Raw genomic sequence first — 60,079 nt, forward strand, 5'->3', positions numbered from 1 at the left:
ACTCCTGCAATACCCCGACCTGTGCTTTCAGGGGGTCATTCTCTGGAATTCCTAAATATTTCTCTGTTGTTTCCTAAATACATTTCAATCCAACAACAGTTTTTAAATACCTTACATAAAAGCAGTAACAAATACTCATGTTCTTCCTCTGAATTGTGACTCCCTAATTGTGCTTCCTCAACTGCAGCCTTGTAGAACAGAATGTGCAGAATAGGTACCTAATTAAAGTCTGTGCTTATTGTGAATATTCATTATTTCAGGAAATTGCTACATGATTCTTCCATGCTGAACAACCCAATTTATTAGTTTTGAAAAACACCTCCTTTCCTGTATCTGTTTCCAGTTTATAACAGTTAACTCAGGAGTAAACTTCTTCATATAACAGAAATTTACAAAATATGTACTGGGTAATGTTTGGGTAGTGTATAGATAAGGATGTTTTTCATTAATGGCCATCTAACTTGTGATATCTGATCTTCTACAATTAATACATTCACACAGCAGGTTTAAATAGCATTATTAAATTGTGCCAGCATATATTTGAACTTCTAAGAGTTTAACTCACAAGCTTGTGACTAACACTACCGCTAAAAAAGAGCCTCCTATTCTTAAAAAAATGAAAAAGTGCTGCAGATACAATTCAACACTTGCAGAAAATAACAAGCACCCAAAAGCTTAGTTACAACCTACCTCCCCCCAGCAAAGAGAAGAGCTTTAAACTCTGCTAGTTTCTGTTAAACTAGCAGAATAGAAAAATAAAGGGGTTTAGGGTGAAAACAGAGGAAGTTGAAGCGCTGTTTAAAATGTCTAGAAGGAGACCAATAAATTTAAAAAGAGAACACAAAGGAAAGCATTAAGGCTTAATGATAAAGCTGCAAGTACTGAAAATGAAATGGGCAAGGGCTTGATTTGAAAACAGGGAAAGCAATTATTTTGACGTGAGTTTTGAACAATAGAGAATTTTCAGAAATAAACATCTATTTTCCAGAAGGCTATTGTCTCCTACGGAGAGCTGCACTATGTCCTCCAAACGAAACCCTTTTTTAATGTTTGTTTTTTAGAGCAGAGCTGCTGTGCCCAGTTGCGATCTCCCGGGCCCGGCTCGGTGCCCGCCGGGCGATCGCGGGGCCCGCGGCTCCCACAGCGCGCACGTGCGCCCGGGGCACGTGAGCCCGCCCGGCTACTTGGTCTCCACAGCGACTCTACTTTGTTACTCCCACCCAACAACTTTGTGTTGCCCCTTTCTTTCCGCCGGGGCCCGCGCGGGGACGGCGGCCGCTCTGCCGAGGCAGCCGGGGCCGGGGCGCTGCCCGGGGCGTCCCGCACCGGAGTAGGGCGCTGGGAGCTGGGGAAATTCCCTGCTGGGGCCGGCGGTGGGAAGGGGACACTTCCACCTTCTGAGGTAACGGCGAGCTGCTGACACGAAGCCCGGGAACGCCGCGCCCGCGGGAGAGGCCCGTTCCAGCCCCCGCGCCCCGCGACTCCATGTCGGGAAGGCGCGGGACGAGACCGGTCCCGCCATGGAGGCGGAGTGACGCGTGCGCTGCGACCGCCCCGCCGCTGGGAAGTGCGGCCGCCCGCGCTCGCCGTACAGTGCGGGCCGTACCAAACCCCGCTGCTCCGGCGGGGGAGGGTGCGATCAGAAAGTGACGGAGCGGCGGGACCCGTCGGCCCCAGCTCATCCTGCGGCCGACGGGGAGAGCCCGGCGGGGAGAACGCGGGGGTGGCGGCTCCGCGGGTGAGGCGGCGGCTCGGCGGCGACAGCACCGAGCGGGGCCGGGGGCCGCGCCCCGACCCCGGCAGTGGCGGCGCCGGCGGAGGGGCGGGGCGCGAGCGGCTTTGGGTAATGGCAGCGCTGTGAGGACGGAACGGGGCAGCGACCGCGGCCGAGGGCAGGAGCGAGGGAGGCCGGGCGGGGGTCGCTGACTCGGGCCCCGGGCCGCCAGGTAACGCCCTCGCCCGGCCCGGCCCGGCCCGGCCGCAGCGCTGAGGGGAGGGAGCGCGGCGCTCGCGGGGAGGTGGCGGTCCCGACCCCGCCGGGTGTGCGTGGGGGCGATCGGGCCCTGCCCCCGTCCGGCCCCGGGGCCGCCGCTGGCCCCCGCCCCGGGCCCCCATCCCCGGCCGTGCCTGAGCGGCAGCGCCCGCTCGCCCGCCGCGTCCTGCCCCGGGTCCTGCCCTTGCCCCGCGGCCAGGGCGCGGTGCGGCCTCTCCGGCGGGGCCGCTCGTTATCCGCTGGTGCGCCCTCCGCCAGTTTCGCTTTTGTTTTGGTGGAGGGAGAAGGTGGGAGCGGGCACCGGGCGGGGGCGGGCGGCACCGGTCACCTGTTTGACGCCGGTGCTCCTGCCTGTGGCTGCGCACCCGCCACGGGCTTGTGATGCTGCCGATCGAGGGGGTTAAATAGCTTGGAAATTTGGGGCGTTCTTTGATGCTGGACAGGATACTATGTTTGTTTGTATGAACAAATATTTGCAGTATGACAGTGGTGTGTTTTAAAGAATGAGGCGATGGAAGCAGCATCCTTTCATTATCATGCCGAGTAAATGTGTTTCAATAACATCTGTTTACTTTAGGGCTTATCAAACAGGTAAGGCTTCCCACGCTCTAATAGTCTAAACCCTAGGGTAGATATTCTGCCCTCCTATAGTTCTTACCATGATCAATACAAGACATTTAATCAAAGTTGGTGGGCTTGTGCATTGCTGACACTGGAGCACAGCATACTCCAAAAAACCCAGTGTCTTACAGTAAAAGTTACACCATACTTGTTTAAATGTCTGTAAAACACATTTAAATTTATATTTCCATGAAAGTTGTAGGAGAATGCCTGGTAACAGCTATCTTAAACTATTTAACTCCAGAATACTTGGATGACCATGTGGATGCTTTACACAATATTAGGTTTTAATCATCCTGAACACGGTGATACTGATTAATGACATTGGGATATACTGTGGGGAGGACTTTTTCTTCTCCCTTCCTTCTTCCCCTCAGTTTTGCTTGTCTTTGAAGAAAGGGCTCTTTTACCTTGGGTGTACCACATGTGTTTCCAAGACAGCAACTTCTAATGTAGCACAAGTACAGCTTTGTTACCACAAGCACTTATTATGATTGTTGATGGTTTTTGTGGACCATGATTATTTTTTCTTGGAGCCAGCTGGAAATGCTCTCGTGTTTCCCATAAGAGGGGTATTAGGGCTTTTTGAAGATTACTGCTTCCCCCTCTCCCATCCTGGAAGTGAGCTGTTGTCTGCCTCTGCTAAGGTCACATTTCTGTGAACCAGTGTGTTTTTCAGCTTACTTTCTTTGCTGGATCTTTGTTTAGTCACTTCTCACTGATTTTTCTGTGTAAGCTCCTGCTGACATGTCTGGATTGAATTAATTACTATGTTACAAATATCACAACATTTACAGCAGTTGAGGAGCTTAGTTAGTTACAGGGGTGGGTTGTATGCCTGCATGCTAAAAGTTGCATTTGATTTTACTGCTTTTTTTCTTAAACTGAGAAGTGGTGAATCTTGTGAGAGCTGGTAGTGGTTAAGGTAGTAAGCTGGTTGCTAAATAGTTTTTTAGCATGACATTTGATTCTTTCCCTTAGTGAGGTCTGCCCCTGTGCTCAAAGTCTGTCACTAGCTTTCTGCTGTCCCTTCTGACCTTGAAATTTGGGAAAGACAAGAGTCACTTGTCCATCTGTTTGAAATGGAAATAGAAGTATTCTTTCCACTTTTTATTGTAGTCTTACAATGTCATGTTTCTGAGCAGGAGCTAGACTTGCTTTGTGCATGGAATGTCACACATCAGGTCCTTTCTAGATCAGTGCACAGTTGTCTTTTTAAAATCACCTTACTTTTTCCCCATAGTTTTATTTAGATAAGTTAATGCTGATTGGGTGTTTTTTTTTTGGTTTTTTTTTTTTTTTTTTTTTTTTCAATAAATTTGCTGGTTTTGATAGGATATTACTAGCAAAGCTTCTGTATCTTCAAGGCATATCTTACTTGAAAGATGTCACTGTCCTACTGCACAGTGCAGTAAGCTGTGCACAAGCTCTGCATATTGGCCTGTGTTTTCTTTTTCACATCCCAATCAAAGCTTTCGGGTTTTGTGGCTTTTCAAATGGAACACCAAAAATGTCTTGAAAGCCTGAGGTGAACATAGGCTACAAAATGACAGTGGGAATTTCAGATACTCTGGTAACAGTTTAGTTTGTTCTTACCCCAAATTTTCTTAGATACAGTTGAAACAGTCTTGGAATAAAAGTCAACAAATGAAAATTTACAGGAAAGTTTTCTTCATGTGACCTTCTTAAATGAATAGTTTGGTGAGATAATGAGCTTCACAAAGCATGATGCTCTTAGTTGGTGTTATGTTATAGGCTAGACATGCCTATGGAACATTAATGTTCCATTCCAAGGCATTAAAAATGAGGGATTGTAGCTTCATTTTGGAGGGGGTGGGTGTTCTTTGTGTCATTGTATCATAGTGGTGCAACTGTGTACAAAGTTTAAATTGAAAAATTCAAAGGAAGTGTATCTTTGTTAATGATTGTAAAATGTTGTCTGACACGTTTAATTCTTCTACAGATTAACACTAAAGCCCCACAATGTCCTTGAAACCACGAGTAGTTGACTTTGATGAAACATGGAACAAACTTCTAACAACGATTAAAGCTGTTGTGATGTTGGATTATGTTGAAAGAGCAACGTGGAACGATCGCTTCTCGTATCCTTGAAGTGAAAAATCTGACTTAACGTGTTTGTGTGATGTGTTTAGCCCAGAGTAAACCTGTGTTATATAACAGTGATCTTGAGCAGCTTGTTGTTAGGCTGCACCTGTTATTAGAAATGTGAATAATTTGAAAGGGATGGAAAATTCTGCATATTTGGGAAGTAATCTATGTGAAAATCATGATGCTGATAAAAAGTACACTTGTCTCAGTTTTAGTCACTTTTGGAAGCTCTAATACTTAGCTTATGCCAAAGCTGTTCTTACAGGTATTGAGTGTCCCCTATTCTGACAATGAGGTTTTCTTGTATGTTTAAGTGTTTGTGTGTGGCCCGGTAAATACCCAAGACAGGGAGCACATCTTTAAATTGGAGATGTGAGGGATGATGAGGTTGTTCTGTGTAAAGATTTCTCTCTCTTCTTTGCATTTCTAACTGTACTGATAACTACCATACTAGACATTTCCACAGCAGGGATTTATTAAAAAGCCTTCGTCCTTTCCCTCCACAGTTACTACCTTATTACTCATGACAGTTAAGCTATATTTAAGAATAACTACTCTTTCTGCATTCACATGGTGTTGCTGTTCACAGCTGTACATACGTTTTTGTAGTGGAAAGGTTTGTGTTTTACATGTAATATTTTGCAAGATTTAAGTTTCAGTGAACTTCTTTTAAAAGAAGTATTATGTTTCTAACCAGTTATTCTGTGCCTTGTGTCTATATATTCATTAGCCATTACATCATGGTGAATAATTAGAGAATTTTAGGAGGCTCTGCACCTCTTCTGCAGGGATTGGTCACAGCTGGGTTTAATTGCAAGGGAGAAGAATAGTTTAGATTTATTGATTTGTTAATTCTTGTGGGTGAAAAAAGAAGCACCTGAGAACATCCTTAGACATAAGTTTTTACAAGATAAGCTTATTCTGTGGGCAGGGGCTTGACTCCAAAGTCTCATCTCATCCTGAACATGTTAACTATTTCTCAGAATTGCTTTCTCATGTGCCTGTGTTTTGAACATGTGTATGTGTATATGTACATCGCTCCTAGTTCTTGTGATGTTTTGTGGTGTAATAATCTTAAAGAGCTCTTTCATTTAAAAACTTTGTAATTAATTTCTGGGAGCATGACCTGCCACCTTGTACTGAATCAAAGTTCAAGTGACTCCAGAATTAAAAAAAAAAATTTTGAACTAATTAGGTGGGTACTTACATGCTGAGAAGTTGTTTTGCAGTCATTCTTGCTAAGCAGTTTTTGAGGATTACATAATTCAGTCTTTATCAAGTGTTAAATTCTGCAGCTTAAAACTTTAAACATTTAAACAAGGGTATTTAAAATAGATTTGAATATAAACTAAGAATTGTTGCAGGAGATGTTGTGTTGATTCCTTGTCACACTGTTTTGGTTACAACTTATGTGGAGACCTTGCACACGAGTTTGCTGTTGATCCTCTTTTGGGATTTAGTCCAGTTGATTGAACATCAGAAAAGGATTGCTTATGAATAGCAGACTTAGGAAGCAGTCTTGGAATAATCATTTGGCATGTAACTCTTAAGACCTTACTTAGTATCATCTCTTAATTACTTTCCTTGGAAAGTGGCACTATTAGTGCCTGATTTGGCACAGGCAGGAGCCTTTTGGCTTTTTGTCTGTGGCTGAATGGCCCAAGGAGTTTGTGCAACTTCCAGCTTGAGTGTTGGTTGTTCAGTATTTCTGCTTCCTGTTACCAAATTTTGTGTTTTAACACAAGCTGCTCAATGAGTGCTCAACAACTTGGTGGAGCTGGTAGTTCTATACAGCTGGAATAAAAGCTTTTTCCAGGTTTTATACATAAAGAAGACTTTAAGGATCTTTTAAAAAATTGGCATTTAAAAATATGTCATCTTGTTCCTTGTTAACTTTTTATTCTCTCTTAAATTCATTTTAATTGTAGTAGTGTTTCTAAACATCTACAGCAATTCTAAAGGAAATGTTCTATTAACTCTTTTTCTTATTGCTTGAATCAGCACAATAGAAAGATGGCAAATTATTTCAACAAAACCCATACAGGTTATTTCATTGATTATAGTATCAGTTGATCTTTGTACTGTATAGTCAACACAGTGATGTGGAAACAAAGGGTAAGATACAGCAAGCAATCACTGTTTCAATCTGCATCAGTGTATTCTAAGTGTTAGCTTTCCCTTGTGCTGTTTAGGGCAGTTGAGATCCAGTGGAGTATGGAAGCTGACAGTATTTTAGGGATGACAGGCTTGTACTGCACATACTCCTCTTCTAGAACTAATTTTTGCCCCACTAGTTCCCCAGAACTTGTTTGTTTTGAGCATAGTGTTTCCTTTGCAACTTATGGTAATTTTGTTGTTAAACATGGCTTATCTTTAAATAAACATTTTACCTCATACTTGAAATGCTAGAATGACAATGAGCTGGGAACCACAATGATGTAAGAGTTAAAATCTTCTGGAAAAGATCACCTGAAAGACCATATATCACTTTATTTAAAATGTGAGTCATCCTGATCCACCTTTGACCTTCAGATTTCCTTTTAAGATTCTCTGCAGAAAGAAATGTGTATGAACTTGTTTCATTGTCTGGTAAGTGAGTGACAGTTATGTCTCTGTTTGAGGTGGTGTTGGGAATACATTGTATCACTTTCAGGGCTGCTCAGCAGGCACAGGAGTGCTTTTTAGGTTAAGGCTTGGTTAGGGAGTAGTGGGTAATTCCTCTGTGCTTTGGCAACTGCCTTTAACTAGAACTTTTTTGAACAGGTAGGACATCAAACTCTTCCTGTTGTTGTCTTGGGATTTCTACCCAATAAGTTAACATAAGATCAACAGTACCCAGAGACAGCTGTACTTCAAACAGAATTATTTTAAACGTATGCAACATGGCCATCTGCTTTTTTTCACCATTTTTTCTCCAAATTTGTTCTCCCTCCTCTGATGAACTGTTTTGCAAGGACCCTATGATGATCCAGAAACTTAAACATGTATCTTTAAAAACAACTGGTTGAGAAGGAAGAGTCAATAAAGTTTGTATGATCGTGATTCTTTCTGACGAAGTCCTGAAATTCTCTACAAATTTCGGTTCTGTTACAGAAGATTGATGAATAGAAATTTCCCCAAAGCTCTACACTGGTTGCCTAGAGAAGTCTTAACTAGGTGCTTTTTTGACTCCAAGGACAATATTTGTGAGTTTTTATAGCTTTGGCTATAGTATTTTCTTGTTGATAGTAATTTTGCTGTTGGTCCTTCTTAGTTTGGAAGTGCTTCAGTTTCCCATTGCTGGGTAATACCTCTCAAATAGCAGCCACCAAAGCACTCAAGGGTCACAGAAGGGTTTTGATGTTCTTGTTCTCAATAAGAGTGAAGGCCCCTAGGCAGCACTTTGGCTGCAGCTTCCTCTGGCCTTTCTCACCCTGCAAAACTGCATGCTGAACTGGAAGCACAGATGGCTTCCACCATTAAAGATAAATTATTGAACAGTAAAGGCTTCTTCCTGTTGTTCTATGGGACAACAGTACAGGAAAAATATGCTTTAAGTTTATGGAGTAAAATACCAGTGATGATCAGTGAGATTTTTTTCAGAGATTTTTTTTTTGTTGTTGTTGTTAAGAGAGTCACAACACTTTGAATTTGACACTGAAATTTGGATTCTGGACTCAGAGATAAAATGCATAAAGAATCAAGTACAAATTGAGGAAGAAAGAACAGTTTTGCTTCAGCCAGATATATTCCAGTCTCATGATAGCTTTCTTTTGTATAATTCTAGAGAAACTTGATATCCAGCAAGTAGTATTTGATGTACATAGGAGGGTAGGTGCCTGCTCTAGTGCTTCTGTGATTAAGCTCTTAGTTTGTGCATCTGCTGATATTAAGCACAGTGGCAAATGTCAAGAAAGAGTACTAGATTCAGCTTTCTTCATTTGTAAGGAAATTTGTTTGCTAGAATAAGGAAAGGCATGTTTGGAAGATGTGCATTTTCATGAAGGAGTAGAGATAGCATTTTCATTCTTAATTAGGATTATTAAAACTAAGAAACTTGTTCACAAGGTAAAATCAGAGATACTTGTTTGGTGCTTTCATCAGATAAACGGTAATTGCTATATTCTTGTGCTGCTGTGGTGAAGACTGCCTCTTTCCTCTAAATTTCTAAGCTGTTCTTGTTGTAGAGATCTGTAGGTTGTGGTGATTCAGGTAGTGTAGTTGTGGATCAAAAGAGAAACAAATCATATCCCCTTTGCTTGTGAACAAATTATTAAGATTTCTAATTCTGAGTTTAATTTTTCAAAAATACCTTTGCATAATGAAGAGGCTTGTGGCTTGAATTCTATTTAGGATGCGTTTGACTACTCACCATCCTTAGACTGAGAAAATTTGTTGGGGAGGGGAAGGTATGAAAACCAATTATTCTTTACAATCTCTTTAATAGAATATTTCATTCTTCACTGTTTAAATTTGTTTTGATATTTTATTGGTCATTACTTTGCATGCTGGTGTAGTGCAATGGTAGCTACTGTTACAAAGCAGGGGATGTTGCCCATTATGTTGCACAGTGTTTCCATTTCACACTTTTTGCTGTTCTGAGGAGAGTTCTAGCAAAGATGATCTATATGAGTGAAATAATGTACTCTAATTTAGATTCTGGTTGGGGTTGCAGATTCCAGTTGCCAGATCAAGGGTTTTTTTCCTAATTAGTTCTCCTGCATCAGAATCTTTGTTTTGAGTAGTAATTCTATATAAAGAATGAAATGTGCATTTGGACAGGCTGTGTGATGAGAGCTTGACACTGTTCTGTGGATTAGCAGGTGACTCTTCAACTGTCTGTCTTCTACCTCCTTTCACACAGGCAGGTGCTTTTTAGGGTAGGCTAGAGGAAAGATCTTGTGTCTTCTCTTGATTGAAGTGATATACTAAATTATTGATTTCTACCATGGCTGGCTTTATAAAGTGCCTAGGCTTAGTGCTTAAGCCATGTTTTAAAGTAATTTTTGCAGAATTAGTTTATTTCCCACAGTTGTTCATGTGAAGCTTGACCTAATCCTTGCTTGACTTTTCTGAAAGCAAAGTTCTCAGTCATAATTTCTCTTCCTCAAATTACTCTTAAAACTTGATAAAAACCAAAAGTGTAGCTCTGCAAGGCAGTTTAGGGACAAAACCATCTTAAGGGTGGCTTAGCAGGTTGCTGCTGCCTGTTTAAATTATCAAGCACAACTGTTTTTTGTGGCTGTGATCTAAACAGGATTACTGAAATTATAATAATGGTTAAAAAGAATACAGACTTTGTTTTATCCACACCACCATTGTGATTATTTAATTTTCAGTGTTCCCTGAAATTGTTTTACCTGTGGAGGTGAGGGCAAAATGCAGGGACAGTAAGTTATTTTAGATTCCAGGAAGGAAAACTTGAAGTCAGCTTCACTGTGTGTTTGCTCTGCTCTGTCCTTGACTAATCATGTTCTTAATCTAATTGGATTCTTCTTTCCATTAAATGAGAAGAGTTTCAGTTCATGTTGGTGACAAGTACAGGATGGTGCCTGAAAGCTGCTTTTCACCTTGAGGTTATTGTATGTTATACATGGCAAATAAAGGGTAGAAGCCACATCAGTATGAGGCTATCAGAAGTTTCAAGATCTTAGCTCTAACATTGCCTCAGCATTCACTATTTAAAATGTAATATTGATGCTGTAAACTTGGATTTTGCACAAGCCAATACTTACAGTAATTTCAGAAAATTATTCATTTTATCTTTTTTGCTTGATGTATAAAAACCCCAAAACCTAAACTACATGTGTGGAGAAGAAAGGGTTCTCTAAATCATAAACTTTGTTGCTATGTTTTCACACTTTATTACAAACCTTGACTTTGAGCCCAGAGACATTTATGCTTTGTGTGTGGCCTATCCTGAACCTCTTGGAGAGAGACTTTATACTGAGACTAAAATTTTTTTGGAGAATCATGTACGCCATTTGCACAAGGTAACCTGTACAGTTCCTGATATCCTGATCCTTTTTCTTGACTTTCTGTAGGTCTTTATGAGACTAAATCACAGATGACAGAGTTGCAGAGACACACTGTTTGTATATATGAAATATGTAGCACATGTCACAACATGTACACAAATGTAGGCAGGTATTATAGATACCTATTGATATGCAACGCAAAAGAAATAATTTTCTTTCTAAGCCAACAGTTATAGTTTATGCAATATATTCATTGGCTTCAAAAGCAAGTTCTTTCTTTTACATTGAATCTTATAATCAAACAAGTTAGAGAAACATCTTCATTTTGCAAATGTTCAGTAGTTTGTCATTAGCCTTCTGTTTCAACAGAAATATATCTGCTCTAGTGTCTTGGAAACTGATTGTGTATACTCTTAAAAAATAAACAAAAACCTTCTGAAATATGTGAGACATAACACAAACACTTGGGAGGAGAGGAAATAATGGCAAATTATTATGACAACAATATTTGTATGTCTGTATAGCTGTGAGTTAACTTCTGTTTCATCAGCTAAGACAGCAAATTTCATTAGAATTATGATTCATCATGTTTAGTAGATAGGACAGATGAATGGTGCCTCGATCTAGATCAGTAAAAAGAGAAGTAGATTTAAATAAGGTGCTTATCAGTCTTTAGTGTCTTTATAGGGGGTAAAGTATTGCAAATTCTGCAGAGTGCTGCTAAATGGCCTCATGCTTAGGTACTGAGTATTTGACAAGATAGACTGGTGTCTTAATGGGCAGTTCCACTGGTTACGGAGAGGATAACTCTGGCACTCTTATAGACTAAATCAATTCACTAAACTAGCAGAGAACTCTGCCAAATAATTTCTTCCTCATTTATTTAGTGAGCTGAATGAGCTCACTTAGGATAATCAGGCAGGTGCCAGCACAGTGGAAGCTTTGGGAAGTAGCAGAAAGCATACATCAGGTTTTTAAATTGGCTATCCACTACTTTTCTTTGGAAAACCTTTGCAAAATGCATACAGCAGAGGAAAGTGTTCTCAATTCTGTTTTATCTACCAGCTTTCTTCTTTCATATTTTTTTACCCTTTTTTGCATTTTTTGCATGGGCTTCTTTGCTTCTTGAGCCACATTTTAAAATTATAAATTCTAGAGAGAATTAAAGTTGAATTCCTAGGATCTTGTCCCCCCCCTCACCAATCATACTCATTAGTTTAAATTGTTGAACTTCTCTGAAGTATAAATCTATTTTGATAAGTTCAGTAGCTTTTTAGATGATGATTTGCTTAAATTTCAAAAAATTTGGGCCTAGATTAGAAAACCCTTGATGGTTTTTTTTTCATTTACATGTATCTGTGCTGTGTTAAACTTGTTTTATTCTGTGATTCTTGGTAAGTATGAGGACTTGTCTATCCAGTAAGACATAGTGGTTTTAAATGGTTGTAGTTGGTCAGTTCTTCCAGTGTGCAGTGCCTGTAGCTGGGTGAATATAAAACTGATCTGTGTCAGTGAGAGAATGGTTCTGTGAGTTGTCCCACCAGTTTGATGTGAGAATATGAACCAGGCTTATTTAAGCAGGTACTTCTGAAAAGATCAATAGAAAATAATTCAGTAGACAGATTGCTATTTTTAAATGCAAAATAAAGCAAGTCCAGGTGTTCTAGCTGGCTTACCAAAACTTGGTGATATTAAGATGTGTTAGCTTTTTGGTCATTGCCACAATTCTGAATATGCAAATACTGTTCCAAAATTATAATGCCATGATAACTTCCTAAGTATGTGTGCTATTTTCATACTAATTCTGGTGTGTGGGGTGTGTGTGCCTTCACAGAGAGTTCTGGAAGCTGAAGAACAAGTACTGGTTATGTATCACAGATACTGGGAAGAGTATAGCAAAGGGGCAGACTATATGGACTGTTTATACAGGTAAGCTTGGCAAAAGAGTTGTTAAACCTTTGAAATTAACATGAAATTTAACATGATCTGCAGGTTAAGTTGAAGAGTGTTGAGAGAGCAATAGATGAATATGCCTCAGGTTAATTTTGGAGAGAATATAGTTATGGTAGCAGAACATGAGCAAAAAGGAATAATGCATCAACAGGTAAGTATCCAAGATGGTTCCTAAAGTTCTTTCATTGCTAATATATTCTGCTTGATGTTGCAGTGCCAAATGTGTTGGTGCTAATCAACCCTGCAGTGTATAAGCTCATAATCCTGGGAGTTCTACAAGGATGGCACTGTACTGCAGTTTGCAGTTGAACCAGCATGGTTTGAGTCAAAGCTTTAGAATATTCTAGTTTTTATGAATCAGTTGGAGTTCGTTTCTTATTGCATGCCTGCTCTGAAAAAAGTACCATAATTTAGTTGACTCTATTGTATCCCAGGCTGTAGTTTGTATAATTCTTCCTGCAATGAAAACTGATTAATGTCTACAGGTGGTAATCTGAAAGTTATTTTCAAAGAGATTCCCTTCAAATTTAATTAGGCTTGCATCTCTGCTTCTAACCTGATAGGCAATATTTGAAATACTGCTCAAATGTGAGACACTTTTGAGCAAAATTCCTTAAATGTGAGATCGATCATGTAATTGGAAAATGAGTTAAATCTTTTCTTCAGTGTTGATTTTGGTTTGTTTTTTTTTTTACCTATCCTCCTTGGTGCACTTTGCTAGGAAAACAAATCTGGATTCAGTTTGAAAATTAAAATCCCACATGTGCTTGACTAAACCAAGGTGATAAAACTGATGCAATAAGGAACACTGAAAAAAACTTCTTCAGATAAATAAATAAATAATAATAAATAAGTAAATAATAGATAAAACCAATGCTGGACATTAGGCCTTACCAGTGTCTTGGTGCTGTAACTGGTTTCACAGGTACTTTAAAAAAATCCAGTCTGTGTACTTTATTTCAAGTGATTGGGAAAGTTTCCTTATCCAGTAAATTGAAATTAGGTCATAAAAAAAAAACCAAAAAAAAAAACCAAAACACCCCAACTGTTAAAATTTTTTGTAATAAAATCCTGAAAACTAAACACACATGGTGCAGCTTTTGCTTTGTTCCGTTTTGTCTTTAAAATATTTATATAATACCAGCATATCATGATATAGCAATTTTTAGTTTTACATGCTACTCTGTATGTACTGATGCAAGAGAGAGTAAGTGAGGGGAGTGCAGGACTTTGCTTCTTAGCAAGTTTAATGAGAAAAAGCAGATTGGCAGCTGTTGGCTTTGTTCACATGGGAGAATATGGGAAAATGCCACCAAGGATCCTGCTTAAGGCTGGTGTTTGAGGTGTTCCTAATGTCCTCACAGGTTTTGTATGACCTGGAGGCCTGAAGCCTTCTAGAGAAATCATGGTTTGCAGTTCATGGTTGGTATCCATGGTAGCACAGGTTACAGTAAGAGTCTGAAAGTGGCTGCTGTACTCCAATTTTTCCTCCCTGCACTATGACAAGTCCTCCTTCTTTGGACTCTGTGGTGTCCTAAATTCTTTCAAGTTCACAGGATTTCACAGTGTGTTCCTCCTTCTCTCCTTTGCTTGGCTTTTGCCTTCATGTCAAGGGTGTTCAGACATCTCTGGTCTGGTGCAGCCTCTGAAGCCTGAATCTCTCAAAGTGCTTCAGTAATCTGGTTCTTTTCAATGCCTGAAACTGAGCATCTCAAAACTCCTGCTTAGATCAGAAATTCAAAAAGCCTTCTCAGTTGCCTTATTTAAACATTTTTAATATAAGAAATATTGTAAGTGTAGTTGGGAAATATATTCCAATTTTTTTTCCCAGTTATCTGATAGAGGAAAGAATGGTTCCATTTAAAAATGTTACAATATTTGTTCTGTGGGAATACTGAGAGTCAAGAGGAATGTTTTAGCAGGTCTTGCACAGAATCCATTCTGTGTTCTTTATAAAAACTATGCATACAGTAGTAAATACTGAATTTTAAAATAGCATTTATAGCATTTGTTCTTTATAGCTGTTACTTAAAATAATTTCTGAAAATTCTTCTCTTTAAAATTTGTAATCTGGCTGTTAGCTAGCTACTATGACCTGAGTAAGGGATCATAACAGACAAAAGTTTGCCCTGTTAAAATGAGCATTTCAGTTTGAGAGAAACACAGAACAATAAACAGTACAGGTAGAAGAAAATACTTTTAAGTTAAAAGTTTGCACATATATGTATGTATATGGAACACATGTATGTATGTATGTGTAAGCAGTGCATGTTGAAAGATTGGGTTCTTACACAAGTATATTGCTCACCAAGAAAATGCTGACAGTGATATTTCAGGTTCCTGTTTGATCTCTGTTACCAACACTACTGTTTTAATGTGATGGAAATTCTTTTAATGTCATTTGTATTGTAACTTTTTTCTACAAATAGCAGTGGCATTGGTTTAAGGAGGTTATATATTTTGTGATGTGAAACACATTCCACAATTCTGAACTTAATTTAAAAAGCCTTTTATTTTTGCCTGTTTTGATGAGGATATCCTTATTTCTATAGGTACCTCAACACACAGTTTATTAAGAAGAACAAATTGACTGAAGCTGATCTTCAGTATGGTTATGGAGGGGTGGATATGAATGAACCTTTGATGGAAATTGGAGAGGTAGGTGTCTCTGAAAGTGGGGTGGGCTACAAACGGTATTCAGAATGCTGTGAGTTCAGCTTTGTCCTTGAAAATTTTCACTTTTTTATGTCACAGAAATATTGTACATGTAAGCACTGTTCCCCTTGTAAAATGAGATTACAGTTTTGGTGTAGAAAAATAAGAGTGACCTGGCAGGGAAAAGAAACAAATATGGAAACGGTTGGAAAACTTGGATTTAAAATGTGATAATGGAAGCACTTTGCAAATAAACTTCAGATTCTTAAGTGATACTGCTATCTAAAAAACATGTTGAAGAATTAGTATACTTTTGGTTTTGGAAGCCCTTGAAATATTAATTTTTAGGCTTCTATTTCTTGATGTGACAAAGTATAAAAGCTTTTCTTGCGAATCTCAAGGCAGTAAAGTTAATATCTGTTCACGACTGGTGTAGGATTAGGTTTGTAGCAGTCACTCCTTTGTCCTGAAAAGTAATGGAGACTTGAGTCCTATATTCATGCATTAAATTTACAGCACTATTTTGGTGAATTCATTGCTCCATTTCTTGACCTACAAAACACTTGGCAAGTTTGTCAAGTCTTTGTTTTGAAAGCATTTACTCTTTCATTATGGTTCCTGTAGGATTCTTTTATTCTTTGGATTGTACAAGGGCTCTAGTAGAAGTCAAATTATTTGTTGTTCGTCACTTTAGAATGGAAAGAATTACTGTTTATGCCATTTAAGATCACTGAAATGATCTGGCCTTTATCTACCCAAGGGCAAACATGTTTATTTTATGTATTGTTCTCTTCAGTCTCAGCATGAAGTTACAGAAATAATGCCCAGTATTTTTAGAAGCAGAACTGCACCCTCTGTTCTGAAGTTTCTGTCTCAACATCACTCTTGTGTGGTAACAAAACTTTGGGAGCTTTTCAGTAATCTTAAACAAGTCCATTCTTGCCCAGTTCTTCTGAGGGGTGTAACAGTAGGTCTGTACATGAGAGCAGAGCTGTGTGTGTGAGGTGTGGGCACAGCTTCAAACAGTTCTTCTTCCCCCAAGTGTTCCAGACATTCAGTAATTGTACTAGGAAATATACAGGATGAGATAAGTTAATGAAAATAGTCTGCCACTGCTTGCAAGTGCTTGCTTTTTACTTCTCTGTATGTTATGAATGCATGGTGAAGGACACTGCTTTTCTGAGTTGATCTCCTATCACTGATTTCAAACTCTTGAATTTTCAATGGCTCTGTGAGAGCCCTGAGTTTAAATACCTTTATTTAAGATGTGCCTTCTGGTTTTTTTACCCCCAGAAATAGATTCTGGAAAATGGAGAAAACTGCCATGTTGAGTACTGCCAGTCTAGTTGGAGAAGTAAGATCAGTCCCTATCCTCAAGTGGGAGAAACTGTCTTGAACTAATACATCCAAGTTGCTGGATTGATCTGTCTGTAGTTTATTTGACAAGAAAATTCCAATAGGTGATTGACTTTGCTTCCCACTGGTAGCTCATATGTGAGAAGGACCATGCTAGACACCGCATTGCAGAATTGATCTACCTGAGGTTGTTTCTCTTCACCACATATTCACAAAATGTGTCAGTTCTTTGCCTTTTTTTTCCCCCTCCTTTTCTTCTATCTCTCCGCAGCTGTTTTCTTTCAGCTGGCTTCTTTCATTCTGTACTGGATGAGTTCCTGTTGTCTTACAGCAACTTGCCTGTTCTCCAGCTACTCTCCTAAGACAACTTTGGTTTCAAAACATGATCTGTGTTTGGATTTATAAGCAAACCTTTACCTCTCCTTTAGCCTGCTTATGGTGCAGTTGTGGCAGGTTTACTTTCTGTATTGCAGTGTGGGTGCTGAATAGCTGTGGCAGTTGGAGCAAGTTCATTTGTTTGCTTTTTAGAAAGGAAATTTATTTCACTGAGTGGATCAGATTAGCAGTTGATAGCTATGTGCCTGCTTTCAGTTAAGACATACCTCACTGATAGTTTAATTTTTAAATCTAATGACCTCTTAGTTGTGTCAAAGCTTTCTTAGAAGCAATATTCCCTGTGTCCTTACTGAAATCTGCAGTTTTATTTCTTCCCAGTCTGCTACTTCCTGGCAGGTGTTTTTGGAGGTCTCCTATGTGCAATTATTCTCTGAATATAAGGGATCACTTTATCCCTTTTGGGCTTTAAATCTGACTTTGATTCAAGTGCAAAAGCTCATTTGAACTATTGCAACTGTGTTTTTTTAAAATGGTATATCTTGGGAGCAATGGCTTCACCCATAAGAACTGATGAATTCTGGAATTGATTTGAATTCCATTTGAAGCCAAATGTTAGCTTGCCAGTGACTTTGCTTAAGATGTAAGCATCTTAGTTTGGAGGTGTTCTTTGTGTGTTGGTGAAGGGATTTGTCTTTGACTGTCACCTCTGACAGATTGGCCAAGAGGAATTCCCTTTTGTCACTGAGGCTTATTTTGCAATCATTGTTAGAAATACTGGTATTTGTACACATTCACACACTTTGGTTAGAAAGGTATGTTACTTACATATTACTGTGCAGAGGTTTTGTTTATGTGTAGTCTCAAAATCTGCCCTTGTAACCAACTTGCTTGGAGTCTTTACATGCATTTGAGAATCCTTGGAGTAGAACCAAGGAATGAATCAGGTCTATGAGATGTGTAGGAAGAATGCAGGCTGGGAAGCCAACATTCGCATACTGCCTGACTAGCGAAAGAAGAGCTTACATAACAACTGAATTTTTAAAATGAATGGGGAATTTTGTCATCTTTGGTACTGTTCTGAGTTTGGTGTGGTGGTTTTTAGGGTTTTTATAAAATGTACTTTTTATTGATGTAAACCTGTGTTGTGTCCTGACAGCTAGCTCTTGATATGTGGAGAAAATTAATGATTGAGCCACTGCAGGCCATCCTTATTCGGATGCTCCTCCGAGAAATAAAAAAGTGAGTGATTGTTTCTTGCTTTAACATAAGGTTGGGGGTATTGCACTTTTTTATTTTACTTTGAAAATCTGTGGACTTTGACAGAATTCTTTATGTTTGGTTTTTTTAAGGTAACTTCTTTTCTGATGGTGATGGTCTATCAGCTTTTCTTGTTGTAGCTGTGTATTTGTGGCTTTCATGTGTAGAAAAAGGCAGTGAATTCCCTGTAACCACAGAGCAGTGATCTTTCTGTTTCAGCAACCCTTCTTATCAATGGGTAGGAGAGGAGTTAGAATAAATGGCCAGGTCCCATAGGATGCCTTTTGCCTTTTTCTCCACCTGATGCTGTCTGCCTTTAGCTTTTGTGCTGTCAGTCAAGTCGAGGACCAGACCTTGGGCAAAGATTTGCCAAAGCCAGAGAAGCTGTGTTTGCATGGAACCCAGAACAATTCTGGCAAGTGACAAAGCTTCTGGGTTTCTATTTTTCAGATCAGTACCTTCACTTAACATTTTTGGTGTTTCACTTGAACAAAATGAAGATAATTAATTTTTTGTAGTTTGAAGGAAAGTTATTGTTTCATTTCTGAATATTTTTCTTAATACTTCTAAACAAAGCCAAAGAGCTTGAGACTCGTAAAGCTTTGATTTAAAAATTTTATTTAACTTCTAAAGAAGCTAATTTATGAAAGAACAGAAATTCTGGATCTACTGCAGATCTTGTGCATAGTTGCAAGTTTCATCAGTTTCTGCACTCCTACCACTGTTGGGATACAACATTCTGGAGTTGTCTAATGATTGGGGTTTTTTAAGTGATTACTCAGGTGACCAGACTGGTGTAGGTAAACTGAGGGGGAGAGATAGCTTAGCAGATTAATTTCCTTGAACATGCACTTGGTCAGAAAAAGTCCTGTAAGGCATTGAAAACCTAATTTGTATTTTTCTTTCCTGAATTAAATATTTGACAACAAAGGAGGGAATATGATGTCTCTTTTGGATGGCATTTCTGAAGCCAGGAAGTATTTCTTTGTTTTTACTTGTTGAATCATGGTTCCTTTGTAACCAGGACTAATAGTGCTTTATCCATTTTTACTTCAATTATTTTTACTAAATGGAGATTCCTTAATTCATGGTGAAGAACTTTCTCCTTTGTTACATCAAGCATATTGATGCTGGAGACTTGTCTTACTTAATGTGTTTATTTCACTGGTGGGTGGGAGTGGAAATGTGTGTGAAAACCTTTTTCAACAAACATCTGATGCCCCTTAAAATAATGGTCTGTATTTAGCTTGAAACTGATTGCAGCCCTACCCAGGGCCTTTAGATCAAGGCTGTCACTGGCTTGTGGAGGTGTTAGATCTTGAGACTGTAACAAGTTGAAATAATTTGTTACTAAACTATTTGGAAACTTTGAAATAAAATTTTGGTCCTTGTCTCTAATGGTTGGATTCGGATTTTTCCCCCATTCTTTATTAAGGAGTCTTTTGTGTGATCTCAGAGAAGTTAATTTAGTTCTGCTTCTCAAAATATACATCCAGCAATTCATGTTAAGTTTCTTCTAGCCACTTTGTGATCTGCACATCATTTAATTAATTACATATGAGAGAACTACTTCTTGTAGCTGTTTTTGTTCCTGCTGTCATGAAATGCAGTGCTTGCTATGGAGATTCTGAGGGTGGCCTTTGCATGTAACAATAGGCTTGTTGCTTTTCTTTGCTGTAATTTCTGTGATCAATGCAGTTTTTAAGAGGCAGTTTTAAAGATGCTGCTGCAAGTGATTTAAATGTCTTTTAGCACTGAGTTCAGTAATTCAGGGATTAAACAAGGTGGATATCCTAAGTTATATCTGTCAGACATTTTAGAATATGCATGGGAATCATATAACTTTAAATTTTTAATAAAATTGCTAATACATGTATATGCTTAAAAACTCATCTATTCTACACCTTCCTCATAGTAGCTGTTTGTGCATGGTTCAGTTTATTACAATGCTTTAAAAAAATGAAATTAGTGTGGATGGGTCAGTTGAACTACATCATGGTAGGAAGTTTGTGTAGCATAGAACAGTATGTGGAGTTGATAACCAACACTGCAGTAAATTATTGCATGTAAAAGTAGGTTTCTTACTGTAGTGGAAAAGATAGGGAAGCAGAGCCACAAATTCTTCTTTCAAATGTTACTTTATCAGTGTATTTAACTGGATTTTTAAGAAGCCTCTGACTACAGCCTTGAGCACACTGACTTTTTAGAAGCTATAAGCTTGTGCAATACATTATACTTTAAAACTGGCAATAAACTTTTTTTTTTCATGAAAATAAAGAAATACAAGTAGTGGCCTGTGGCTCAGCTGAACAACTGATCTAAGATTTTACTGACACCAAAAAGGAGCAGGCTGTGCTCTGCTACCTTTCATGTGGTGCTCCCCTGGTTCCTTAGTGACCCAGCTGAACTGCTAATGTGACAGAAAACCATCCTGGATAATGTTTCACCAAGTTGGCACAAGTCAGTTCAGCAAAGCATTAGATGAGTGCCAAAGCAAAGGAAGAGAGATGGAGGGCTGTGACTGAGCAAAAGGGAACAGGATTAGCCCCTTTGAGCAGCAGAGAATTCTGAAATCACTTAAGCTTGTCTTGTCTGACTGCACTCCTAATACAGAGTTCTGAGTGTAACACTTTCATCCCCCTCCCTCTAGCCCAAGCATTCCTCCTACAAGGTGAGCTGAGTATTAACTTAAGCATTCTTGTTTCAACACAACAGGAAGCTGACAAGATCTTGAATTGTGAGAAAATTCATCTATGAAATTCTTAAACAGAAATAATTTGGAAATTACTCAGGGGCTATCTCAAATGACAGTGTGATTAGTACAGACTAACTGAGAGACAGACAAACTTCTCTACTAAAGATAACTAACTCTTTCCAACTAACTGGACCTATTCCTGTCTAAGATGATACATTATCTGTACCATTTGTTTGAAATTAAAGCTATTGGAAATTAACGTTTTAAAAAGTGTTTGGAACAGTCTCATCTAGTTGACAATGAATTCTGTAGGTAATAGGCCTTGAAAGATCCTTGGTCTGACACAGCAGAGCACTTTTGAGTGATGGAATCTTCTTGTAATGAATTTGATATCTAATTATTGTACCTGAAGGGGCTGTAGTAATACACTGTACAATACATATTGAACACTCACTGTTAGCTTGAGACTGAACACAGGAACAAGATGGAGTTAATATAAACCAGCACAACTTTCTTGGGTGTGTTTTGTAGCTTTCTCTATTTTTTGGAAAAAAATAACTTGCCACCACCTAAATTAGTGGAATTTGTGTTTCTAGCACTTAATCTTTTTATCCAGATTCCTTTCCTTGTACCCAAGATATCCTGTGACATCCCTGCTTCAACCTGTGTTGCAGCTGCTCTGTAGCTTTATGCAGTTTGCTTGCTGAGTGCTGCCAAGAAAGAAAATAAATGTTTAATAGACTTCTACCTTTGCAGGGTCACCAGTTCCATTTTAGTGTGGCACTTGTTCTTACTACTACAGCTTTTGTGAAAGTCATCCTTAAAACTTCTGTCAAATTTTTTGACGTTTGCACTACACATTCCTGGGAGCAGAGTGCCATTGGTGTAAATAAAACCTGAAATGGCTGCCAGAGCAGGCAAGGCCTGTTCTGTGCTGGGTTTGTTTTCATTTATTGCCTTTGAGCATCAGACCTCTGCTTCAACAACTTGTTTCCTTCCTTCCAGCTCTTCCATGGAGCATGTCTCCTGCACTCATGCAGCTTGTTCTTAATGTTCCTTTGTATATTTGTATAATAGGTTCAGCCTTTAGTTCTGTGCCTTCCTGTGCTCCATGGCCCTGTGTTCAGGCTGCATGCATCCTGCAGCTCTCTGTGCTCCTGGGCCCCTCTGGGCTGGAGGTGCACGCCCAGGGCAGGTGGGACTTCTCCCTTCTATGGTTCTGTGCTGCTGCCTCTGCCATCATAAACCAGACCCTGCAGAGAGATGTTGGCAAAGGTGTCATTACATGTACCCAAAGCCAGGTTTATTCTATTGTTCATCTCCCACAACCAGAGGAAATCTTCTTGTACCCTGTGTGAAAAAAATCAGACCATCCCTGATGGAACCCATCAGTTCAGTTCATCTGTAATGGATAATAAAAATGAGACCATCCCTGATGGAACCCATCTGTTCAGTTCATCTGTAATGGATAATAAAGCTACAAAAACCATGCAGAGACTGTTCATTATCTGTTAAGAGAACTAATTCTTTACACCCCTCCTAAGCTTAAGTTTTCAGATCAGAGGAAACAGTAGTGTTTGAAAGCAATATCAATGATTAACAGTTGTGAATACATGAAGATGGTCTGGTGTGCATAATACAATGGCTACTGGTGTGGCTGTCCTGGTAAACCTCCACAACTCATGGGCATCGTCTGGAGTTTTTCCTGATTACAAACCAAAATAAATGATATTAGCAAAATTACTTCTCTCTCATTTCACCTCAGCCTAGATGGGTATATGGTAATGTTTGTCTTTGATGCTTAATCATAAATACACTTTTATAAATCATATTTTAGTCCTATTTAACACCTTAGAAGTTAGGGAATATTTTTTGCTGAGTTGTAAAGTACATATGAAAAGTGGAATTTTTTAAGAGCTTTTCATGTCTTAAGAGGAAGTTTGTGCTGTTTTGAATGCTGGTTATTTCCCAGTCTTTGCAAAGGGCTGAACACCAGTCTTTTTAGCATGCAAAGCACTCGTTTTAATTACTTCTATTTTCACCTAAATGGAACTGAAGACAACATTTTCTTACTTCAACTCCTTCATTTGAAGCTAAGAACTTGACTGGAAGATGTAAGGTTTTCCTTTTCTGTATGATATATGGTTAAATATTGTGACATAACGGGCCAGGTGTGTTATTTATTCCACTTGAAATCTACATGTTGAATAGTAGATATTCAGAAAAGAAAACAGCATGCTTCTTGTTGTGGTGCTGGTAAAAAGGATGGATTTTTTGGAACGGGCAAGAGCGTGAAGGTAATTTATGTAATAAAGGCTACAAATACAATATGAAAATTACTGTAGCTTTTAAAGTACTTGCATAGGGTATATAATTTGGAATACTTAGATTCTTAGCAAATCCTTGGAAATTTAATGACCTTTAAGTGCTTTTGAATGTTTATGAATTGCTATCTCAACAATTTAAATGTATATGAGAGAAAGAAGTGCATTTTTTATTTTAAGAATAATCTTCTTTAATTTTACCAGTTTGAGCAGGAGAGTTTACTGGAAAATGTTTTCATCCAATTATATTTCATTTGGCTATAAATGAGTTACACCACATACCTGCATTCTCATAAATGTTTTCTTTGTCTATTTCAGTGATCGCTGTGGAGAAGACCCAAACCAGAAAGTAATCCATGGGGTTATTAACTCCTTTGTTCATGTTGAACAGTATAAGAAAAAATTCCCCCTAAAGGTAGATACACATTTCTGATTATGTATTTTTAATTTGGAATGTTAATCTAGTATATACATTATTTGTCCTTTAAAAAAACTTCTCTCTTCTAGTTTTATCAGGAAATTTTTGAGTGTCCTTTTCTGAATGAAACAGGGGAGTATTATAAACAAGAAGCTTCGAACTTATTGCAAGAGTCAAATTGCTCACAGTATATGGAGAAGGTAAGAGATTCTTCAATACACATGCAATAATTAAAATCATTTTACTGATGATACATCTTGTCCTCTACAGTTCTCATAGTTGTTCTTCATGTTATGCTTTCATCTAATTGAAATGGTACTTTTTAGTGACATGGTTAATCTGAACATAGAGTACAAACCTTGCCATGGGTGGACAGTCAGTATCAAAATATTTCATAATAAATGATGACTCAATGGTACAAAGAGTGAAAAGTCAAAAAAAAAAATCAGGTTGATTAGTATTACTTTCTCACTTCCTTATTTTCTTTCAATTTGGAGTAGTGTAACATTAGAGTTTTAGCAGTATGTGGTTAGAAAAGACTCATAAGTTGTTACAAAACATTATTAAAAACTACATACTCCAAGGTGGATTTACTTTCATTTTGCTTTGTGGTGTATGAAGTTATGTTGTGATTAAATTACTTGTAATTCTTATGCCTATTTTGAGAAAACAAAGGTTGATACAACACTAGGAGTCAGTTCTTGGTCCTATCCTGTCTGCACTACCAAGATAGCAGAGTTGAGAAGAGGGCTGTGGAATTGCTTTTAAGCTAATGGTTACACACCTGAGTTGAAATTCAGGGGCAGGCTAAGACTTTAACTAAACCAAAAACAGTTTTGCCTATCACTAGCAGTCTGTAGCTGCACTACTCTCCCTAAACCTCCCTCATATTCACAGGGTGTAAGTGCTTTTATGACAGTACTCATATGACTTATCTTATGATTAAGCCTATTTCCTTCACTGAGTTATAAAAAGAGCTTTTATTAATAGCTCTGATGTACTCCTGTACCTATTGAGCAGATTTTTGCATATGAGCAGATGGACTTGGAACAGTAAAGTGATTCTTGGAGTTCTCTTTTTGTTAAGTATTGTGGTAAAATTTTCTCAGAAGGAATAAGAACTATGGTAAGAGAAATTGGGGAAGACTAGTCACAACATTAAAAGGAAGAAGAAATTTCAGGATGAAAACTATGGAATGCTGGTAGACATCTAGTAGTGACCAAGCCTAGTTAGTACTCAGACTAGATTATGTCCATTCAGTAATAGCCTGATTCAGAAGAATTAAAAAATTAAATTTTTCATCCTGCACAAATTCTTTTGTACCTCTTCTTACTTACTCTTGTTTCTCCTTGTACATAGATACACTGTTGTGTATTCTGGTGCTATATAGGTTGTCAGCATTTCTTCAGCTTGCAGTTTAAACTCCTCTGTGCAGGTTTTAGGTAGATTAAAAGATGAAGAAATGCGGTGTCGGAAGTACTTGAATCCCAGCTCATATGGCAAGGTGACTCATGAGTGCCAGCAGAGGATGGTAGCTGATCACTTGCAGTTTCTACATGCAGAATGTCACAATATTATCAGACAAGAGAAAAGAAATGGTAAGTCTCACTTGTCACAAAAAGACTGGAATGGTTTTTTGTTTTATTCACTTAGCATTGCAATTTCCTATCTTTTTTCAATGGCCTTCTGTGCATATAAGCATTTTCAACTAATGTTACTTATCTAGAAACCTCCATTAAACCCGGAATGACATTTTTCTTTTAGCATGCAACTAGTTTTTACTCCTCAAAGTATATAATCAAAACCTTTTTTTTTTACTGTTAACAATTCTTCTTTCAGCTAACGCTCTTTCTCTTTCCTTGTCTTAGTCATCTTAAAAACACACTGAAGTCCTGTGTCCTGTAGAAATGATAATATTTTATGCTTGTATTTTCTTTTGTAAACCAATGGCTCTGCCTTAACAGATTTCTTCATCATCACTTAACAGGTCAGGCTTATACAATATTTTGGCTTCTTTTCATAGCCACTTTTTATTGTCCTGAATCTTTTGTGACCTCTCCTCCCAAATCTTTTTTACAGAAGGAGATGCTCTTGTAGTTAATATTCCCTGCCTGACTAAAAAAAACATGCTTCCTGATGACTGCATGCCTCTTACCTTTGAAAGAATGCTTATTCTTGCATGAAAGATGGTGTCTCTTATGTGAAACAAATTATTTTTCACAGTCAAACTCAAATTGTATTTAATAATGGTGAGTTCAGTTTCCAGGGGATTTTTCAAGCTTGATCAGAGTTTCCATCTATTTTGTTTGGTTTCTTTTTTGGGGGTGCAGAGAGGCAAAATTACAAAAATAGCAGTTGCTTATTTAGAGCTTTTTTCACCTGAGAAAAATTTCAAGCTACCACTGGAGGCAAATAAAAAGTCAAGAAGATCTCTAAACTGATTTTAGTCAGCTGCTGCTAAGGGATATTAAGAAAGGCCAGGATTTAAAATAAACTGGCACACTATTTCTCCACACTAGCCCACCTCTCTTCTTAGAGTCTCTCCTAAAGAAGCTGTATTGGAAGGGTGAGGTAGTCACAATGGCAGGACTCAGGAAACACTGATAATAGCCCTACTCTTTCCTTGTTTCGTTTCTCAGTGATCTAGTTATGTTAATTTTTTGCTTTCAAAACAGTTGGTATTGTTTCAGTCTTTAGAAAGTTCTGTTTGAAATGATGGTACTATTTTAAGTGTTAATTTTTGGTGTTTCTAAGTGTACTCTATAAAAATGTATCTCTGTTATAGACATGGCAAATATGTATACTCTGCTCCGTGCTGTGTCCAGTGGTTTACCTCATATGATTCAGGAACTACAAAACCATATCCATGATGAGGGCCTTAGAGCAACCAGCAATCTTTCTCAGGAAAATGTGAGTTCCCTCAGGCAACTGAAATGACTGTTTGATGAATATTCTTGATCCTCTTTGTTGGTTTTTGTTTTTTTTTTTTTTTATTTTTGCCTGCATAAAATTGGTTTGGAACGTGATGGATAAGTTGTAACTTCTCATCAGCATGGTTAGCTGTGCCACATTATCTGTCCTGAGAGCTGATTGTTTTAATTGTTGTGATCTAACCAGAAACAACTGCAGCTAGATATTTCTCATTGTTGTTTGATTAATACTGCCAGGGCAAGTAGGTCCTTTTGTTCCATGTATGCATTTTTTTTTCTGAATTTCTCTTAAGTCTGTGGCATTTGCTGTTCTGGTATGTTGGAAGCCAGTGATTCCATTTTGTAAAGGCTTGACATCCTGTCCTGATTTCAATCTGCTGGTTTTCCTAATAGATTTGTAGTAATTTTGCTTTATATTGTCATGTAATTTCTGAAAATATTATCTTATTTATTTTACTAAAGTATGTTAAACTTTTTTCTATTTATGTCTGTTTAAATTACTCAATTCCATTTTTGTTTCTCCAGCATTGCTGTTCAGAGACAAACTACAAGCTTTTGTTTGACATTGTATTTGTGCATGTGTGCATCTTGCTGTCTAGATCTGTGCTCACTTTGGGATGGTGACTTTAGCTATGCAGTGTCTCTGTCTATAATAATGCATAAACACAAGTTGTACCCTCACTCTGTTACTGACTGCACAGGAATGCTTGCTATTCTGTGGCTCCACTGTAACTTCAGTGTGCATACTGCAGTCTTTAGTAGTATAGTTTGCTGTGCAATTATTTTTAGGTTTATTGAACTTACTCTTTCAAACTAGTAGTGTCTACTCACAGAAATATATACAGACCCATGAGGGTGGTGACAATTCACAGCCTTTTGTAGATAATTTCAGTGTGAAATACTTGTTCTATTGTATAAATGATGTACTTTGAAACATTTTTAGTGTGTGACCTGAGGATGTACTTGGGGAGTAATGCTAAAGAGCCAGTGCCTTTCACACTGTTGCACTTGTGCCTGCCAGCTTGTCTGTGTAGGGACTCCTCCAGCTCCTGTCAGTCATTTCTGTGCAGAGTATGATGCTGGAATGTGGTGCATGAAATTCAATTGGTAACTGCCCTATGTAGGAAAATGTAAAGGGATCATTCAGATTTTCTGTCTCTGAGGTCACTGTATAGGAGAAGCAGCAGTTTATTATATCAGTTGCTTGATTGCTGTATTTATGTTAGCATTAATGATTTTTGAAAAGGCTAGTAATGGATTTTAGGGAAAAAATAGATTACATGAGAGCAGTATACACTCAGATCTTGGTTGGATAGCAGGACAGTAAATGTAGCATTGACTTTTTATTTCCAAAACATGCTCTAACATCATAGTGTGAGAGTACAGCAGAATCCATCCTCTCAAAATTCACTGTAGTATTAACTCTCTCAAAAAAGAGTTATTAGTAAAAAATCTACAACTAATGTAGATATGTTTGTGTTAGATACTACTACTTTCCTCACTAACTTGCTTTCTGTTTTATCTACCCTCTTTAGATGCCAACTCAGTTTGTGGAGTCAGTTTTGGAAGTACATAGTAAATTTGTTCAACTAATCAACACTGTTTTGAATGGTGATCAACACTTTATGAGTGCCCTTGACAAGGTAATTTTTACTTAAGTAAACAAAGCATTGGAAAACAAAATCCAGGACCCTGATTCAGGCTCACCAAAACTCTTGATAGCATGAACACATGGTCAATGATAGTTCATATGCAGTCTTTCTTGTTTAGAAATGCAATGGAGCAAAAGATATTCCAGTGTAAGGGAAAATATAAATTAAAGGACACCATTTTAATACTTGTTTTCTGAAAGAAAGACCTTTCTTTTCATCATATTTCAAAACACAAAAATGGTGCTGATCCATTCAATGCAAATATAATTGCAGATAATGAATAGGCACAATAGGGTGAGGTTTGGGAGGTTTGGTAATTCTTGCATGCATTTGAACTTGAATTTGCTTGCTGAGATTATGTTTATCTCTGAATGCTATTAGTATTACTTCCACAGAGTCTTTGCTTAGATTTTTCAAGTTGACTGCAAAGAATACCTGAAAACTTAGATTACTTCAATCACTGCCACAATAGGTAACTTCTTCCAGGAGACAGCTGCACTTGAATTGAAATAACAAATTTAGGGAAAGAGGCTTGCTGCTCTTTTATTTGAAATGCATAGTCATGCAGGTATTCAAGATAACAGTTCTAATTACCATAAACTTTAATATTAATCATTATTAATTATAACTAATAAATATATTTTCTTTCTTTAATTTCCTCTCACAGGATGCACATATACAGTTCTTTGCTCTTTTGTGGTGTGTGCAGTAGTTGCAGTTTGTAGCTTATGTCACAGTCTAAGCTTTGACAGTTATCAGTCAAGGTTAACCTGAAGAGGCACAATGGAGAAGGTACCAGTGATGGTACCAACAGTAGTTACCCATCTGTGTTTGTGACATTGATACAATAATTATTTAGCATTTTAAAACAAATATTTCAATACCAAATACATTTCTCTCTCCATTGCAATTAATGTCATGTACCAGAAGGTGGAGTAACACGAGACTGACAACTTCATTTGCTGGCACAAAGGCAGTGTACTTTTTCTAAATACATCAGTTCTTCACTCCATTGATCTTTCTTACAGTAAATACTTAAAATATTGATTTGCTGTTACTTTTTGATGGTGACTATCAAAATCACTATTGCTGCCTCCAGTATTATTGCAAAAGATTGCTCCAAGCTTTAAAGAGTTTCCTATTTCTTGCCAAGTCATGCATTCTTTTCTCAGAGGAATTCTAGGGACCTATTAGCAAATTTTGTGATCTTGAGGTATTGTACAGAGGAGTTCCTTGTCAGTTTCTCTTTATAATGATAACAATATTTACCTTTTACAGAGGAACTGTAACTCCTGGGAACTATGATCTTGCAGTATTTTTGATTCACTGTTAGTTTACAACACTAATTTAAATGTGACATGTAGTTTAGAAACGCTGTTATTCTGATAATCTTCTTTTAATTTCTAAACCGCCATTATGTCTTTCCTTTTTCAGCATATTCAGGTTTTCTTCAGCCACCATATTGTTTGTACTCTACTACTTCAAATTTCCACTTTCAACAATATATTTTTCTTTTCAGTGTGTGAAAAAATCCAACAACCAAAGGTGCTTTCGTTTCTTACTGTTGTGAACACTTCATATAAGTTTTTCATCTCAACACACATGCTGTTGATGTGCTGCTGCTCAAATCTACTTTATCTGCACTTGTTCCTAAGATTTTTTCCATCCATTCTTTTGGACCATAATATTGCTCTATACCAATCATAATACTTTTGTGAAGTTTCTAATCAGAACTTCATTTTTTCTTTGGTTTTCTGTAATTAATGTTTCTTCTTCTACTCTTTCCACTTTTACTGAATTCTCAACTTGAAAATGTTTAACAACCAAATTCTCATAGAGCAGTAATTTAACCTTTTTATGAATTGCTTCTTTTTTTATCCCCTTTTGTGTAGTTCAGTTTTTTAGGATCTCAGATGACCTTTGCTCTGAGGATATTTTTTATTTTTTCAAATTTCATAAAAGAAAAAAGTTTAAGTCAATGACAATTTTTCTCTTTGCTCCATGTTTTATGTAGGCTTTGACATCAGTAGTTAACTACCGGGAGCCCAAGTCGATCTGCAAAGCACCTGAGTTGGTAAGTGATGCACACAAAGTAATAATTCTTATATATAACCATCCAGTGAATTGCTACAGGGTCCTTCACATGCATACCCAGCTCTCACACTGGGTCACACTCAGGTGTGTATTTTAGTTCTTACAGCTTAAGCTGCACACACATTTTGTGAGTGTGCAAAATTGCTATGGTTCTAATTTCTGGTATAGACTGTATTTCTGTGGGTGTAGAATGGATCATTTACCCATGAATGCAACCCTTGTATTCAGTAGAGTGTGACTTATTTCATGTTTGAACTATTGTAGAAATTTGGAAATACCAAATACCTTGGCGTACATTTGTTCTCAAGCTTGACAAGTAGTTTTGGGTTTGATTTTTCTTTTTTTAATTTGAGCTGGCCAAATACTGTGACAACTTGTTAAAGAAATCAGCGAAAGGAATGACAGAGAATGAAGTAGAAGACAAGCTTACGAGTTTCATTACTGTTTTCAAATACATTGATGACAAAGATGTATTCCAAAAGGTAACTTTTCCTATTCAATAATGGTTAAAGTGTCACATTTAAAGCCTACTTGAAGAATGTGGTTATGCTTCTTAAAATCCCTGTCTCTGTTTTTTTTTTTTTTAATGCAGTTCTATGCCAGAATGTTGGCAAAAAGATTAATTCATGGTTTGTCTATGTCTATGGATTCTGAAGAAGCGATGATAAACAAACTAAAGGTAAGGTAATATTCTTCTAACAGAATAAAAAAATATAGGAGTGTGTAGTGTTGAGAGGGAGCAGCAGAGGGTGTCAGAGGTAACTTAGCAATTGGTAAATCTGTTTCCAATAGCTGACAGCAAAAGCTAGTGTTTAGGTTGTGTATGAAAGATAAAAGGCTGAGTGTCACCTAGACATTTGAGATTTTTATGAGGTTTTGGATAATTTTTTTAGCTGTATTCAAGTAATTCATGTTATCCTTAAAAAAGTACCAAGGGCTTTCATAAACATGTCTATCTTTTGATCTTATAAAACAATATTTTTCAAATAGATTAGTGTATATAAGGTGAAACTAAGATAATGATAATTTTATTTAACAGTGTTTGGTTTTTATTATAACTAGTGTTTTCTGTAAATATAACAACGCTTCTGCTGACTAGATTTTCATACTGTATTAGTAAGGGAACATAATTTATATGATGAGTACTGTTTTCACTTTGAAACCTGTTACAATATTTCTTCACAGCAAGCCTGTGGTTATGAATTTACCAGCAAGCTCCATCGAATGTATACAGACATGAGTGTTAGTGCTGATCTCAACAACAAATTCAACAACTTTATCAAAAACCAGGACACAATCATTGATTTGGGAATTAGTTTTCAGATATATGTTCTACAGGTACTAATGTATGTTTATTGTTGCTGAGTTATTTGTATTTACTTTTTATGTTCTGATAACAAATATACAATTTTTCTACTTTATATGGGAACTGATGGCCTGTGATCATTGGGGAATTACTTACTTTCCTAGTGTTTCTTTGTAAAATCAACCTACTAGGTCCCTAAACAATAGTGATGAAAATTTCAGTCTTAATTAATACCTCAGTGGGGTGTGCAGAAGGTGCACTAAAAAATGATCAGTAAAACTTCCTGAGTTAATTGATTGTCTTATGACATAATGCACACTATACATCCCCTTAAGAATTTTATTTTTTTTCTTAATATATATGTTGTATGAAAATGTTAATGCTTCTATTTTTCCCAATACTTTCAGGCTGGTGCATGGCCTCTAACTCAGGCTCCTTCTTCTACATTTGCAATTCCTCAGGAACTGGAAAAAAGTGTACAGATGGTAGGTTAGTAGGAGGCTTCCTGCAAACATGTGGAAAATGTAAAATAACTCCAAATGAAAAGTCATCACTCTAATAGAGAAAAACTTGAGCTGCTTTTTTTTTGATTGTAAATTATGTCTATCATGTTTCCAGTCCATATGCAATGTGAAAGGGTCACCCAAATACCTTACTGCATTTATGTATGTATTTGTGTAGCTTTTTTACATCTCTCTTCTACACTTTGTGATTGTTGAAAGAGATGCTAATAAATGCAATCAAATGAACTAGGTTGGTTCTTTGCTTCAAAACCAACTCTTAATATTTAGATAAAAGAAGATTCTGTTTCTGATATTAAATCTGAACAGTCTTAATAGCAGATTAAGATGCAAATACAGGTTTCTTGTTCCCTGTTTCATAGAAACTGTTCAAAGTCATGCTTTGTGCAAACTTCTCTAAAGCTCATTTTATGATTTCTCAAAGCAGTAAAGGTTTTGCTTTAGCCAAATATTTTCTTTGAATGTGATAATTTCTGCTTTGTAGAGATATTTTGTTGCTTTGATAATGTTATTGTATTCTAAATGTTACCTGTACAATGTTTGTTGGAAAACAAAATATTTGTATTGATCTTTACTAAGATGTATTTGATGGTGAAGTACAATTTAGGCAATACACATTTTGTATTATTGGCCGTAAGAGATTTTTATAGCTGTTTTTATACCTTACATTGCTATTTGATGTAAGTTATAATTGTAAATGTCTTTTTTTTTTTTTGTGGTGAAGGATCTTTTTCTTGTATTACTGCTGAATATTAGGACTATTTATTCAGCTCTAATTTCCACTTAAGTGGCACTTGTCTTTAGCAATATAATAGTTCCTGACCCAGACTACAGGATCACCAGGTGTGATAAGATTTTGCTGTCTTTGTGGGTTTAAATAGGAGTATTGTCAGAAAGTATATTGCCTCAATTGGAAAATTGGTACAGAATTGTGTGTCAGAAGCAGCTCAGAGTCTGGGTTTCTTGCCTAATTTCACCATTTTGCCATTTTAAAGGAGCAAACTTACTCATGTGTGACCTAGGTAGAGATCAGTGCTTTAAATGAGAATTCCCTAAAGAAACAGAACATGACCTTGAGAGGGGAGTACTTGAAAATTGTCTGACAGTGTCTTTATTTACTGTCCAATTTGATGATTTGACCCATGGAGAGAGTTCTCTTAGGATTCTGGCAAGGGTTTAGAAGGAAAAAAAAAGTATTGCAGTTGCACTCCAAAGTGTCTGAGTGCCTGTGTAACTGGGCAACCTCTTCAGCAGCTTTTTCTGAGACTGATGAAGCTTCCTGTGAATGTATATTTATCTGAGTGGTGTACAAATACTGCTTTTCATATGTGCAAGCTCGTGGGTGGAGAAACACCTAATTCCTAAAGAGATCAAAATTCCCTGTTTTTATGTTCTTCTACAATGTTAATCAGTTTCCAGACCAAATCAGAACAAGCCAAATAGGTGTGTGTACACAGTGTTGGCATTGTGGGGTTTAGGGAGTTTGATCTTATTTTAGGGCAAGGTTTTTTGAATCAGCTGAAGTTCTTCTCTCAGAGGTAGACCTTAAATTAAGATTCAGTCATCACTCATCTTCTAAAGGAAAATGCTGTCACAAATGGATCTGCAATGTTTTCATCCAGTGTGATGGACATAAACCCAGTATTTCTTCATTAGGGTGGTAGGATGATGAAAAACTTTCATGAGTAGTTATATGTGTGACTAACTGATGTTCATTTTGTTTTGCAGTTTGAATTATTTTACAGTCAGCATTTTAGTGGAAGGAAGCTTACTTGGTTACATTATCTTTGTACAGGTAAAAATAAGTGCTTTGCTAAATTTATGATCTAACAGTTACTTGCTAAAAGTTCTTTTCAAATGACAAAAAACATGGGGAATTGGAGCATTATTTTGCATATAAAGTCAATGGACATATTTTGTGTTATAAATTAATATTTAGCACTCAGAATTTCCAAAATCCATGTCTTGTAAACTTGTGATTTACTAAACCCAAGTAAAACTAGAGTTCTATGTTGTTAACTGCAGAAAAGCACTGCAGAACTGCTGAGTTAATAACAATTGCCCTGGAATTGTTTCTGTAGTATAGATGTTCCTTACATAAATGCTAAATAATTTTAAGAGTGCATATTATACTGTTTTACTCAGGTATGTCAGTATCTACATAAATACATAATTTTAACTATTTAGTATTTATTATTGTCAAGTGTTTATTTTAGTAAGTGCCAGTCAATCATGTTTTATTTTAAGTGCTTTCAGTCTCAGGCTTTAACAACTGAGCGCTGCAACATACCACATGGAGATGAAAACCATAGCCCATGACAATGTAATGAAATGGAAATCTAGTTCTGGTAACAGAAGGTTGCTCTTAACTCACACTCACCTTCACACAGAAAATCTAAATTTGCTTTCAAGTAGATTTCTTCAGTGCTTTTTGTTTTTCATGGGAATTTTAAAAATGTAAGAATATGAAACATTTTTGATGGACAAGTATTTTACTTTGTTTTTAAGTCTTTCCTTTAATCACCTTCCTCATTAATCACTATTCTGAGATTCTGTATAAGCTGTTAATTAAAGTTTATGCATTGCAATGTGTTGAGGCTACTTGGAATTTTTTTAATGGTTATTATATGTTTATTGTTATTATACATTGCACTAATTGTCTAGTATGCATAGTTAATCAGGGTGGGGCAGTTGTTGTGGGCCCCACTGTATATGTGTAAATTCACAGCATCAGTTGTCATTGTTCCATTTCAAGTGTTAAACACAGACTTGAGTTGAATGTCTGGAAATGTATGAGGAGCTGTGGTAGTTTGGCTTCAGATGACTTTTCAGCACCTTTCATCAGTTTATAAAATACTACTGGTATCATTACAGGTGAAGTAAAAATGAATTATTTGTGCAAACCTTATGTAGCCATGGTCACAACATACCAAATGGCAGTGTTGCTTGCCTTCAACAACAGTGAGACTGTCACTTACAAGGAGCTTCAGGACAGTACACAAATGAATGAGAAGGAACTGACAAAAACCATCAAATCTTTGCTTGATGTCAAAATGATCAACCATGACTCAGACAAGGTATGCCACTATGATATTAAAAAGTTTAATGTTTTCAGTCTCGTTATTCTCATACTTGTTGAGGACTTTTTTAAAATATCCATTGTTTACTTTTATTTTTCTAAGCTTTATTTTTGACCCTTGTGTCAATTCTCTACTTACAAGGAAAAAGACAGGAGAAAGTAGAGTGCCTGTCATACAGGCTTTCTATGCCCATAGCAGCATGAAAAGGTAATAATGCAGGGACTCTTCATTGTTTCTGTTGCCTTGCTTTCAAAGTTATACTGAATCATTGGAAGGAGCCTGAGTAGTAAACCAGAGTTTTACAGTGATCCTGAAAAAATATTTGTGGGATTAAGAGACTGAAAGAAAGAGCAACCATGTTCTTCTTTGTGGACAGATTACAGAAGCCACAAGGAGAGCAAGGAGGACTTCTGTGAGAGGATTTTTGCTGCAGTTTGCCAGACTTATCATTCCATTAGTTTCTTGGAATTCCAGTAATATCTGAGCTTTGTTTGTGATTCAGGCAATGTTTGATACTTCTTTTTCTGACTCTCTCATCCATCTGTGTAGCCTTTGTGAATTTTTTTTCCAGTACAGCAAAGGGCACAGACTTTACTCTGTTAAGTAAAAATTACTGCAGAAGAGCCTGTGCATCCCATACAGACATAGCATGTGCTTCCAGCTCACCCAGAAAGCCCACTATGCAGACAGTATCAGACAGAAGGAACTGAGATATGCTGTTCAGTTCACTTACAAGAAGAAGTCCAAAGCTGCTCTGACAGCTGCTTTTGTTTTTAACCAGGAAAATTTTAGAAAATGGAAAGTGAGATCACAAGGAATATCTGGTGCTTGGCTGAAGCATAGGACATGCTTCCAATATCTAGAAATGAGCTCAGGTTGGAACAGTTGCTGGGAAGATGTCTGTTAAACCATGGGTCAAATAAAACACTGGGAGCTGTTACAGGAAACAGTGAGACCTTTAATAATCTTAGAATGTTGCCTGTTATTTAAAGGATTTACATTTATTTATGTCCATTGTATAAGGTTCACCCAGTTCCTTAAAGCTTATGTCATAGAAGAAGGAATAATACAGCTTTCCAACCCTTTTACTTTCTAATGTTTACCACTGCATTTTCCAGTTCTTTGCCTTCCAGACTACTGTATTCAAGTGTCTTTACTATTTCTGTTTTCTTTGCACTCCATCCAACAATGTGATAGCAGATCTGTAGACAGTCTATCAGCTTACTTATTAAATAAACAAGTGAGCTTTAGTGGTTTAAGCAGTGCAATTCAATACACAAACTTCTCTTTACCTGTATCTGTGCCAAACAGAAAAGTAGAGTGCAGTAAATGTTGTAGTTTGCTTTTGCTTGTTTGTTCATTTTGTGACCAGGTGTGGGGAAAAGAGCATGAGAAGCTTCACCTCAAAATCTTCATTAGTTCATTCGAATTATGCTTTTTGACTTGATGCTCAATACACAATTTATTTTGGTTTATATTCAACCATGTCAGCAGAATAATGCTAGAAGTTAATGTTAGCCTGTTTTTTTGTTAGCTTATTATTTTTCAAGCTCTTGGTCTTTCCCGTTTCATGTTGTATTTTCTATACTATTCCTGGTATCCTGATTTTTATGTGCATTGTAACAAAGGCTATTTGTTGCAAGATACAAAATTAGAGTTAATATTAGTTTGAGTGCATATTTAGATAAATATTTTCTGTGTTTACCTAAAATATTTATGCTTTAGACAGTTTGGCAAGATTTCGAGGTCTCAGAATCCCAGTAACTTTATTCTGCTGGAAATTGGTAATACTTGTGCAGACTCTTGCCTGGAAACTGCAGAGATCCGTCCAGTCATGCTGTGTTGAATTTAAAGGTGTTTTTACCATAGGAAAAAAACCCTGAAATAATAATAACAGTAATAATAGTTGTTATTATTATTATTGTCATTATTATTATTACTACTACATATATATGTGGTAAAGAATGGAGATTCTGACAGGAAAAAAAATTTGAAATCTCCAGGTAGATGTGCACTGTCAAAGCTGCAGTTTGTCAGCTGTTTCTGCTATAACATATCAAAATATTTAAATGCTTTTCCTTAAATTCTGGAAGACAACTTTTGTAAAAACTACAAAAGCAGCAGCTCCTCTTTGAGGTCCTCTCATAGATAAATTCAAATCCTACTTTCTTTGCAGGGAAAAAATGATGTTAAACTAGCTTTAAGAATTGACCCGGTTCAAGCAGCATTTTAGAATTTCCAGCTACAAATCTGATTTTTTTTTCTGTATATGTAAGACCCTAACTGTGACTTGTCAAAGTAAATTGTTACTATTTTCTGGTTCCATTCTTGATTTTTAAAAATGATTCTGTATTGCAGGAAGATATAGAGACAGAGTCTACATTTTCATTAAATATGAACTTCAGCAGTAAACGAACAAAGTTTAAAATTACCACATCAATGCAGAAAGACACACCACAGGCAAGTATTCTTTGGTGTTTCTAGCCTGAATAGCTTAGAAAGCTTATTTTTCTAAAATGGAATTTACTGTGTTAGTTTGGTGTAAGCAGATATCAGACTCTTTAAGATTTGCAAAAGAAATTTTGTAGGTTTAAAGCTTAAGCAATGCAATTTTTTTGTACTTGAAATATAGGCAAGAGAAGGTGAAATAGGGAACAACAAGAAGAAAAAGATGAACAAAATGTTAATGTCAAATGGTATTGATGTTTAGTCTATGTCATGAGACTTTTTTGTTGCTGGTGTTTATAAAGGAACTTACTGCAAGAACAGCAGAACCAATCAACTGTTTTCTTATGGTTTTGTGTCCTTTGGCAACTAAAATCAACTCCTGTGTTGTTAATCCATGTTCTCAATGTATTTCCTAAGACACAGGATTTTGTATGATATAGGTATGTGCTGCCAAACTCAGTAAATTATAGTCAATTCTGATTGCTTTTCTCCCTAGCAAAAATATTGTTTTAGATGCCTCTCTCCTACCTTCTTACTGACTTTCATGAAACCTGATATCCTTGATTTATGGACATACTTTTACTGGTATAGAACTACACCTGCATACATTTTGTATTAGTTCATCACTTTTAGTAAAGTAAAAAGTAGAGATTCAAGATACTTTTATGCAGTCTTTATTGGTCTTACTGTGTTTTGAGCATTGCTGTTGTTCCTGTGTGGCAGGAGATGGAGCAGACCCGAAGTGCTGTGGATGAAGACAGGAAAATGTATCTCCAAGCTGCTATAGTCCGTATCATGAAGGCACGGAAAGTGCTGCGACATAATGCTCTTATTCAGGAGGTGAGAGAAAGTCCTTGAGCTTGATTTCATTAAAATCTTCAGGATAGTAGGGTTCAACATCAGACTACAAAACTCAGCTGTGTGGAAAACGGTACTTCAGCAAAATTAGTGAGAATTTCCCTGGAGTCTATTTTGAACTGCAGTACTGGAGCACGAGCTGGGATCCCTCAATCTCATAAATGTGTCTTAGCACCAAAGCATTAAGTTCTTGCTGTTTCCTCTTAGCTGGTTCTATGCCAAGAGATGTTGTACCCTATAAAAATCATTGCCAGAGCTATGGGTTCAGTTGAAAACCTGAATAGGGATATTCTAGTATGGAATTTCCACAGAAGCCCTTAGCCAATTCTGTGCTCTAATCATTATTTTATTATAACTCCTGGTTTAAATTTTAAAAGTTGTCTGAGTATGGAGACGTGCACTTTTTAATCTCCCTTTTCCACAAAGCAGTACAGTTCTCTAGATTTTTTAGATTCCAGATTAATGACCTGTGAACTGTCACAGCCTGGCTTGGAAGGAATTGCTATTTCATTAGTTTTTTTCCCACTTTTCCATCTGCTGGTTGCCTGCCTAATTGTATTTCTCATTCCAGCCCAACATTTGCTTCTTCCAACCAGTTGCCAGTTTTACTTTCCTCAAACTTCCATGGCTCTTTCTTCAGTTTAATTCATTCTTGCATCTCTGAGCCTTGCTCAGAGAAGACTGGTGGGAGGGGGAATTGAGATTCCTGATTTATTCAACCATTTTGAGCATAAAGGTGGAGAGATACTGAGTAATTTGTGGTGACGGAGGAAACAGTTTACCACACCCACTCCTTAATTTTTATTTCTAAAAATAAAACCTAGCAGCAGCAGGGAGTTTGTAAGCCCAGATGATGCAGTGTGAGACCTCTTAAAGATTTTGGATACTAAGGAAGTGTTTTTACACAAAGTAAGGTTAATTTGAGAAATCTGATTTTGAATATATAAAAGATGAGGTAGCATAGGTTCTGATATTTTTCAGAATCTTTGGTTTTTTGGTTTCCCATTATTTAAATAATCCATGCAATTATGATGAAATTGTGTAAAGATTTGCAATTAAAACTAGAAAATTATAGGCAAGCCCTTTCATCTTTGAGAATACATTTTTCTGCCCACTGTCAAATTATTAGAAAAATTTCTTGAAATGTACTTTGCCTGACACCAGTTTATAAGGGTGAAATAGATTACAAATTGCTGTGTTTTGGAAACAAATCCTTTCTGGTTGCTTCTTCCTTTGTGTAATGGAAGGGCCACTTACATGCCCCTGCTGTGTTTTGCTCTTGCAGAATAGTAACATTAGAAGATTTCTCTTCAGCTTTGCAAAAAAGGTGGATTTTTCATGGTTACTCAGTTAGAAACTAGGTAGAAAGTGTAGTTGTGATATTGTTACTAATCCTGGTGCCATTGTTATTTTTATCATGCTGTTTATATTCTTAAATATAATGTATCAGTTAAAATGTGCTGTTTGACTTCTTGAGTAAGAAGGAGTATTTCTGAAAGAAGTCTGTTTACTATGAATAGTTAATATTTTCTTACCTCATTAGTATTTTTTCCTTAGCTATAAGGGCAGGATTATACTGTTAGAGAGATATTTGAGAGACTCCTAACCCTAATGTAGTTAGCTCTGATTCTAACACTACAGCACCACACATTTATTTAGGTTGAGGTGTTCAAGAAAATACTCCAGGTCCTTGGTAGACCTGTGTATGTCAGCATGTGGTCTTTATGGAATTGTTAATTGTGTTAGATGCACCCTGGTAATTTCAATTCTAGCTCAGTGTAGCAGTCCCCTTCAGGGTGAGGTAGCTTTTCCTATAAAATGAGTAAGACTGGAAGAGTAGTGGAGGGGCGACATCAGAACAGTCATTCCCAGAAAATTTTTATTCTGACCATCAGGTATTTCTGTCTGTCCTTCTTACTTGTACTGTCTTTGATTAAAAAAACCAACAACAATGAGAAAACCCACACCAATACAAAATTCTCTCTTTTGCTTTCTCTGTCTGAAGTAAATACATGAAATGTGGTGATGCCAATCAGCTTCAGTGGAGGGCTAAGTTTGGTGAAATCTGAGCAGATCTATCAGCTTGTTAGCACCCAGTTTCTCCTCACTTGTGCTGCTGTGGCACATACCAGACCCTTGGCTGTTAGCCCAACAAAACTCACTCTTTTGAGGCTTTTGTTTGCTTTGTTGGGTGAGTTCCACCTGGTGAGTTCTGTTGGTTCACAGAGAGACCCAGCAAACTCTAGAGCTGGGACAAAGCCAGCCATGAGAAGTTGTAAAGAAAACTGAAAATTCAGCTGGAATAAAATAATTTTCTTTACAGAAGAAGTAAGAACTACAGGCAAAATATGTTGTGACACTTGAGTAGTAAGGTCTGTTTGAAAAAATTTCCTGCTTACAGATTTGCACATTCTGTTGGTGCAAGAACCCTTCAGACAATTTCTTTCCCTTCTCTACAAGAGAAGTTTTCAGTCTAGAGAAACTTTTAAGAGACACATAAAGTTTTGCCTGAGTGGCAATTTCTTCCACAATGCAAATATAGATTTGTTTTCACAATAAGTAACTTCTTACTGCATGTATTAAGAAATTCTAGCATAGCCAGATGGAACTCACTAAATTGTAGGTCTGTCTTCAGTGACTAAGGAAAGAGAAGTTCATCCTGATTTTCTCCAATTGTGTAGCAAAGAAGGTTAATGGTAGGGGAACTCTACTGTGATAGTAGTGAAGAAATGTGTTAATATTAGATTAATTTTTAACATGGATATTTGTCTTCATTTGTACTGTGACAAATGAAGCAAGTGAGAGAAATGAGGAGATCTGGGGAACATCTGGCCAAAGTAACCAGTGAGCTGACCAGTCAGTTTCAGTGTCCTGACACTTATACTTAGAGATATTTTCTTGTTTTTTATAAATTAACTATTCCAGGGTTATTTAATCCTGTCTTTAAAAGAAAAATATACTGAATTTGCCTTAAAGCCTTTAGCAAATATTTAGATGACATTTATAACTGTGAAAAATAAAAAATAACACCAAAACTGTGTCTTTCTTTTGCAGGTAATTAGCCAATCAAGAGCTAGGTTTAACCCAAGTATCAGCATGATTAAGAAGTGTATTGAAGTCCTGATAGACAAACAGTACATAGAGCGAAGCCAGGCCTCTGCAGACGAGTACAGTTATGTAGCATGATGTGCTGTCCTGCAGGTATGATTGTAAGGAGATCATTGCTGTCACTGTTTGGTGTGTTCCTGTGGGAAGAGGCAGGCCTGTGCCTCCATAATTGGTCACTTGGCAGCCCCTGTTTTTCTGCTGTTTACAACATCACCAGTGCCATGTCATGAGCGTCAATGAAAATGCCTATAGATATTTCAAGCTCATGTCATTATGACATTTCTTAAAACTTTACTAAAAGAATGAGTGAAGTATTGCTGACATGTGGAGAATTGGTTGGGTACCATGCTTTTTTTTTTCCCCCTCCCCTTTCACGTTTGCAGTTGATGTTTTTTAATGTATCTTAAGACAAAGTAAAAAAAAAAATCACACAAAAAACCTAAATATTGTAATATGACAGATAACCTAATAATTGTATCTACATTAAAATGTAAAAAAAATGACGAACATGATACTGCTGCTTGTCAAATAAAAAAATAAAGTTATATAATGTGTCTGGAATGATTGTAGAGCTGGATATAGCATTAATGTCTGTAAATATTATTCAGGCCTGAAGAGTAGAAATAATGTTACGTGTTTGGGTTTTGGATAACCTCAGAAGTAGGTCTGACATAACAACTAATTTATATAAAACTGAATACCAGGTATGTCATGTTTGATGTGATTATAAAAAATATTTATGGTTCAGTGCACATCTTGTTTTCTTGAGATTAGGCTCATTTACATTCTCGGTGCCTGAAGGCCTCTGCTGTGTCTGTTAATCCCACACTGTAGGAATATATGTTACAAGGGAAAATAAACTGATGTTTGAGGGGATTTAAATGGTGTAGTTCACAAACACTTAGGAATAGTTATCATGAACATCAAAGATAGAATTCAGTGGCTTGGGAAAGCATAAAGCAGGCTGGTAACTGAAAAATGTTTTTTCTTTAATGTATTGGGTAGAAACACTACATGGATGGGTGTCTATGTTTGTTTCCACAAACTCATACTGCTTGTTTCTTGTTTTCCCTCCTGACTCCTATGGTTGTTTTTATCATGTTTTGTTTTCCTCTGCCCCAATTAGATTTCCAGCTGTTAGGGTGAGACAGATCCACAGGCTATTTCATGTCTTGTGTTGTTCACCAGGGTTGGCATGGTGACTGTGCACTCTTAAACAAGCAAACTATAATTTAAAAGTACAAACTCTACCAGTAGAAGTGAATGGAATTTAAGAGCACTGAGAGTTTGAACACACTGAATGCCTGCTGCAGAAGAGTTTCCTCATGGCTATGCCTGCAATTATGATTGACAGGATAAATATTAAGTTTAAATGTTCTATTTTTGCCAGATTTATTTGCGTGCATATAAAAATACCTATGTAGATATATACTATTTGAAGTATTTTTTTAGATTGTGTAGTATCACCTACTAAAAATCCACACATCAAGAAGTAATTTTAAAGAAAAGCAAACCTTTGGAGGGAGCTTTTTACTCTTTTTTTCTTTTTCTGGTTCTTCAGTGTATGAAAGGCTTCTTTCCAACTCTTAGATTGTTGCTGTCTCTTATTTCTTAAATGGTATTGCATTCACATACTATCTAGAGGGTATAGGAAACTTTCTATGGTTAACTAGGAAATGCATCAAGAAGTGGTGCCATGTTTTTCTGATGTGGATTTTGCTAAGGATGAATAAAGGGCAATAAACAATAAAGTGCAATAAACATTCCTTCCATATTGGTGTTTTATCCCACTACGCTAAGATCTAAATTTTTATGTGGATTTATGTCTTCAAGAAGTGAGGTTTTTTAACTAACTGTAATATGGTGCTGTAGATCATTGTCTAAAGTGTTAGTTTAGAGGTGTCTCTGTGTGGTGGGACACAGCACAGGTGCTTAGACTGTCACCAGCTGTAGTAAACAGGAGATACAAAATCAGCACAGATTTTGACTGGAGTGACTTCTAATCTATTGCAGTGTGGAGCATTTCTGTGCTTTATAAAATAAATTATTCATTACATCTAAAGACAAAAAAATAGGGGCAATATTCTATTACATAACACACAAAAAAGGGAAAATTTATTTCATGAATGCTGAATTAGCACATCCTTTTTCCAGAAAACAAACTAACACTGATGCCAAAGTTTCTGGAAACAAATGTGGTTTATCTTGTAACTTGTATTTGAGTCAGCACATTTTAAGCTTGTTCATAAAAGAGTTAATAAAAGCTTTATTTAAATGTAGATTCCAGTAGCAAAATTTTAAGGCTGAATTTGAAGAAGGTTTAACCAATTTATTTTCAGAATAATTTCACAGGCAACACAAGAACTTCCCTGCTCTAGCCCAAACGTGCAAGGTTTTAACATTACCTTATCTCTCAATTTTTGCATACCTAAACCATCATTTTAGGTTTTAGGTAAGCATGCTGCTGAGTTGAGACATGTTTAGTGAGTTAAAAACATTCATCTGTTTCAGTGCAGTTGGCATCCCCAGATGATGTCTTTCATAATTACACACAAACTCAGTCTTTTCAGTGGCTCTTAGGAAATGTTGTTATAGCTGGGAAACATTATGAATTCTACTTTATAACTCACACCTTCCCCCTCAGGAAAAAAGTAGTGCAAATCCAGACCCCTGTAGCTGGGTTATGTCACTGAAATCATTGCTGGCACACAGGGATGCAGTTTATAGTTGGACCTTCAGCCTGGCAGCCAATACCTTTGGCAAGTGTAGGTTCAAAATATTAAGTGCCAATGGGTATTAACAGGAGGGGCAAATTCTAAGAAAGAGAAGATAGCAAAAAATGCCATACAGTTTTAATTTACTAGAAGAAACTGGTATTTTTTTGTTTGTTTGTTGTATGCCTGTTGACATGTGTGACCTGCTAGTGTACAGGAAGCCATACAGCTGAGACACAATGGTTTCAAACATCCCATACATGCCTAATATCTAAGTGCATTTTACCTCTGGTATTGAGTACTACTGATCATTTTTGCACTAACTGAAAAGGTGTTTCCTTGATGTTCTAATTTGTCTTGAGGCTGATTGTCTAGTTCTAGGAAAGAAAAGTGTACCTGCATTTTAGTGTGTTCATATACACACAAGGCAACCAAAGCTATGAAAGATATTTAATCACCATAACATAAACTGCTTGCAAAGTAGTGAGTATCATTACTTTCCATGAGTACATCACCTTTCCAAATAAACAGAGTACAGAAATTGGTCAGTGGAGAAACAAATTTTATGAACTGATATTTTTCAGTTATGCTTAGAAAGACATTTCTTATGCTTAAAAAAGATAATTTTGAAAACAACCACTGCAACATAGTATTGCTATCGAGCAAATTCTAATAATAAATATAAATTCTTTGTACCCTAGGACAGATATTTTAGGACTGTCCATGCTTTACAGATATGGTAAGTACTTAGAGTTAATTAAGCTATCACGATGTATGAAAACATATTCTCCAGAAACAATTGTTATTACACTGATTATTTGCTCTTATTACAAATCTAAATTTGTCTTTACTTGTTTATGGTAAGTTGTACTGTGCTTCTGAGCTGATAAGAAAATGGCATTTTTCAATTTTGTCAGGGAAAAGAAGCGGAAGGGTCAAAAAAGTGTTTGAGTATAATAAGTTTAAAACAGCGCAAGACTTTGGTAAACACGTGTGTGTGATTTTAAAGAGGAGGGGTGTGAGAAATGGATTTGTAAAGGATCCTTAGAACCTGGCTCAAAACTCACACAGTCTTGTACATCTGTATGTAAACTCTGAGATAAGGTGTGCTGACTTGGAAAGGCTGTGGTATAGAAATGACATTGTTGAGAGAGAGATTGAACTAGAAACAAGTTTCAAATGACAGCTTTGCAAAAGGACCAAATATTTTGGAGAATTAGAACTATGAAAGATGCATTGTAGCAAGACTACAGGAGGTAAAATAATAGGTGATTGCTATTAGAAGTGTGAGCAGCATTGTGTGGCAAAAGCTAATAGGCTGAAAAACATTTATAAGGTATTGTAACCAGGAAATAAGTTGTCTTCTAATAGAATGGCATCGAGTTTTACATCTCTTGTGTCTCACCCTTCTGAGACTGATAACAGAATAAAATCTTTAAAACGCCTCTCAGTTGCCCCATTTCTGTAGAACTGGGATTTTCCAGCAAGGGGGGTGAATAAATATGATGTTAAAAATAGTCAAACATATCCATATACATATATATGCTTGGATGTGCATTTGTTCTTTTCTCCATTCTGTGGCATTCACAATTGCATCAATAAGGAAGAGCATAACAGGCAGCAAAAGCAAAGAGGGAGATAAGAGATGCTGGTTGGCATCTGGCAGTCGTGTTGGTGCTGCTCCCTCCAGCTGTCCCAGGAGTACAGCACAGCTATGGAAGCTCCCTTGGTCTCCCCAGCAAGCCCAGCCTTGCATTTGCATCTGGGAAGTGAAGGACTAAGCCTCAGTAGTACAGAGCAAGCCTAAAGGTACTGTTGGTCACTTCTAAAACAGTCCTAGTAATTTAGGGAATTACTTCCACCACTCATGTCTGCACTCTTTAGGATCCCTGTGACTGAAAGCTGAGTGGTGATTTCAGCAAAACTGAAAACTCACTTGTTTGGTTGTTTTGGCTGGAGTAACAAGCAGCTGGCATTAACACCATCCTAAGTTCTTCCTCCTCAGCTGGGGTACTGTGCTGGGTGCATGCATTCTGTTACAGTGTCAGCTACAAAGTACACTTGAACACTGGCAAACTTGGTGTGTGTAAAACCTTTTCTAGAGCTTCTGGACTAGCTGGAAATCTCTGATATTCTACAGAGAAAGACTATATTGGCTTTGTGTGTCCTTCCTTCCACTCTTCCACTGAGATAAATAAAATCACACGCTGGTGTTCAGTAAAATTTGCTCTCCAAATCTTTGATGCAGTTGTATACCATGAACAAAAAATTATGTATTTTAGGACTACAGAAAGTAATATAGGACAAAATACTTGCCAATGTCTGTGTAGCACAGGCATCAGTTCTTTCAGTCTGACTCTTATCCAACCAAACGTTCGATATATTGGTGTTTACAGGAGCAATGAATACATAAGGAGATTGTTTGGCATGTTCTCATCTGAAAGAGACCTTGTTCTTACCATAATCACTGACCAGCAAACACTGTAATTATCACCTTTTGGTGGAAGCTGGTGGTTCTGATGTGTGTCAAACTGGCTTTTTCCAGCAGCTGAGAACAGTAGCACTGTTGCTGTCAACAGTCAGAAAGGAGGAGTGATTTGAGGGCAATCCTGAAACTTGGCAGATTGCTGTTGCCTGTCTTTTAATGTTGGTTATATAATCTATAACCTACTTGGTATATATGATTAAAAGTGCAGTACTTCTCTGGTAGTATTTCACATTATATTGAACAATTGCAGTTGAGTTTCATAAGATATACGTGGTCTGTTTTTTAAAAAACTCTACTCATGAGTCCATTTTCATTTCTTCTTTCCAGTCACCAGCTTAATAGAATTTGTGATCTTCAAAACCTGAGTTTGAGAGAATAAAAGAAAAAAACCTGAAACTCATGATACTGTGTATTCATCTGTATATTTGAAGCCAGTTCAGGATGTTTTATGAGATTTGTTTGAAGAAATGCCAGGCATTTGGCTCCCTCAGAGTGGTGAGATCCATGGAGGGAGGTGCTGCCTGGAGCTGATCAAGAGGAGCCTGTCAGGGGGAGGATATGAATGATCCTCTGATCCTTGTGCTTTGGAAGCTGATGTAGTGCACAGAATCCAGCACATCACATGCTCTCCTCAGCGTTTGGTCTCTTTTAAAGAGAGGCACAAGTGGTGATGCTTGTGAGCATTTAAGAAACATGACACTTGACCTTTTTGAGTCTGTTCTCATTCTTCCCTTGACCAGAAGAGTGCCCCAGTCTTAATAAGGCAAGCAAGGCCTGTCACCTCTCCTGGATGTGTTCAAACTTAAACTGGTTGAAGGTAAATCCAAAAGGGTGAGCTCTTACCTCTTTCCCATGGCTTTTTGTGTATTTTTCATTGCAATATTCAAGGGACTAGAAAATAATTTAGACAAGGGATGTGTAATTTAGTCATTAATATATTCCTGTGGGAGCTGGGGCTGGGGGTGTGGGTTCCCATCAGTGGGCTGGCAACTGAAGAGCCATCTGCTTCTCGGTGCAGCAGGAAAGTGGCAGTGGCCAGAATTCTGTATGCAATCTGCATCCTCTGTGCTGGTTGATGTTCTTAATAGACTTAAGTGATAGCTAGTAATCTAGATAGTAGTAATGAATATTTGAACATTTACGTTTAGGGGTCATCTCACCATCTGGTGATTCAAAATGACTTGGAAATTGAGCTTTCAAAATGATGCTTACAGGTTGGCCTGTATGTTCTGCCTGACTGCCATCTGAAGCCATGAAAAGGAGTCATGTGAACCTCATCTGTAGCCTTGTCTCAGTCATTCCAAGTGAAATTCTCCCTTCCCCCATGTGGGTGTCTGTTGGCACATGTTTTAGTGTGCCTGTAATGGTGTATCTAAGCCTTACTGCAGCCACAAGTTGAGGAGAATAGATGTACACCCACAAAACCTTCCCTGCTTAAAATCTGAGTCATGGCTGTGAATCAGAGATGTGCCCGTTGCAGCTGGTGAAAGAGATTTGGGAAGGTGTAACATTCCTCTTGGGAATAGCAGTAGTCTGATTTTGGGCTAAGGAAACCATCCATCTGCATGAAAATAGGCTCTAGCATTAAAAAACCTCCATCCATGGAGAAGACCCCACAAATTATTAGCTGTCATCCATCCTGGAAGGGTTCAAGGATAGACTGGATGGGGCTCTGAGCAGCCTGCTGTAGTGGAAGATGTCCCTGCCCGTGGCAGTGGGATTGGAACTAAGGTGATCTTTAAGGTCTTCTCCAACCAAAACCATTCTGTTATTTTTGAGTGACCTAATTGAGAAACTCCACTAGCTGCTCCTCAACCCTCTTTCCTCAAGGCAGTAGCCTTGCCTGTTTTGGGTGCTCTCTCTCTTTCAGAGCACCGGGCATTCAGCTTTTTACAATGTGCATTTTAAAGGACGTATGTTTGGCAGATAAGATGGGAGAGAAGCAGAGCTTGTGCCCCTGAGCACGCCTGGTATTACTGCAGTGGGGAGGGACGGGTGGGGACGTGCTCCGGCCCTGACAGCCAGGGCAGCAGAGCACAGAGTTTTGCATGAGGACTGGCAGACCCTCTTTATTCTTTCCCACACCCAGGCACAACCTTTGAAAAGCAGACTTGACAGGCAGAGCTGGAATATCTGCTCCTTGCCTTCCTGGTAGGGTTCCCGTGCGCTAAGGGCCGCGTGTCGGGACAAGCCTGGCTCTGGCTGCAGAGCCCAGGGAGAGCGGGAGCGCTGTCACCTTTGGGCAGGGGGGGAAGGCACAGGGATAGCCTGGCTTTGGCAGCTGGGGAAGGCACAGGGACAGCCTGGCTTTGGCAGCTGGGGAAGGCACAGGGACAAGCCTGGCTTTGGCAGCAGAGCCCAGGGAGAGCGGGAGCGCTGTCACCCTTTGGGCAGGGGGAAGGTGCAGGGACACAGCCCTGGGTATTCACAGGTGGCAAAGGAGGCTGTGATCTGCGTGAACTTAATTTTAATATAGGGACAAAGATCAGAAACTGTGCATAAAAACGCCAGGAAGCATGGGATAAACTTCTTAATCGTGTATTAACTGAGGTGACTCAGGAAACTGTAGGTTATGTGGGTCATGTCCAGTGACAAAGATGAAAATATGACAGGTAAAATAGCTGGTTTATGCTTGGATTTGCCTTTGACTTTTTAACTTTTTTTTTGTTGCTGTTGTTGTTGTTGGTTTATAAATCCTTTTGTAAAATAAATACAGGCTTTTGACAAGATCTTCAAGAAGTTTGTTTTGAAAGAGATTTTTATGGAATATTTAACCCACATTTCCCGTCGATGTGCACTCTGGGCTTTGCATCCTTCAGAATTCCCTTCCTCACTGTCTGAAATGGCCATTGTTTTGTTGCACCTCTGCAGCAGTGCTTGGCTACCTGAGCTCCAGACACAGGAAAGTTGTTTCTCTTTGCAGGGGCTTTTCTTTCTGTATCCACCTCCTCACTGTGACCAGCTCCTTTCATGCCATACCTTCTAGGCTCTAGTGCCTACATAGCACATTTTGTACATGACAATTGTACATAGCACATTTTGTATATGACATTTGTACATAGCACCTTAACACTTCTTTAAAATCTGTGCCTGTAAAGCTATGTCACAAGCTTCTACTCCTCTATCTGCTTCTGTAGCAAGTGGTTTGGCCTAGCCTTCCTTAGAATGTGATTTTATTACTGTTGTGCTTAAGTGAGCTCTTGGATACTTAAACCAGGTTTTCTTCAGGAGTTTGCTATGGTTGTGTCTGGTTTTTAATTAAGAAACTAAAAATCCCATTAAACCCTGTCCATAAAGACCAAAGTTTTGATACCACTCCTATAGAGCACTGAAAACCAGCATTTAGTGCTTCATGTGCTAGAGAGTTGTATTTTGAATCAACTTTTTGTTGTCCTTAGAAATTCTTTGTGGGGTATATTGTTCATTTTTAAGTGTATAAACGCTTGTGAAAACTTCCAATTAGCTACGTGCTAGTTAAAATATGGACAACAGAAATGCTTTTCAAGCCATCACCTGTGGTAATGAAGGAAACAACTGTGACAGAGCATCTCGGTATTCAGACTGCTGGAGGCTGCAAAGGGTTTCAGAAATTTTAGAGCAGTTACATTTGGTGACAACTGCTCTGAAATCAATATTTTTAGCTCATGTTACAGCACGGAGGGGAAATATCCTTCCAGTGTTCTGGTTTTGCACAATGAGATTGTTCTTTACTCAACAGGGACATTGGCTGATTGCGAAAATTTGGTAAAGGTGGCAGAAAGTTATCAAACCTGCTTTTAGCAGTTCTCACCTTCCCTGGAGCCACTGCTGCAGGGTGATTCCCCTGCTGGCTGCGAGCAGAGCAGCAGAATTCCTTGAGGCTGTGGGAAACGGGGGTGCTTTCCTCCAAGTGTTCCAGCAGCATCTCGGCTGGTTTAAGGACTTCCCACCGTAGTGACAGCGTGGGGGACCAGCGTGGCCATACATTCTGCTGGAAAGATCGAACACTGAGAAGGCAGATGTGCAGAAATGGAATTGTATTGCTTGTCCCTGGGGAGATTGAGGCCAGGTTCGGGGTGCCCGAGGCTGTCGGTGGAGCGGGGGCCCCGCTGCAGCCTCCGGCCAGCAGAGCTCGCTGCGGCTGCTGAGCTGGGTCCCAGCGGCTTCAGCCGCCTCTTCCTAGCTCTGTTCCAGGAGAGGGAACCCTCTCCATTGTGGGCCCCGAATTTGGCAGCTGCTGCAGCAAGGTGAGCTGCCCGGGACCCAGCAAGGAGAGCTTGGAGGGCTCAGGGCACGAACAGAGTGAAACTTGTGCACACACGCTGGGAAGCTGGAAAGACAAACTCCTGCTGCTGCCATGCTTTTAAGATTTTGGGTAGTGGGGTTGGAATTCATAGACTGCCCTGTGCAGGGCCGGGAACTGGACTTCAGCAGTCCTTGTGGGGCCCTTCCAGCTCAGGATATTCTGGAATTTCAGTGTTCCTAATGAGTATTAGGACCTGCTGTGATGCATTTCTGCTGAGACAGCTGCAACCTTTTAGCAAATTTGGGTAGGAGGGGAAAAAGGGGAAGGAGCTTTGCATCTCCATCAAGTGTCTTCTCCATGCAAGGACAACACATCTTGCAGAAATATGTACTTTGCTTTTCCACTGGAATCCTGGCTGGAGGTAACCATTTGTTGTTGTGGGAAGGGGAGGCTGGGGGAGAACTGCAGCTTTTGAAAGGTGTTGAGCATCCTCTTGCCAAGACCAGAGAAAGAGACAGAGGGCTAAGAAACAAGATAGATGTGAAGTTGTTCACAGACAGATCAGAATAGAAGGGCCCTAGAAAGGTGTGGAAAGATACAATTTTGGGGTTTAAGGGTTTATGGAATGGAGAAATAGGCAGATGCAGAGATAACAGTGCAGGAATATGTTGTGTGTTTTGATGTGTATAGTTTTGTGCATAATTTTGTCTCAGGCAGGAAAAATCCCTAACCTACAATTCACCAGCTGGGTAATTTCTAAGCACAAGTAGTAACCAATTAGAAGCTTCATGTCTGATTCCCATAATTTACTCCTCTCTTAATATCCTCATTTCTCATGTCCCTGTTAGCTGCTTCCTCAATCCCAAACCATCTTTCTTTGAGTTCTGTGTGAGTTATCTCATGGTGTCAGTCTCTGAAGCCTTATTGAAAGTAAAGAGCTCCTCATCTGAGGATGTTGCATGTCAGTTAAATGGGGGATCTAAACTTGGCTTAAGGAAGAAGCTGGAAATAGTGAAAGCAATGAGAGTTACAGGTGCAGATACCAAACTTTCTTTCCTAGCCTTTTGAAATGGCTTAGCAATGTTGTTATGCGAGTTCCAAGTCAGCAGGAGAGAATGGGAGAAGCCCTGAAGCAGAGAAATGGATTGGGAATGGAGCCAGAAATCTATACTTGTCTTAGCATTTGAAACAGGCTGCAGCTAATTGGGGAAGGGGGAGGTGTGACAGTAGCAAATGGTTACAATAAATCCTGTTATTTGAAGGCTGGTCCTGCACCACTTAATGCCTTCTTATTTGTTTTGAGATTTTCTGTTTGAAAGCTGTTTGTTTTTTTTTTTTTCGAAGTCTTTATGGGTTTGTGGTTTTTTTCCTGTATTTTGTGGCAGAAACAAATATTAAGAAAGGATTTTTAGATGCTTGGATGTAGTAATCTGGTTGGAATAGACAGGGCAACCCTATAGTAAGAAGATTTAGATATTTTAACTTTTTGTATTATGGAGTACTTGTCTTTGTTGATTTATCACCATGGTAGGCAGTGCTATGGATCTGAAGAAATGTGAGGACTCATCTGGGAGCAGAAGCCAAAATTTGCCCCAGGCAGCCAGGACATGAGAATGTGCTTTCAGTCTGTCCTGGTGGGTCCTGAGTTCCCTTGTGTTTGGCAGCTCCAGTAGCAGGGTTGGAGAGGGCTTGGTCTCAGAGGAACCTTAGCAAGGTGCCCCTAAGAGGCTGCTTTGGATTACCCTGGGCTCAGTGTAGGGAACTGAGCCTGGGTCTTCTTCCTGGGTGTGTGCTCTCACCCCCAGGCTATTAAATAGGAGGGATTGGTGAGAAGGTTGCTGGCTTCCCTTGGCTCTATTTTAAAAGGAAGTATCTGCCATCAGTGCACTTTGTGGGGTGCCTAATCTTGTTGTGTGTTCCGAAAACACCCTTCAGACAGAGCCCCTTAGGGGACACTGGGCTCTGGAGCCTGCTCGGGCTGCGGTGCTGAGCTGTTGGGCCCTGCTGAGGCTGAGGCAGCACTGGGCATGCACAGAGTGAGACATCACCTGTCCAGAATGTCTGGAAATCAAAAGTGAGGTGCGTCTCTGGGTGAAATTTCAGGATCACAGCTTTTGTCACTATTGGGTTTAGCTTCATAATATGGTTCAGTATTTTAATTTTGAATAAACCTTGACCTAATAAAGTCAATCTCCATCTCTGTGAGAAGCAGGGATTTATTTTCCTTTATAACTTGAAGCAAAGGTTGAATATTTTCATGGGCAACCCCATTGTTGGATTAATGCCCTCATTCAATCAGAGCGTGCAAAACACAAACCCTAGGCAGAGCTAAACTACAAAGCAGAGGAGATTTTCACAATGCTAAATGGAGTGAAAGCACCAGGGGAAAAATATCTGAAATCCTCTTACATGATGATTAAAACAAAAACACACACACACACGAAACTAGCAAAGTCTAAGGCTGGGGTGCCACAGGGAACTGGCGAGAGAACAGCCTGTTCTAGCTGGATGCCTTGTTTGATATTAGATGGAAGCTGTAACAAAGCAAATATCCCAGGGCTGCTTGTAGGTCTCTGAGCTGACCATGAGTCCATTGGCCCCTTTCTCCTTCCATGGTTGATCCCAGCTACCTTCCAGCTCTCAGCACTGCCCCTCTCTAGTCACACCTTCCTTCCTTCCTTTTTCCCTTCAGGTTCCCAACCCTCATGAGGTGAATTTCTTGGCCTTTCCATACAAATATCCTTTGTCATCTACAGCTGCACCCATGTCTGTGGATTCCACAGAACCAGCATTCTCTCTCTGGGGCATCTTGCTTGCTTGCAATGGCCTTCTGTGCACACACCCTTTTAGCACAACCAAGAGACATCAGTATGTGCTCCTTCACCAGGGTCCAGCTGGCATTACTGCAGACTTTTAGAAATAGATTACAAAGTCTTTAGGAGTACAACCTCATTTTCTGGCTCTTTTCATCTGCATCCCTTTCCAACAAGAATGGTGGCATTAATAAGAGTAGGTTCCACAGTGGGAGACTGGATTGCTGAAGTTGTGTGAAGCTGTCTGAGAGCACAGGGTGGGATGGGACTGCACAGTTTACATTTTGGGCTGTTCCCATTAATGCTGCTCTCCACTGTGCTGTATGGAACCTTACAGGTGAGGAATTATTTTAATTTTGTGGAAATTGCAACTAGTTTATGGGACTGAGGCCAGTGATTATACCCAGAAGATGAAATACAGTGTAATGTAATGAGCATGCATAAAACTGCATGAGAATATGAGATCCTAGGTGACAGGAACTAAAGGGAAAACAGAGAGGATGAAGCTGAATGGCAGAATGAATACCATTAGATTTGCCAGGCTGGGTTCATATGCATTCCCTTTCCCAAAAGGAAATGTATAGGTAGAGGAGAGAATTTGGCCTTCAGGCTTTAATCAGAAACTTGTTAGGCAAATCATGAAGATTTGATAAGAAACATCTATCAGGTGCTTCAATAATGAATGGCCTTGCTCTGCCACATACCTGCTGGTGGCTTGGAGCATGGTGGCAATCCCTGAGTGTCTGTACTCCTCTGGATGATTCCAGGAGCAGAAGGAAGCCGTGGTGACTGCCCAGCTGGAGAAGGTGGCAATGACTCAGGCTGGGCCTCTTGGATCTGCTGCCAGCATGCAAAAACCTCAGGCAATGAGTGTGTTAATTCCTACTGTGGATGAAGAGTCCATGGTGATCCCTGAGCCCATCCTGGCTTTGGAACCACTGGTAACATGGCATTAATGTGAGCCAAAGCTCTCTCCCTGCCTCAGCTGGGTGTTGGATTTCTCCTTTGGTGCAGCCTTGGCAGGAGGAGCTCCTCATGGCTCTGCTGCTCTGAGTTTTGACTGTCAGCTACAAGAACACAAGGAGCTGGTCCCTGAGCTCTGACCTGCTTGGGAGAAGAGCTGTGGGACTGTAGAGTCTCCTTGAGCACCTCAGGGTTTTGAGGGATATTTAGAAATATTTGAAGGATAAATATGCCCCCCGAGCATAAACAACATATAAACCATCTGGGGACATAAAAAAGCTACAGTAAGGGACAGTTGGGTGAACCAAAAGAAAATTTCAAGCTGAACATGAGGGAAACCTTCCTTACCATGATTTCTAACTGTGCTTAGACCTAGAAAGTAACAAACAGTAAGAAGGCAACTCAAGAGAGGCATTGGGCAGAGTTCAGTGAACTAGATCTCTACCATTTCTAATCTGTTTTGACTGAGATGCTGCAGGAGAACATCCACAGAGCTCTGAGAAGCTTTATTCTTTGTCCTTTGCAGATATTGCGTGCAAGATCAAAAAGAAATTAGATTCATTGTCTTAAATAAAATTACCCTTGTTTGTGCCTTGTTTGTGCCAGAGTAGTTGCAGCTATTTAGAAAATTCAATTATTTTCTAAATCTCTATTGAAAGCAAAAGCCTCTCCTTTAATTATTTAGGTTTTATTTTATTGGGTAGACAGTTTATTATTAAATGCAAAACTGTTTATTATTATAAACTTTGAAACTCAATGTGTAGGAATTGTTAAAATTTGTGTTTGTTGAATTAATATAACCTTTTATCTAGAAAAATATTCCATTATTTTAGCAGCATGTATAATCCTTTTTTGATGTCAAGAGGTGTCTAACTTCAGAAGTCTGGAGTGTAAAGGTTTGCACCTGAGTTACTCATCTTCTATTCTTGTATAGTCAATAGGAAAAAGAAGGTATTTTGTGGTTTCCTCTGAGCTCTTCTGGCTCCTTTCAGAGCAGAAACGCTCCAGAGATGCTCCAGAGTGGATCTCTCCCATGGTGAGAGGAGTGCTGGATGAACGGGTTACTCATGGACACCCACATTTGTGTCAATGAATGCTGCGCTGGAAGCTTGGCCATGGGCAATGCTGTGAGGGCAAAACAAAACCGGGCCCAAAACCTGGAAAGGACCTTGCAATTTCTCTGAGCATTTGAGGATGTTTAGGGTTGTCCCTAGGAACATGTCCCTAGGAACAAGACCCAGGAGCAGCTGTGGGAAATCCATTATCAGGATGCTGTTAGCAGAGGGGGCTTATTGTGATTGGCTTTGGTTGTGGGGGCTGGACATGGAGCAGAGGGCAGAGTGAGGGCTGAGCTGACAGACTGAGCTGCTCCTCCCAGGGCTCAGGGCAGTAATCCCTCACAAAGCTCAGGCTGCTGCTGCTGCCTCGATTACTGGGAGCTAAAGCTCTGCTCTTCGAGCTAATGGAATAATGCAATTAGGACAAGGCACTGCTCATAAACCCTTATCCTTTCAAGGGCTGGTTGGTGATGAAAAGGAAGCCCCAAAGAAGGCCCTGCCATGGCAGCTACAGAGCCTGCCTGACCAAGCCTTGCTGTGTGGAGGGACACCATGGGCTGGCAAGGACAGATCCATGGACAGGAATCAGGGAGGAGGTGGGAGCAGAGGAGAGCTTCACAAAGGTCGTGGCTGTGAATGGTGTGGAAATGATGGGCAGGGATTAAGTTCTTTTCAACAAAAGCCATGGGACACCAAATGAAGCTAGCAGGAGCCAGGCTAAATGCAATAAATAGCAAAGTGGATTTTCATGGGATGGATGGGTAATTGAGTGGTTAGACACTTGGCCTAAAGCATGTTGTGACTGCTGAAAGTTCTTGTGGCTCTGGAGGAGACTAGACAAGTTTATGGAACTCTGTGAAGGGCTACTAATACCAAAGAAGGCACATCTAGCCAAGAAATCCCTGAAAAGGCCTGGAGACAGGGCCAATACTGGCAGAAGTAAATATTCTCACACTCCTATCTGGGCTGGTGCTTAAGGAGTGAAGGGGCTGGGTTATAGAGGGACCTTAGTGCTGGCTTGTGCAACCACTCTTAAGTCTTCTCTCACCTCCAGAAAATCATTTAATCTTCCTTAAGTTGGTAACTTTTTTTCCAGAGCAACTTTGCACGTTCTTCATACCATAGAACCATGTTTTCTTTTCCTGTCATGTTATAATAATTATTTGTTTTGCTGGCTTTACTTATATTTATTTTTAAAATGAGATATTCATCTCAGGGGAACAAAACTCATTAAAAAACCCCTTATTCATGCCAAAGCACTTCTGGGAGATCTGTTTTTGTACTTTAGAAGATGCAAAAGTAAATTTAACTCGCTGAGGTCAGGCTTTCATCTTGTTTTCCAAAATAAGCTACAAAGAGCTGTTTACATTATTGTTACAAAGCAATGTGTGCATCGACAGCCTTCAGCTTTCTGTCCTGCCTGCTGGGGCTCCTATTGCCATCTCCATGGGGAAAACAGGGTGGGAGAGTGCAGAGATGGACAGAAATTCATGGGAAGGGAGGGCTGATAGCATGGCTGCAGCACACTGCCCAGGATGAAGGAAGAATCTGTGAAATCTGTATCATTACTCTGCTTGCATGGTGCGAAGAGATGAGTTGGGAGATCTGTTTTTAATATTTTGAATATGGTGTGTAATTGCTGTTATGCAACTACAATTGTAAAATCCCAGGCAATTGTCTGAAAACGAAGCTGCTTCTGAGTGTTCAGATTTGAACCCTTCTAAAAGAGATGCTGAGTACTCACACAAAGCACTGCAGTCCATGAGTGTCTGTTTTGGATGGGCAAATCCTCTACAAAGTGCAAAATTCACTGGCAGTGAGCTGCTTGAATTTCTGGTTGGGAATCTAAAAATCAGCATATTCTCAGCAGTTTTGGCCTTTGTCGTCCTCTGCTTCACAGACTCACTGAGAAATGGGAAATGTTATCTGCTCAGCTCAGCAGAAAAACCAATATTCACAAAGTTTTTATAAATGATTGACTAATACCATGCCTGGTGCAAAGACACCTAGAGCAGTGTGAGGAATCCTTGGGACTCTGCAGTGAAAGAAATCAGTATTTGGTGCCTCAGGAGTCCTGTGACAAGATCACCATGTGGTTGTCAGTCTCAGTTCCACTTGCATTTGTCCTTTTTTTGTGACAGCACAGTTACATTTTACTCCCTCTGCCACCTTTCAAAAATGAACATTGTACAGGCATTTGAAAATGGCACCTTGAGAAAAGCACTGTCCTTCCCATGGGCATGGAGACACAGAGGGCTTTTCTCAGTGAAGCCTTCAGGGATTTCAAATGCCTCTTTTATAGGAGTGATGGTGCTCATACTGCTGAAATGGAAAAGAATTTATTTTAGCAGTATAAGGGGAGCTGGATAAATGCACAGGCAGTGTGAGTGCACCCAAGTCAGAAAGAAATAAACCACAAGAAGCCAAACCAAACCTATACTTGAGTTAAAAGCTATCCTCAAAGAGTGCAGTGAGCTTTTGTCCTTGGTGGCAGCAGGTAATAACACACCAGTGGTGACTGACACCTGGAAAAATGACCCTGTGTGAGGAGGGATCCAGCAGGGTGTGTGCTCTGGGCTGTGTGAGGATGGAAGGATCCAGCAGAGTGTGTGCCCTGGGCTGTGTGAGGAGGGATCCAGCAGAGTGTGTGCCCTGGGCTGTGTGAGGAAGGAAGGATCCAGCAGAGTGTGTGCCCTGGGCTGTGTGAGGATGGATGGATCCAGCAGAGTGTGTGCCCTGGGCTGTGTGTGAGGAGGGATCCAGCAGAGTGTGTGCCCTGGGCTGTGTGAGGATGGATCCAGCAGAGTGTGTGCCCTGGGCTGTGTGAGGATGGATCCAGCAGAGTGTGTGCCCTGGGCTGTGTGAGGATGGATCCAGCAGAGTGTGTGCCCTGGGCTGTGTGAGGATGGAAGGATCCAGCAGAGTGTGTGCCCTGAGCTGTGTGAGGATGGATCCAGCAGGGTGTGTGCCCTGGGCTGTGTGAGGATGGATCCAGCAGAGTGTGTGCCCTGGGCTGTGTGAGGATGGATCCAGCAGGGTGTGTGCCCTGGGCTGTGTGAGGAAGGAAGGATCCAGCAGGGTGTGTGCCCTGGGCTGTGTGAGGATGGATGGATCCAGCAGAGTGTGTGCCCTGGGCTGTGTGAGGATGGATCCAGCAGAGTGTGTGCCCTGGGGTGTGTGAGGAAGGAAGGATCCAGCAGGGTGTGTGCTCTGGGCTGTGTGAGGAAGGAAGGATCCAGCAGAGTGTGTGCTCTGGGCTGTGTGAGGATGGATCCAGCAGAGTGTGTGCCCTGGGCTGTGTGAGGAAGGTCCCAGCAGAGTGTGTGCCCTGGGCTGTGTGAGGATGGATCCAGCAGAGTGTGTGCCCTGGGCTGTGTCACAGCCTGCTGGCACCCCTCAGCACTCCCTCCCACAGGCAGTGTTCCATTCCTCACTCTGGAAACCAGGCAAGGAGAAGGAAAGACCAACCAAATGTCCTGGAAAGCAAATGTTCATTTCTCCTTTTCCTGGTGGAGAACTCTTTCTGCCTGGTCAGTGGATGCCAAAATTAGCAGGGAATGTGTAGGGTGAGCTGAGTAATCTCCAGAGGGAAATGCCTTTGGTGTGACAGCTCAAAGCCAGGATGGAAATTCAGGTTGGTCCCTGCAGTGCTGTGCTGGTGTGGGATGCAGGAGCCTCTCCCAGCACTGCTGCTCCTCCTGTGTCCTCCCTGCAGGAATGCAAACCCCAGGTGCTGCAGGGGGAGACATTCATTCAAATCTCTGTGTTTAGGGCTCCCATTTGTGTTATTTGCTCTTGCACTTTATTTAGTTTATGACTACTGGGCCAATTAACTATAAATTCCTGAAAATAACTTTTGAAAAGATCTGGCTTGTCTTTTTGGCTGTCAAAAATAGACATGATGCATAGTTTTAATGTCAGCTGAATGTATTACTGAAAGGATTAGAATTATTCCAAATTTTTGAAGATGAGTAAGAAAATTACCCTTTTTTTTCCAAATTGATTCTCTAGCAACAGCAGTTTGAATCAATATGGTAAAAAGTTTCTATTCATCTTCACAGTTTTTGGACTGCTGTTTTTCCTGGTTTTGAAGTAGCAATCAGTGAGACTGTTGTGGATGCCATGTATAGCACAGACTCCACTCCAC

General features: G+C 39.0%; 1 protein-coding gene across 1 annotated transcript; it reads left to right on the forward strand.

Moving 5' to 3' along the window:
- The first annotated feature begins 1,849 nt into the window (after window positions 1-1,849).
- CUL2 (cullin 2) lies at window positions 1,850-42,547 on the forward strand. The gene is made up of 21 exons (XM_063148467.1): window positions 1,850-1,946; window positions 4,578-4,716; window positions 10,593-10,695; window positions 12,515-12,609; window positions 15,186-15,291; window positions 18,137-18,219; window positions 23,575-23,671; window positions 23,764-23,874; window positions 25,110-25,272; window positions 26,460-26,584; window positions 28,140-28,247; window positions 30,271-30,330; window positions 30,704-30,832; window positions 30,943-31,029; window positions 31,536-31,688; window positions 32,064-32,141; window positions 33,906-33,972; window positions 35,052-35,254; window positions 37,616-37,717; window positions 38,429-38,545; window positions 41,618-42,547. Exons 2-21 carry the CDS (start codon window positions 4,598-4,600, stop codon window positions 41,747-41,749), a joined length of 2,238 nt encoding a protein of 745 aa, XP_063004537.1. The 5' UTR covers window positions 1,850-1,946; window positions 4,578-4,597; the 3' UTR covers window positions 41,750-42,547.
- Window positions 42,548-60,079: the final 17,532 nt, after the last annotated feature.

The sequence above is a fragment of the Melospiza melodia genome, chromosome 1, assembly GCF_035770615.1.
Source record: "Melospiza melodia melodia isolate bMelMel2 chromosome 1, bMelMel2.pri, whole genome shotgun sequence".
In the NCBI taxonomy this organism is placed as follows: domain Eukaryota; kingdom Metazoa; phylum Chordata; class Aves; order Passeriformes; family Passerellidae; genus Melospiza; species Melospiza melodia.

Excerpts from the sequence above, each read along its gene's own strand:
- CUL2 (XM_063148467.1), top strand. The coding sequence starts at position 4,598 with ATGTCCTTGAAACCACGAGTAGTTGACTTTGATGAAACATGGAACAAA. Across the intron at positions 15,292-18,136 it reads CTTTGATGGAAATTGGAGAG|CTAGCTCTTGATATGTGGAG; the intron begins GTAGGTGTCTCT and ends GTGTCCTGACAG. Across the intron at positions 26,585-28,139 it reads GCAATCTTTCTCAGGAAAAT|ATGCCAACTCAGTTTGTGGA; the intron begins GTGAGTTCCCTC and ends TACCCTCTTTAG.